This window comes from Alligator mississippiensis, chromosome 2, assembly GCF_030867095.1.
Source record: "Alligator mississippiensis isolate rAllMis1 chromosome 2, rAllMis1, whole genome shotgun sequence".
In the NCBI taxonomy this organism is placed as follows: domain Eukaryota; kingdom Metazoa; phylum Chordata; order Crocodylia; family Alligatoridae; genus Alligator; species Alligator mississippiensis.
Genome location: NC_081825.1, coordinates 28848273 through 28920361, shown reverse-complemented (window position 1 = coordinate 28920361; position 72089 = coordinate 28848273). Strand labels below are relative to the sequence as shown.

At 43.6% G+C, this 72089-nt stretch overlaps 2 protein-coding genes across 4 annotated transcripts in view; both read right to left on the bottom strand.

Annotated features, from left to right (window-relative positions):
- Positions 1-16161, bottom strand: part of OTOP1 (otopetrin 1) — a 23014-nt gene extending 6853 nt beyond the window's left edge. Inside the window, exons 1-4 of the mRNA XM_059721576.1 lie at positions 16000-16161; positions 15654-15747; positions 10592-10728; positions 4111-4169 (exon numbers count right to left, since the gene is read on the bottom strand). Of these exons, the coding sequence (XP_059577559.1) occupies positions 4111-4169; positions 10592-10728; positions 15654-15747; positions 16000-16044 (335 nt within the window). The 5' untranslated portion in view covers positions 16045-16161. The remainder of the gene's footprint in view (positions 1-4110; positions 4170-10591; positions 10729-15653; positions 15748-15999) is intronic.
- Positions 16162-34496: 18335 nt separating this feature from the next.
- TMEM128 (transmembrane protein 128) lies at positions 34497-45506 on the bottom strand. Of its 3 annotated transcripts, XR_009459711.1 has the most exons (6): positions 45359-45506; positions 43452-43593; positions 39883-40044; positions 38775-38884; positions 38548-38590; positions 34497-36731 (listed from the first exon to the last, which is right to left on the bottom strand). XR_009459711.1 is itself a non-coding variant. In XM_014607721.3 (5 exons), the coding sequence occupies exons 1-4, from the start codon at positions 45471-45473 to the stop codon at positions 38785-38787; spliced, it is 516 nt and encodes a 171-aa protein (XP_014463207.1). In that variant the 5' UTR covers positions 45474-45506; the 3' UTR covers positions 34497-36731; positions 38775-38784. The 3 variants fall into 3 exon arrangements, 2 of the variants coding, with proteins under 2 accessions (XP_014463207.1, XP_006277465.1); XM_014607721.3 differs by lacking the exon at positions 38548-38590 and having other exon boundaries at positions 43452-43590; XM_006277403.4 differs by lacking the exon at positions 38548-38590 and having other exon boundaries at positions 45359-45505.
- Between the last annotated feature and the right edge of the window lie 26583 nt (positions 45507-72089).

Genomic DNA, 72089 nt, shown 5'->3' with positions numbered 1-72089 from the left:
ATCAAGCTGAGAGGCTGCTCTGGGCATAGTCAGGAGGTAAGGGCTATGGGTCTAGCCTGGGCACTGATTAAAGTGGGCCTGGTGGGGCTCCAAGTAGCCAGCGTAGGGCCACATGAACAAGGGCAGGAGCAGGTAGGCGAGCTCCCAGATGAGGAGGGGCAGGACCACCACAGTGCCCAGTGGCAGGTCCAACACCCCCAACACGAAGCACCCACTCTTCCCCAGGCCCAGCAAGCCAGAGTTCCTGAAGATGTGGGTGTTGTGGGTACTGCCAACCCAGCCAGTGCTCACAAGCATGAAGGTGCTATGCCACAGTGGTCCACGATGGCCCGGACCTCCACAGAGTGATAGACTTTCCAGTTGTAGTAGGGGAGGTCTCCATGGGGTGGGCAAGTGACGGGGTTGTGGATCCATCCAGGGCCCCAGTGAACTGGGGGAATCCCAGGGCATGGAACCCCACCAGCATTGCTAGAGGGTCATGGACAGAGCATGGTATCCCCCAGCACATCCTGGAGGGTGCTGTACACTTTCAGGCCAGCTTCCCTAGTGGTGGCCTTGCCCACGCCAAACAGATGGCTGATGTACCACAAGCTAGGGGGTGTCCAGCTTGAGCAGGACAAGGGCGTCAGGTGTCTGTGGGGAGGCCACATGACAGTGTTCTGCCACTTCAGGTGTGGCCAGAGCTGCTCCAGGAAATCCTAAAAGGTGGCCCAGATCATCCTGAAGGCCTCCGGCCACTGCTTGTCATCCCAAGTATGCTGGATGACATGGTGCCACCAGTACTGGCTGGCTTGGCAGGCCCAGAGGCAGTGGGGCTGGAGGCCCAGGAGTGCAACAGCAGCCCCAGCGGTGGCATCCTTGAACCCATCATCAGTGTCCCTGCTGGGGTCCGGCCAGACAGACGCAGTCAAGGCACAGGTGTGCAGCAGTGGCCCTGGGGTGGCACGTGGCAGGTGGGCAGACAGTTGCTATGCATAGGGGAGCCAGGAGGGGTGAGACATCTGTGGACCAGGGATTGGTATGGTGGGCCAGCAGGGCCAATGTGACAGCCAGCAGGAGTGCATGGTGCTGGTCTTTGCTCCGAGGGGCAGGAGCAGCTGTGGTGCAGGGAGGCAGAGGCAGAGAGAACAGTGCTGCCCCTGTACTGCACATGCAGCTCCTGCCCAGGAAACTGGATGGCCAGAGAGCAGCAAGCAGGGCTGGCTTTCAAGGAGGGTTGCCAGCTTCTTGCAGCTGCAGCTGAAGCCTGAAGCTCCCCCCCAGTGATGGCAGAGGCCCATTGCAGGGCCCCAGGAAGCAGAAGCAGATTGGCAGGAAATCTGGTTCTGCTTCTCTGCACTTGTAGATGTCTGCCTGACACCATTTACTCATTTTACTCACCATTTACTCAATTTACTCAAGAGTAAACTGGTGCCACAGCAAATGCACATGTAGATGCGCCCAATGTTTATTAATACCAACAGTAGGTAAGAGCAAAAATTTCTGGGCTGTAACATTTACTCTGGGAATTTATTCAGATGACACTTCCTATATCTGCAATAACTACTTGGTACTAAGAGCAACATATAGCGTCAAGGGATCAAGATGATGCCACTAACAGTCATTGAGTGTATTTTCTGTGATTTAACAGAACAATATTTTTTAATGACACACTGTAGATGTGGTAATTCTGGGCATGTCTACACAAGCATTAATGTGCCATAGTTACAGCACATTAAGTGTAGTACCTGTAATAACAGGTACTATTTGAACATGTACTAACTGGTGCTCCTGCGCAGGAGTGCCAGCACACTCCTTTTTAGTGATGCTAATACACAGTAGACTAATTCTGCTGTGCATTAGTGCAATAGCATGGCTTTTGCTGTGACACGCTAATACACAGTAAAATTAGTCTACTGTGCATTTATTGTCTCGTGCAGACGTGCCCACTGGGCATGTCTACACGTGCATTTACGCCAGCTTAACTTACCGTGCAGTAAGCGACAATACGCCAGTGTCTACACATGCAGGCATTAAAACGCATTAACGCTGTGTGTGGACTGACTTGGGACTAAAGATAGTTCTAAGTCAGTCCACATACATAAGTGTTACTGCACAGTAAGGCATCTGCATGTGTATTACTACGCAGTAACTAATCAGCCGTAAATTTGATACCTATGCAGATATCAAATTTATGCTCAAGTCAGCATAAGTCATCATATTTACTGTGCAGTACAGGCATGCACATGTAGACACGTGCCCATACTGCACAGTAATTTTGGTTACTGTGCATTAAATGCGCACATGTAGTACCTAACATAGGCTCTATTGTTTTCCTAGAGTGGAGCCAGTAATGGAAGCAAAAAACCAAAATATCATAAATGCTTCAAGAGTACTCCCATGGTTGCAACAACTGGCCCCAAGCTGTGCAAAAAGTGAGTTAATGGCATGGGGTAAATATTGAAAAATCTTTTAACTTAGTAAAGGCCTCAGGGGTGTCCAGGCTTGACTTCCTATGTGTTAGAGATGGACCCATTCCCAAGGGAACATGGATCACTGAATCATACCTGTCTCAATAAGTAAGCACAGTCATTAATACATGGTTTTTTTGTATTTACATAATGCTCATTGGCATTTATTGTATGGTATGCAAATACCAGAAAAGAATAGAACCCAAAGAAAAAATTCTGAATCATTTACTGATTTGTTTTCTATGGATATTTGGCTAGTTCCTGTAGTTTGTTTTGCATTGATGTTTTAAGATCAGTAGTTTACATAAATATTTGTCAGATGTCAAACCTTGTTTGCCTGAGGTCTGTAGAGCTTCACCATTATACAATATAATATATGATGATAGCAAGCCTGTCATTGAATGCCTCAGTTATTCAGTGCTTGTCTACACAATGTACAATAAACTAGGGTGGGACTTTACTAGCTATGGTACACTAAATCCTTATGTGGATATTCTTAGTAGACACTAGGCATGTCTACACATGCATGTTAATACAAAGCAATAAACTCCAGAGCTTACTGCTCTGGAGTTTATAGTTCTGGATGTGCCATTTGCACATGCACCCAGGACCACAGCACGTTGAGCCAGGTCAGAGTAGCCCTGGCTAGCAGGGGGCCCCAGGGGTCAGCCTGCCAGCCCAGGGCTGCTCCCTCCTGCTCAATGTGCTGTGGAGGGGCTGGCTGGGGCACAAGAGTGCTCCAATGTGGGGCTAGCTGGCAGACAGGCCCCCCCTGAAGCACCCTCTTGCCCCAGCCAGCTGGGGAAGCATCTACACATGAGCTGCTGCTAAGTATAAAACTCCACAAAAAGATAATGCTTGTAAATACTCGATATAGTAAATATAGTAAAGTACTATATAGTAAATATAGTATAGTATATAATATAGTAAAGTATAGTAAAATATAGAAAATATAGTAAAGTACTCTAGTAAATGCAAGTACTATCTTGCTGCTGAGTAAATTAGTTTACTCCAGCCTAATAGGGGCATGCGTGTAGACGCAAGATGTTTACTGCTCAGCTAATTAGTCTACTGTGCAGTAAATGTCTTGTGTAGAGGTGCCTACTAAGCACAAGGTAGCTTACTCTACCTTCTACATAGAGTAAGCTAGTACATAGTATTGAGTTTTCAATAAAGATTAATATAAGAAATTAAATGTATTGTAAAGAACATAGCTACTTTACATAGTGGATGGTATCCATACCCTTTAGACAACTAAACAAAGAAAATGTAGTCTGTACTTTTGAGAGATATGGATGATATTTCCTTACCCTGAGAAAAAATAAGTGTAACTCCAAAAGATGGAAGGTCATTATGCTGTAACAAGCTTGCCCATAACTTTAATTAAAAGGAAAATGTATACCTATTCTATATATTTTTTGCTACAAAAGTATTAAAACTATTTAATTTAAAATTGCTAATTAAAATAACAATTCTCTCTTCACTCACAAAGGTGAAACTCTATGGGATGTACCAACATATGTAAGAAGAGAATCTGATTCCAAAATTTTTCAGTATCTTCCTTTTTATTTAATACTATTTACCACATTAGAGTAAGTTTTGTACTTCTATTCATACAAACTAAAATTAATATTATAGATCTTAATAATATTCACTTTACCTTTCAAGTGTTTTGAAAGACTGGATTATATCCTTTGCATGACACCAAAGAAAATACACCTAAATGGAAATAAATACAGATAAACTTTACTCTTTGGAGTAAATGTCACTATGCATGCATGCATGAAAGACACTCAGCAGAGAATGTAGATATATAGGAAAACACCAATGGCCAATTCTCTGCTGGTGTAAACTGGTGCAGCGCCACTTCCATACAGCTCTATTGATAAGAATGACCCCTGTACCATTTACTCAGAAACTAGTTTCTCGCATATGTGCAAAAGAATGGAATGGTTCGACAGTAGAAATTTTTAATATGACTAAGCCAAAATATAAACCTTAAGATTTCTCTAACTGATAAAACTGTTTTTTTCATTTTTAATGGTGAAAATGAAGGAAATTGCAAAATCACATAAGTGCCAAACTGAAATCACCTGCACGACACAGGCAGAGCAACACTAGCAGGGCAATCTTTTGTGCACTGCCTTGCCTGTGAACCATGTTTTCTGAAAGGAGCATTTCAGTTTGTAAGAGGTTAATATTGTGTCTCTATATATTGGCCATGTCTCACAAGCTGCTGACTGCACAGTTATTACTGCACAGTCGCTTAGTACTTGCATACCCAAGTACTAAATGACTGTTCAGTAACTGGCATTACTGCACAGTAGTGTCCCTGCATGGCTTCCTGGTGACTCTGACTACACACTAGCTCATTACAACTGTGCAGTAGCGCTGCATCATGGTTCATGCCATGCAACGCTGTTGTGCAGCAGTAATTGTCTTGTGTAGACACACCCATTTAGTAGTTGCAATGAATAAGAAGAGTAAGATGGTAAATGGAATGAAACATCTAAGGCACTGACAGAAGTGACATTTGTTGTACAATCGGCCCCTTGAAAGTGCTGTACAGCCATTCCCTGACAGAAGTGCATGGCTGCAAAGTGCTTTAAAAATGCCCGATCCTGTGACAAATTAACCTTCATGTAATGAGAGTTCAGCTGAGGGCTCCAAAGCAGAGCACCTTTATTAACTTCTGTCTGTCCCTGCATACAGTTAGGACTTGGCTGATGCAGCCCAGCCCCACCCCTGGTGCTGTCTGCAGGATGGGAATGGGGTGAAGGGAAGGGAGGAAACTCCAGGCTGGGGCTTGCCCAGCCTATGCTGGAAAATGGCAGGTAGACTGGAGATAGGAGAGCGAGGCAACAGATAGGCAGCTCCTGGATCATCTCCAAAGTTGAGATCAATTCCTCCACCCCCAAACCCAACAGTGAACATGAGTTAGAGCAGGGAGCTGCACATCTGTCAGCACCCCTAGTTTCATATGGATGCTGGCATGAAACTTGGAAAGCTTAGCAGCACAGTTGGGCTCCAAAATACTAATTGATTTATCAACTTTATCTCAGCTTATCTGTTAATTGAGACTGCTAATAAGGATACTTTTTTTTATTTTGCATATCCATCAACAAGGAACCATTACTATTAATTATTATCAATTAAAAGATGTGAGCTAGTACATTCACATTCATCTTTATAGGCATGGTAGAATGAGTTAAATCCCCTAACCCAAGTATCTGACAGCCTAAAATAAGAAACCATATAAGAAACAAGAGGCAAATTACAGGACAGTGGTTCAGATGAGAAATTATTGGAAAGGAGAACAATGTAAGGAGAATTCCTAGAAAAAAAATAAAATTCAAGGAGAGTTACAGAGAGAGGTGGCTCCTTGTGGTCAAGGAATGAGACTAATCCCAGAATAAGGCAGTGGCCTGCTGAAAGGCACAAAGCTAAGAGGAGGTAAAGAGAAAGGACCATTTAGGAGAGGTGAATAGAAGGAGCTTTAGGGGTAAAAGTAGGCAGCAGTGAGCGCATCTATATGTGCATTTTAATGCACAGTAGCCTATTTTACTGTGCATTAAAGCATCACATAAAAAACATGCAATTAAGCTAATACACAGTAAAATAGGCTACTGTGCATTAAGCATCACTTTAAAACTGTGCACATTTGTTACTGTGCAGTAAGGCAGTTTAATGCACATTTGTTTAGTACCTCATATTGGAAGTACTAAATTTAATGCACCTAGGAAAAGTGCCTTAATGCATATGTAGACACATCCTGTGATGCTTCTGTAAGGCATAGTGAGGCTGAGGATATTGAACTTAATGAAGTAATAGACAATCCACTGAAAGGATACAAGGTAGAATTAAATACACAAAAGAGGAGGAAAGAAGCTTAGGAGAAGCAAGACAGAAAGTCATAAGAAACAATCTGAGGGACAACCACAGCATGTGAGAAGTAACAGCCATCAGGTTAGTGGGGAAATTTTTTTTTTATTAAAGAGGAAGAAGTAAAAATGATTTGCTGGAAACTGGGCATGCAGGTAAGTGTAAGTGAGGTACAAGAAGAATCAAAGATGTTTCTCATATTTTAGAAGGATAATAGAATAAGGACTTCAAGATTTCTCTTTCTCTCTCTCTCCTTTCTCTGTACTATTTGTTGCAATGAATGAGGAATGCAAGGTGATGGTGAAATGGTTCCATAGGAATACTGGCATGAAACTTGGAGGCTTTAGTTGCACAGTTAGGTTCCAAAGATGCTAAAGTTTGACAATAGGTAAACTGTTTGGAAAGGATCAGCCAAAATTTTTTTTCTCTTCCCCATAGAACCTTTAAAAATAACATGAATTTAAAATGTATTGTATGACTTCACTAGTTTCTGCCCATGAGCCCAGGGGAGTATGTAAAATATACCTGGGGTATTTCTAAAAATGACATTCTAATAATGTCCATTACTTCCAGTTGCCTAATTTTTATGCCAAATTTGAGACATACAGGGCACCTACAGACATGCAGTGAGGCTGTTCCAACACGCTGTAACTACAGCACTTCAGAACAGACTGGATGAATGGTAATTACCATGCTCCAGCAGGCTCCAGAGTCACATGTATCAGCATTCCTGCACTAAAAAATGGTGACAGGGGTGCTTTAACTAAAGCTCATTTGATGTGCTTTAGTTAATGCGCCCCTACCATCATTTTTCAGTGCAGGGATGCTGATACACATGATGCTGCAGGTGCTTGAATTAGAGTAGCTCTCAGAGCAACTCTAATTAAAGTGCCCCCCACCCCCTCCCAGAGCACGTGTTTAAATGCACCCAGTGTCTGACTTTCTGAAGGGATGAGTACCTACACTTTCCATTGACTTCAGTTGGAATTATGAATACTCAGTACATCTGACTCAAGTCCTACCCCACAGAATAGAAGTACTTAAAATTAATGGATAGTTTTGAAAATACAGGTCTCTATCTAACGGCAAGCTTTTGGCAAAACTATGACTCCTAAACTTCAACTACTTACTATATCCTGCTATGGGCAACATTCTTTCAAATGTGTGCACCTGTTTGGTGAAGCATTTTACCAAATTCACATGCACCAAATAACTCTAAATGTAATCAGTGTTTGAAATGAAATCTGAATTTTCCAGCTCTGGCTTATCTCTCTTTAAATGTATATACTTTGACTTTCCTGCTTCATTGTCCATTTCCATGATAGGTTCAGTAGAATCTGCTACCATAACAGAGGGGAATTTCTCTAGTTAAGTAAAATCATTTTAAAACCTTTGTTCAAGCTCTGAAATTGAGAGTACAGGAAGAAAAAACAGAAAGGGAATAGAAAGCAAGGTTAAGAGGTAATAATAGGGATGATAATATAAAGTCCATCCAGCAGTCCTTTTGCTCACAGAACCCATGGGAACTCTATGGAAAAGAAGATATAAACCAAAAGTTTCTCGAATATTTGGGTTGGATGCAGTTCATTTTATTTGTTGATTTTCCCCCCTATAATTGTACAAATAGTGTAGACAGAGATGATCCTTTCTTGAACAGGAAGTTGGACTAGATCAATAGAGGTCAACCTTTTTGGCAGGTATGCCACAAATTAGTCTTGTACCCTACCCAAGCACCACTCTGATCCCCTTCTCTTGCACAATCTATTGCTGTGCTGCCTGTCCTCTTCCCTGTTGCATGCCACATGGAGAAGCTGCCTTTGTCACTTGTGGCACACATGCTGCAGGTTGGACACCCTTGGACTAGATGACCTCCTGAGGTCTCTTCCAGCCCTTTTTGCATAATTCGAAGTTGTGCTTTTTGAGTATTTGTTAAGTTACTCATAAGAATAGCAGTGCTTCAATAAATTTAAGCAAATTAAACCACAGTAAAGCAAAATATGAATCCAGTTGAGAAATAAGTCTCACCATTATATTTAACAGAGGCAATTAGCAACCCCCTCTCTACTTGTTCAGATTTTATATTGAATACAAAGTAGTAAGAAAATTTGTCATGTATAGATCTTCCTGGGATATGTTTCTCTTCTATCCTTTCTTGGAGTTAGCTAACTATCAGTTTTAGCCAAGAGAATCTTTGATTTCTCTTGTCTTGTGTTCTGATTCCTACACACAGCAGTAAGTGGCAGGCAGGGACCTTGGCTGAGTGTGACTGGTTTTAGCGAGAATTGCTACATGCAGACCTACAGGTGGAAGAGCATTGAAATGTTTGTCTTTGACATGTGAAGGGTGGAAATACTAGATAAGGAGATTTTGAAGAAATTGTGGTTGCAATCCTGAATCTACTGAATACAGTAAGGCCAGGATTTTACCCTCAGAGAGGTAGTTAGAAGGCATTTGAGCTGTAGCAGTCATTATCTGGTGAAAGATTGCTAGATGTTGCTATTTCCCCTTGTTGAACACGGGGGGGGGGGTTACCCTAGTCTTGGATTTAAGTATATATAGTACTTCTCTCCTTTTTGCCTTATTATGTAATAACACAAGTATAGTCCATAAAACAAATAGGTAGTCAGTTTAAGCATAGAATAAAAGAAAATGAAACATCTAATCAAGTGCAATATTTGATGCCACGAGATATTGTGGAGAGAAATGTCTAGAATTAGCAAGGAGAGGAAAATGTTCCAGGGCTAATTGTCTGCATGCGCTGCTATGCACCCAATAATAATTGCGTAAAAGTCCAATATCATGCTTCAGGGTTAAAACCCATCATTTACTGGTTTCAGGAAGGAATTTCCCTGACGTACAAGTATTGCATAACTAAAAAAAACACATTCTAGAGGAGTTTTGCTTTCCTTTGAAGTATCATTCATTACCACTGCCAGCAACAGGATGCCAGAGTAGATGAATCAAGAAACTGAACCAGTAGGGCAAGTTCTAAGTCACATACAGAAGCAACAGTCAAATGCATTTAACCAACCCTCTCATTTAAGAGAATGACAACAGTTATATGCCACACCTGAACTAAGAAAAGATGTATTGTTTCAAATTTAGGAACATCCTCTTTACTTGCATGTAAGATTTATACATACACCTCTATGTATGAGCAGTCATTGCATTTTCAGATACCAAGAAGCATTGTTTACTGCTAACTGGAAAACTTAATGCTTGCTGCCCAATTTGCCTTCACAGATTTGACTTTGGCTGCAGAAAGGGATGTGCATGTATAGAAGTTTAGCCTTTAAAACTTAATCTTTAGGCTAGGGACAGAATTACACATAATCCAGTATAAGTGATTGAAAACCAGCTCAAATCTGTAACACAACAGAAATTCAGTGCACATAAATCTCTTTCAAAATGGCTGAAACAGGTTTAAGATAACCCTGGATGGATGTAGTATCACACTTAAATGATTTAAGTTAAAGCTGTTTTTTGAACTTCTATCCCAGATCCCCTCCAGATTCAAGCTGTCTGCTCCAGCCAAGCAGGGAGGCATGATCTAGTGCCCTCTCCTCCCCCCCTTCCCCCCAGCTTCTGGCCTGAGCCACTGCAGGCATGTGGCTGCATTTCTGGAATCAAAAGAGAATGTCTGTTCATTTGATTATCAGTTCAATCTATGCAGCCTAGATTAACTTGTAAAGACTGAATTGATTCAGCCTTAGACTTTCTGACCATCTGTACTTAGCCCAGAAGTTTGGTTCACATACACTGCTTTTAAAATGGCCAAAACCAGTTTAAGATAAACCTGGATGGATGTAGTATCAGACTTAACTGGTTTAGGTTAATCAGTTTATTGAACTTCTGTCCCAGATCTCTTCCAAATTCAAGTTAATTTACCGTCCCCTGGCATCCCAGGATGCTTTGAACCTCCCCAACCCCACTCCACCCCTCACAGGGTGGGTGGGATAGCTTTGGCTTTAGCTGTCTGCTCCAGTGGAGCAGGGAGGCATGCTCTAGCACCCCCCCAGCTTCTGGTCTGGGTCACTGCAGGCATGTGACTGAATTTCCAGAATCAAAAGTGAATGTCTGTTCACTTGTTTATCAGTTAGACTAACCTGCAAAGATTGAACTGATCCAGCCTCGGGCTTCTTGACTGTCTGTACTTAGCCTTAATTTTTGTAGAACATTAGAACTGTACTTAGTACATGTGGCATTGAAAAGACAAAACTTCTGCTTGGTGAGAAAAACTATTATACAGTGGCTTTTACCTGTAAAAGAGTATGCACTGCATGTGTAACAGGAAAAATGCCTTCAGTTGCAGACAAACAGTTGGAAAATCCAATAAAATAGCCTATCTTAAAAGAGTCCATAATTAAAGTAATCACTGCAAATAAGGTAATCCCACCTAAAGAAAAAAATATTAAAAATATTAATATACACTTGAAGTGTCCTCAGAGAATCTATATAAACAAGTGAAAATTCTTATTCTGAAAAGGTTACATCTAAAGACCAATAATATAGGTAAACATTCATAAAACAAGTCAATTCTATTAAATAAATTGGTGTAATTCATGTAATTCCTTTCACAACTTATTATTAAAGCCTAATCATGATCCATGGAAAGCAAAATGGAACTGAGACCATTCAGCATCTTGCAGACAGTGCTCAGCACTTTGCCAGATCAGACCCTCAAGTAACTGAAGCACAGAAACAGTTATACAGGGAAATGAATTAATGTACTATATACCTACAGAGCAAACTATACAACTCAGAGAGCTAAACAATAATGTTACAGTCTCCTGACCCAAGGGTTCTACAGAGGGAAGTAATACAATCACTTGGTATGCCATCTCCATTGTTCATAGGGTTATACTGAACCACTACAAGTCACAGACCAAAAATATAATGATTTGTATGTTTTTCTTCTTTGAAAGAAACTTAAAAGACTTTAGACTTCATGCTGGAAAAAATTATTTTAACCACAAATTTGAAATAACTTAGTATTTTTCTTTAGGTATTTATATAGGACTTTTTAAAAGTTTTCAAATAATAGTTTCTTTAATGTTTTTAGCATACCTCCAGTGCTTCTCCTTCAGAGAGATAAGCTGATTTCTGAAAGCTGTATGATAAGATAGCAGTGTGTTGCTATTGAACTTTATTGTATCAGCATAGTTAAACAAAACACAGTTAGAGATCAAATTACTGAACTAAACTCCAAGTTCCTTATTCAGTACTCTCCTAAATCTTTACTCAGACAAACTCCCATTAACTTTAACTAGAATTTATCTGAGTAAAGACAAGGTGGAAACTAAAGACCCTCAGAACTTAGACCATCATGAATAATTATAGCTTTATTTCTTATTCCCCATAGAGGCTTATAGCATAAAGATGATAAATGATATAAAGATGATACGTGATATCACAAGAGTTGATTCTGTTCAATATCACATTCCTCAAAATGGGCAAAATCATGATCCCCTTATTAACATGAAATATTTTACTGAAATTAGTATTTTAGGATAATGTATATGTTGTTTCCTAAAAAAAAATATTCAGAAATAAAATAGTGACCCATTTTTCTTACACTAACACATTAAATATACTACTAAGTTAAGTATTGTTTGAATGAAAATTTTAAAAATACAATGTAACTGGTGATATTTGGAGAACTTATACTTACTTATACTTATAGTATATTCTTCTAGTTATTCATGTGAGACTTTATAATAGACAAGAGAATCTAAACTATATGCACTGGAGAAAAATATATTAAACTCACTTTTCCAGAAACATTTTTAAAATAACACAGTTCACTCCCTTTATTAACTAATATGCAAGAATGGACTGCAACCTAAAAGATTTAATTTCCATTAGGATTTTAATTCTATATTTTACAAATAATCTGTATGTAAAGAGACCAATGATCAAATTCTCTTGGGATATCACCAGCAGAGAAATTGGCTTCAAATTTTCACTTTTAAAATGTAAAAGCTCAAGGCCCAATCCTGCACTTCCTGGGCATATATCATTTTACTCATTTTAGTATATCCATTGAACACAATCAGACTGTTTATTTGAATAAATGTACTCATGTTTGTAAATGTTTGCATAGGCTTAATATTAATTATATGCAGAAGTTAACTGAATTATAATGTGGTAAGTTCTGGGCAGTTAGTCATGTACATTTTATTCTTAAAGGAAGGAATTAACATTATTTTAAAGGGAATTAATATTGTTAATCCTATTGATATAACTAGTATGAGTAATGTATTAAAAATACCCACAAAAGAGCCACCTACAAATACATTTTAAAAATCAAAGTTGCTATTTGGATATTCTTCCTGACTATTTCAACATACCTTATATATTTATTTGTGTCTGAATATAAAAGTTATCTTGTCAACTGGAAACAAAAATAGTTACTGCCTGCATCTTTTGCTCAGATATACCTTTTGCATCTGAGTGGTGCATGATGATGAGTGGACATTACATATACTTAAACAGGTGATTTTAAGGGACTGGGAATTGTTTTCAAAGACTGTTGAAATCTGTACACATCAACATATTAGGGCTTTAAAATACTGTTCATGTTGACCTAGTTTTTACCACTTTCTGAGAATAACAGAAAATGACACTCATGGGTGAAGATGCAAGCCAGAGCAAGGCATGTATGAAAATGCCACTCTAAAATTATTGTATCATTTTGGGTTATGTCAAATGATTTAGTGCAAACAAAGAAGAGGTAGGTTTGAAGTTGCCAAGAACTATAATGCAAATTAATTTGACTACTTATGTTTTAGATGTAGCTTGTATTCTTTGGAGAAAGGAATGGAATAAGCAATTTGTTTCTATTCTCCTATTTGACTTCATTTGGCTGATCTCTGCTTTTTTCTGTAGTGCCCAGAGCCCTTTATTCACCATGGAAGCCAGGCATGGGAATGTCACACTGGAGTACGTCTAATAAAGGACTGTTTTTGTGTATGGTTTTGACTAAACTTCAAATGATGTTAGATTGGAGCATGCTCATATAATTCTAATGAAAGCAATTCCCCAACTGAAGTCAAATGAAGCTTTGCCTGCATTCAAACTGCAGGAAGTGTCCTTGGTACAGCAAACAGCCAGAGAAAGAACAGTTTCTAGGTTCCACCTGCCAATATCTAGACACAAAATAATTTGCTTAGAAATTCATAGGTTGAATTAAAACCCTATTGTGACTAGCTATTGCAAAGCTCACTGAATTGATTTTACATCTTGGTTAACTGTACAATAGTCACAAACTCAATTAATGTACAGATTTAGGTTTACGTTGCTTTTGGTCCAGTAATTCTTATTCAATATTTATTATGGATAGAAAACAAAATTAGTTGCTCACATACTGTTTTTACTGGGGTGGTATACACTAGCTAAAATATATATATCTTAAATGGGCAAGTTTTATCATTTTCTAGTCCTTTACTAGGTAATTAATGCACATTTTCTTTTACAATGAGAACAAAGAAGCCCATTCTGAAAATCTAGCTAATATTGAAATTGGAGAAAACTTTTTGATGAAAGTAGTTCTGAAAATGTGTCTTTTGCTCCCAAGTTTGACAAAAATCTACTAACTAATCATTTTATATTAATTAATCATTATCAATAATACAATTATTGATGAATAGAAGTATTGCACTTCTAATTGCACTTCTAAGGCAAAATAAGTCATACCAGAGTAAGTAGTACAGTAATGGAGCCTAGTTTAATATAAGCCTAAACAGGTTTTCTTCTCCTAACATTGGTTTAAAGAATTTTCTAAAACCATCCAAACAATAAGAAAGCACTGAAAAGTGTGAACTGATTATCAGGAAAAGAATCCCCAAAAGGGAGAATCATTAGACTGTGAAGTAGCCATTTCAGGGAAGCTTTGGAAGTCCAAGCGCTGGGCAAAGCACACAAAAATATACAATAAAGAACAATTCTGCACTGGCAGGGGACATGGATAAGAGATTGTGTGTTTCATTTCATCCTGTAGGACAAGTGAAAGACTGTGTCAAAAGAGACAAAGAATTAGATTCTGCTATTCTTATGTTCAGTAAGAGCAATGGACCACTGGAACTTATTCTTTCAGTAATGGAATTCCAAAAGAGTAAATTGTCTTTCTGTGTGAGAAAACATGGCAGAACTTGGTTCAAAATAAAGCCAAATTCAAACCTGGGCGAATGACATCCAAGGAAGATTTACACCATATGTTTTAAGTTATTGAGATTTGGCTAAGAAGGAAATATTACAGAAAAGAATAAATACATGGCATTAACTACTCATTTGATGGTATGTTACCAGTATAAATTATTAGAAGAGTGACTGCGCAGAACATGGCATGTATTGGTTTTAATTGAACAATAAGAATTGCAATTACCATTCATGATAGTAATACATTTAACAGGTGCAGCTATGTGGGCTGCAAAAGAATAAAACTTGTCTTGGAAGATCTTGTTTTTTAGAATAACCAGATCATTCCTAATGTTTTTCACTTAAGTGGTAGTCATAGCTGCTGCTCAAAGAATTGTCTTCCTTGGCATCAAAGATATGAAAAGTTATGTTTTTGACTTGGGACCCTGAAACACAGCATTGCCTTAAGCTAATCTGATTTCACCACAACTTTGCATAAGATACCCTATGCCTACAGTCCAGGTGTGGGAGACCTGCTGCAAATAAAGTTGATCCACTGCAAGACTTGCCAGTAGTTTTTTGCTTGCCTACAAGGGCTATCTGAAATACTTCCTGTTGTCAGCTGCCAACTCCTTGGGGAGGGGACGGTACCTTGTCTTTTTCTGCATATCTCTAAGGCATCGCGCACACACCTGCCATCCTACCACCCATGTAATAAGTAGGAATCGCTTATTTGTACAGCTAGACTTTCACCACCGCAGATGCATCCCATGACAGATGCTAGTGTATGGCGTTGTCTGAAAAGCAAACTTTCCCTGAAACCTAAATTCCTCCAGTCAAGGGCTCTCAAAAGTGCTTGATCTAATCTATGCCATGTATTTAATGTGTCCACTCTCTCGGGCCAGTGAGCGGGTGGGAGGGGGGCTCTTCAGCCTTACGAGATACGGACACTGGGGGCATCGTTCGCCTCCGAAGAAGGGGAACTACTAAGATGATGATGAAGGACCAAAGCGCGCAACGAAGAGGGGATGTGTCAGCCCTGGCGCGGGACAGATCGGAAGGGAAAGGCCGAAATCAAAGGACCCCCTTCATAACGGAGCACTGGCCCCGGACTCGCCCCGCCGGGGCAGGGCAGGGGCTGCCGCTGGTCGGCTACGAGCGCTGGACGCAGGGACAGCGACTTACAGCGGAGCCAGCGGGCCCCGGCGTGGGTGTCCTTCTCCTGGATGAGCCTCCGCTGGGTGTAGCTCCGGCAGACGTACCACAGCATCCAGAGCAGCTGGACGAGCATGAGGGTGATGAGATAGGAGAGCAGGTGGCTCTTGTGGAGGCCGGCGGCGTGCACGGCCCAGGCGAACATGAGCAGCAGCCCGGCCAGGAACACGCTGAGGCCGTACTGGCTGCTCAGGGTCTCGGCGCTCTTCTGCGGGTAGCTGCCCCCCGGCCCGCGCCCGCCCCCGCCCGCGCCCGCGCCCGCCGCCTGCTCCGGCTCCAGCTCCCGCTCCCGCTCCCGGCCCGCGGCCGCCTGCACCTCGGGGGAGCCGCCGCGGCTCTTGGCGGCGCGGTCTCCCGCCATAGCCGGGGCGATGCTGCTCCCCGGGACCCCTTCCCGCTGCCCCTTCCCGGCTCCCCGGGGAAGTGCTCCGGCTCCGGCTCCGGCTGCCCCGCCCCGTCGGAGCCGCGACCCGGGCCTTTATACAGCCGGCCGGGCCGCAGGGTTGGGTCTCGCCGCTCGCTCCTCCCGGGGGCAGTGCCAGCGAGCGAGGGGGCAGCGGTGCGGGGGCTCCGCAGTGCCCGGGCTGCCGCCTCGCGGGCCAGGGACTTGCAAAGCCGACGTCCACCCGGCTGGGTGGGCTGTCGGCAGGGTGCCAGCCCTCGCCAGGACTTGGGTGTCCATCTCCAGGACACTGCTGAGACTCACCTGGGAGAGAACTGAGAGGGCATGTGTTAACATAAATATGAAATCTTGAATCCCGTTTATACAGGAGTCCAGTGGGGGTTTTAAAATGGAGCAGTAATGTGCATTTGCCTTTCTGATGTCAAGTTTACACACCATCACACATACCTGACATCTGCAGGCGCGCGGTCATTTCGGAAACCTCCTGGAGTGGATTCAAACAGAGTTGGCAAACCTATCTGTCCGTGCCCAGCCGCAGGGTGTGGCATGAAGCGTTGGCCTCTGATGCACTTTGGAGAATGGGGAAGAGAGGTCCATGCAGGGGGGAAGACATTTGTCTTTCCCGGGGAGCCATGAGGAAGGCCCTCCACCAGCAAAGCCAAAGGGAGCTCCAGAGACAACCGTCCCCAGACAGATTCCTGACAGGCAGCTGGAGCCTGGGACACAGTTCAGGGAAAAGTCATAGCTAGTAATTGGACTTCATCTCCCTGAGGCGGAAAGGTAACAACTGCCACAGTGTCCATCTCCTGTTTTTGGCAAGTGGCACACCACCTGATTGTAAGACTCCTTTCTTTCTGAGTTGTGTCCTAGAGGGAGCTCAAGCTAGTAGTTATAGCCAGGAATTAGGAGCCATGACTTTGAGGTGCTGCTGTGTGGCACAAGTTTGTTGGGCATGGCTTGATCTTGTAGTCTTCTGAGTATCACTAGGAAGGTGCAGAGATTACTCCATCTCATTTACGACAGGAGAAGTAAAGGTACTGAGCAGCCTACAAACCCGGTTGCTTAGGAATGGATCCAGAGAAGGACTTTCGTACCTCCAGGTTAGGCACCTGACCCACACAGTTGAATCCAAAGCCTTAGAATTAGGCCCCTGGACTGGTAATGCATGGCCTAAGCAGCTTAGGAGAGTGGTCCAAAAAACCTGAATGAAAAGGGAGAGCTAGCCCAGGGGTTGGCAACCTCCAGCACGTGTGCCACAACATGGCACATGAAGGCATTTTGCTTGGCACGTGTGCCGCAGGGCGGACAGCAGGGAAGGGGCTGGGGCTGCACTGCAGCAGCAAGGATTGGGGTCCTTGCAGCTGTCCTGCTGTCCAGCCCTGGCGCGCCAACATCTTACAAGTGGAGGTTGAGGTATTTTTGGCACTCTGCCCAAAAATGCTGCCCACCCCTGAGCTAGCCAGTAGGGACCACTAGCACAAGAGTGTCTGAATGCCCATCTGTGGAGCAGAGGTGCCTCACTCAGAGCTGCAAGGCATTTACTTGGGATCTGGAGCCTGGATTAAATAAAGAGCTAGAACCAGAACCCAAGATTGCAATTTGGATTTAAGCATCTGAAATCCGCTAGAGTCCCAATTTAGGTGCCTTAAGTCCGTCTTTGAACATGCCTTCTCTATTCCCTAGCTTAGCCGTAACAGAAATATTGTACTGCTTAGCTAATTAACCTTTGTAAAGGACATTGAGTATCTTCAGGAAATGCTTATAATGTTTTCTTAGTCATGTCATAGTTAAAGTTTTCAAAACAGGTTAAGTTATAGCTTCCTATTTTCACTTCCTCGTGACATAAACATTAATCAAACTGCTACATGGGGTGAAATTATGCATTCTTAGTAAATAATGTTTTTCATTTAAAAATAAGGAAATTTATGACAAAAAACATTTTATCCAGCTATAGTGGATTGAAAACTACAGCTCTCCTAATCTCAGGATTAATGTCACACTTCCCAGATTTCACCCATATAGCAAACTGTAATTCACCCACACACCCCGTGATGTAAAAGGGAAATACAACTGTACATTTTACCTAACAAATACAGCAAATATTCTGCTGAAGCAATTTGCAAAATAGAACCTAAAAATGTCCCATTTAATGCTATGCAAATTTAATTCTACCCTTCAATTTCACCCACAGTCAAAAGGGAACAATTATGAATTATATTTTTAAAGTTTCATACAATTGTTGTTACATGCTGCAAATTTTTTAGATTTTCACAGGAAAAAAAAACTTTCTTAGGACCTAAAAAAAGCATTCACTGGATCAATAAATATATTGCTGTTTTGTTAACTCAGTCTTGGGTAAAAATGCCTGCAGCTCAACCACAGAAGGCTGAATTTTTAAACTTGATCTCTAAAATTTAAAATATTTGGATAGTTAAACAAATTGTAACAGCTCAATTGTGCATGATTTAGCTTAGGACAATGTCAGTTACAGCCTGGCCCTGTTCAAACCTGGGAAGGATGGACAACAGCTTCTTATATGTGGATCCAACCAGTGGATTCACATGCTTCTAAGAAAACCGACTCTAGACAGAGCCTGTTCATTATTCCCAACAGTTTATAGCTGTGACCAAACGCAAGTGCATGGCTGTAGACAGCTTAAAAAATGATCGATGTAGTGAAAATCAGACCCCATATTGCATGAGGTATCAGATAAAGATGTTTCAAAATGTAGTGTCTTCTGTAAGTTGTGTCTGCAAGCTCCCAGCCTGTCACTGTTTTCAGAGTGGGAGGGGGGAAAGGGAGCTGAGGGTTCTCAGTCTAGGTTTTTTTCCGCCTGTCTCCCCTTCAGCACCAGCTCAGAAGCCCCCAAAACGAGCTCCCTCCTCTACCTTTCCCGCCTCCCATTCTGAAAACAGCAAGCACTGGCAGAGCATTGGGCCATTGCTATGGGAACCTGGCTGCAGGTTCCCAGCCCCTAACTAGCTTCCCCTTCCTCCTGAAACCAACAGTGAATTTCGGTTTGGTCTAGGATAACATGGTAACTCAGAAAGCTTTGCAGAGATCGTTCTGAGTTACAGCTGGGAGCTGTACTTCTGTCTACATCCATAATAACTGAACCCCACCAGCTGCACCTTCAGAGTCCCACCTAGGCTATAGTCACTTTATGCTTCTAGTTTAGCACAGAATCATAGAAAAAAATTACTGAGCAGCTGACTAATTAACTATGCAGTAAATATCTCGATGTCTACATGTGCGCCCTTTTTAGGGTACACATTAATAACTTCCCAGCAGTACATGTGTAGATGTGACCCGGCTGACTGGGGCACAAGGGTGCTTTAGTGCCAGGGCTGCCTGCCAGCTAGCCACACACTGAACCACCCTTGTGCCCCAGTCAGCCCCTCCATAGCACATTAAGCCTAATCAGAGCAGCCGTGGGCTGGCAGGCTGACCAACCCTGGCCTCCTGGCAGCTGGGGCTGCTCTGACCCAGCTCAATGTGCTGAGGTTCAGATGCACATGTAGACACACAGACTGTGGTACATAAAGTTGCTAGATGACTCATCCATGCAGATTTTATGGCAACCGTATCAGTCTACTGCCCATAGCAATTATTGCTTCAGTATAAAGTTAGATAGCTCACTAGGCTAGTGTGGTTAGGACACGACAGTTTCTGTAATAAGAGGCATACAAGGAAGTCATGCAGCTATCATAAAATGTGACCACCTTTGACTCCTCAGCCTGAATGGCCAGATATCCATTTACAGCTGGGTCAACTGGCAGCAGTGGGTCCAGGCTCATGACACTGGTAGATGACATAGCTAGCTCGATCATAGCTTTAGTTTGAGGTTATGGTGTGCTTACACTGTTCTGATACCTCACGCACTCACAGAGTACTGCAATAGCATTCATGTTACTTCTGATGGGTCAGCCTTTCCAGCGTTTGGTATAATTTTATAATAATATTTACCTTCACCTACTTATTAAAGAGGGTACCCTAGGCACTTTCTTAATTGGCTTTGCCCTCAGAAAAGTTGTCTTAGTTTGATAAAACTAGTGGAAGAAGAAGCATGCATGTTTGACCAAATGGATACAGGTCCACTTGTATCTACATTTGTTGCAGACCTCACTTTAAAGGTTGTTGGTGGAGTTTGACAAATAGTTCACATCAAACATTCAACAAATTTCACCTGTTTTTCTAACCAAAATATGTAAGTTCTATTTGTTACTAATGTTCAATATCTGTGTACATACCTGCATGTCACAGTACAGTTACACTATTTTTACAGGAGTTTCTTTAGTACATTTTTTAATGTACTAAGATCATAAATCGCTGCATGCTGTGCTTAAGTAGTTATGTTGCCTTGTCACAGAGTTATTTATCAACTGGATCAATGAGTCATTTCCTTGCTTAACAATTCCTTCTATTTAAAGAATTCAGACACCTTTTTTAAAAAAACAGACAAGATTTGTACATGAAATACAAGTTCAAGATCTACTATGTAACAAATTAAATAATACTTGTGCCTGAGAAATTCAGGCAGTCAAATGTGGGAATTACAATTAGATATTGTTCCTCTTGAGGCTCACAATGATATATATAAAAAATATAGAGTATCTTTTGTTAAGATAAATAAATTAAACTATTTTGGAGCTATCTATATTAATGTTCATCAAGGAATATTAAAATTCATCAAGGAATTTAAAAAAAACAATAATGCTTATATGTGTATTTGATTGGCATCCTTTCGTCTGTGAGAGACAGTGGATATTGCAGCCTATGATGTAGTGGTTTGCAGTGTCTCAAGTGACTGAATAGTCCAATCTGAGATTTGCATGATCTGTGGAATTTTGGAGCATATTTACCTCCTTGAGTTGTTTTATAGATTCTTAGAGTTTGGGTCAGAAGGGACCTTAGCAGATCATCGAGTCCGACCTCCAGCCCTGGGCAGGAAAGAGCGCTGGGGTCAGATGACCCCAGCCAGGTGCATGTCCAGCCTCTTCTTAAAGACCCTCAAGGTAGGGGAGAGTACCACCTCCCTTGGAAGCCCATTCCAGATTCTGGCAACCCCTACCATAAAGAAGTTCTTCCTGATGTCTAGCCTAAATCTGTCCTCTGTCAGTTTGTGGCCATTGTTCCTAGTTACTCCAAGGGGTGCCCTGGTAAACAGAGCATCTCCTATTCCTTGCTACTCCCCCTGATGAATTTGTAGGTGGAGATCACTACTTAGCTTTCTCTTGCGGAGGCTGAAGAGATCCAGGGCCTTTAATCTCTCCTTGTAGGGCTTTGCCCCTAACCATATGAGTGGCCCTCCTCTGAACCCTCTTGAGTTCGTCCACATCCCTTTTGAAGTGTGGCGCCCAAAACTGGACACAGTATTCCAACTGTGGCCTGACCAAGGCCGCATAGAGGGGAAGTATCACTTCCCTGGACCTATTTGTCATGCACCTGCTAATGCATGATAAAGTGAGGCTAGCTTCACTGATCACTTCACCACATTGATGACTCATGTTCATTTGGTGACAACAGTGACTCCAAGATCCCTTCTCACTGCTATGCTGCTGAGAAGGTCCCCCCCCAGCCTGTAAGTGTGCTTGTGATTCCTTCTCCCTAGGTGTAGCACCTTGCATTTGTCCTTGTTGAACTGGATCCTATTCTGTTCCATCCACTTTTCCAACCTGTCCAGATCCACCTAGATTTGTTGCCTACCCTCTAGTATGATAACTTTACCCCATAATTGGGTATCATCTGCGAATTTGGACAGAGTGCTTTCCATGTCCTCATCCAAGTCACTGATGAAGACATTGAACAGCACATGTCCAGGGACCGAGCCTTGTGGGACTTCACTGCTCACCTCTTTCCAGATCGATATCAACCCGTCCACCACCACTCTCTGGGTGCAACCCCTAAGCCAATTTGCCACCCACCTGACCTGTAATCATCTACATCACAGCTGCTCAGTTTATCTGTGAAAATAGGATGAGATACCATATTGAAGGCCTTCTTAAAATTCAGATAGATTATATCTACCTCAATTCCTGCATCTAAGTGTTTTGTGACCTGGTCATAAAAAGAAACAAGGTTAGTCAAGTAGGATCTACCTGCTATGAATCCATGCTGGTTGCCCTTCAGCATTGTTTTTCCCACTAGACTCCCACAAATGTGATACTTAATAACTTTTTCAGAGATTTTCCTGAGGACAGAGGTAACCGGTTTATAGTTACCTGGATCCTCCTTCCTCCCCTTCTTGAAAATAGGGACCACACTGGCCCTTTTCCAATCCTCTGGAAACTGACCTGAGCACCAAGAGTGCTCAAACAGCCATGCCAGTGGCTCTGCTATGACACTGGCCAATTCTTTCAGATCTTTCAGATCTTGGATGAAGATCATCCAGGCCTGCTGACTTAAACACATCCAGCCCCTCCAAGTGTCCATTCACTAAGTTAGTGCTAACAGTTGGTGGGCTGGTTTCCCTTTTGTGCCTGTCTATGATCCAATTGGGATATTTGTCCTGATCCATGTTCAGGAATACAAAGGCAAAAAACTCATTGAGGATGTCAGCTTTGTGCCCCCTATCTGTCACTAATTGCCCTAGTTTGTCCTGTAGGGGTCATATGCTACCCTGCAGTTTCTTTTACTTCCTATATAACTGAAGATGGCATTTTTGTTGCCTTTAATTTTTGTTGCCAGCCTAAGTAGGGCACAGTAAATTAATTAAAATCTGGTGCAAGATAGTACTGTCTCTGGGGACAGTACAATCTTATGGCAGAATTATTACATGCGACCAAATGCATATGTAGATGAGGACCGTGGCCATAAATTGCACCTGGTCACCCCAGCCAGCCAGGGGCCAGACTCCTGCCTGATCTTTGTGCCCCAGCCAGCCCCTCTGCTGCCTGATGCTGCCACCCAGAGCTGACCCCCTGTGCCCCCTGCCAGCCCTGAGGCTGCTTTGCCCCCACTCAAAGTGCTGTTGTCCTGGGCGCATGTGTAGATGCTGCAGCTGAGAGCAGTTGACGCCAGATGAAACTACTCCAGAGTTTATTGCTTCAACTTAATTTCAGGTGTAGATGTACCTTATGAGTAGCTACTCCCCTACTTTTTGATACAGACTGAATCGGAAGAGCAGTTATACTGCTAGCTAGGAAAGCCAAAATTGAACAGAGATAGCAAGGCCTTTTTCAGAATCAGTCCTCAAAGGCTTTAAACAGTCATTCACTATTTTGTTCACTTTCACCTCTTTTTTAAATAGGTTTCCTTTAAGCAATTAAATAATCTTGTGACCTGCACCAGGCAGGAATGCTGGTGCCCCCCCTGTGAGCGCTGGCCAGGGAGTGGAAGTGCTGGATGAAGTATGAAGTGTGGCACCATGGCCACTTCCAGGAACACTGCAGCCACTTCTCAGTTGGCGAGATTGGCTGAGGGAGACACCTCCCCGTTGGTAAAATTGGCTGGGGGGGGGTCCCCTCAGTCAGTGAGATTGGCTGGTCGCTGGGGGGGGGGGGGGCACATGCCCCCCCCCCCCCCCGACTAAGGTGTCACCAGTCATCCATAGTAGCTAGAAATGAAGAGGTATTTCTTAAGTAACAGGGACAATTCTGAAAAATATGTAGGCTTCTAATATTAGCAAAATGTATAAGGAAAAAAGAAACAATGATAGGTAACTGAGTAAGTTTTGCACAATCTTCTGTCAGGTGATGCAAACCTTTTATGAGAAGTGGTATTTCACATAGCTTTGGTCATTGTGGTCTGTTCTTGTTCACTGAAATATTTACTTCTAAGTGACCTGAGAATTTTTAAGAGCTATTTTAGGAGTATGTTTCTTGTTTTGCTACGGCCAACTGTTGGAATTGTTCAGGATAACATAACAAAAGTAATTATATAACAATTTTCCAGGGTGATTTCAGGAAGACAGGTGTTTTATCTGTAATAAATTAATAAAATTGAAGGCTGTACATATACAGCCTAATTAGCAAATGGTAAAGTTAGACAAGAATTTGAGTCCTTAGCCTCCATTCAGAATTACATTTGCTAGTTTCCAAACCTCAGGAAGGGACGAGTTATTCCTAATTTTATCATATGTAACCTCAACTTTTAGACAACAGGGAAGGCCATTATATACATAAAATGATTCTCACACACACACACATATTAACTACTTGGCATAAGTAAGTGGAGCTGGTTGATTTGCTTTTTATATATTTCTAGATTATTTAGGAATTTAATAGAACCATCACTACTGGTACCTGTTCATAAGTCTTTCATATCACATTTGCTGTATCATTTAGCAGCATGGAGTGACTGAAGTCACAAGTGTTAATCATGATATAAATAAGCAAGCAGGAAAGCTTTTTTATGAATAATTGAGCTTAATTTTAGTTTGTATTTGCAGTTATTTTCCTAAAAAAAAAGTTTAATTTTCATTATTACCATTAAATCATGTAGGTTTGCAATCAAATAGAGCCTTTATACTAAATTAGGTACTACTTTTTGATAATCAAAGATAAATTTTATCTATACATGTTTATTTAAACAATAATGTAATTTACCAGTAAAAAAATTTATTTTTACATTATTCTTACTAAAAACGGTGAATGGCATTTTTAATTTAACAGATTTGTTTTCACTCTGGATTTGATTATAAAGAGTATCAAATCAAGCTGCATTTGAATAAAAACTGGAATCTAATTAAATTCATGAGACAGCACCTTCAAATTGTTTTTCTTGTTCAATAACGTTTTCTTTAATGAACTAGATAACTAAGGAAAAATGAAAGGCTGTTTTTTTTTAAACTGATGCATTAAACATCAGAAGTATTAGTGAATAGAAGGGTGGTTTCTGGTCATCATGGGCCAGGTTTTCAAAAGGTATTACCATCTCTCAGTATGTAGATAGGCACTCTACAAACAGAGGGAGCAACTTACCTGCTACTTTAGGTGCTCAACCCCCATCTACCACATCCTAAAGACAGTAGTTTTTCAAAAAACAAAGTTTTCAAGGGGCACTGGACATGAACACAACCACCCAAGACTAGAAGGCACTGACAGCTTGACACCTAAATCTTGATGAGATCATATCTCACCTGAGGGTTCTGATGAGGTAGACAAGATCAAGATTGGCACAACAAACAGACAAAAGGAAGAGAAATAGTTGAGATACAGCCTGTTAAAGCTGCTCCATTTCACATAAAATAATTCAGTCAAATTCACAGATGACACTAAGATGTGGGGAGAAGTGGGCATGGTAGAAGAGAGGGACAGGCTACAACTAGATCTGGACAGGTTACAGGGGTGGGCAGATGAGAATAGGATAGGTTTCAATACTGACAAGTGCAAGGTACTGCACCTAGGGAGAAAGAACCAGCAGCATACCTACAGACTGGGGAACTCCCTTCTTGTCAACACAGAGGCAGAAAAGGATCTTGGAGTCACTATTGATTCCAAGATGAACATGAGCTGCCAATGTAGGGACGCAGTCAGGGATGTGGTCAGGTAACTGCACCTTGTCATGCATCCATAGATGCATCACGGGCAGGTCCAAGGTGATCCTCCCCCTCTATGTGACATTGGTCAGGCTGCAGTTGGAGTACTGTGTCCAGTTCTGGGCACCGCACTTCAGAAGGGATGTGGACAGCATTGAGAGGGGCCAGAGGAGGGCCACTCGCATGATCAGGGAGCAGCAGGGTAGGCCCTACGAAGAGAGGCTACGGGATCTGAACCTGTTCAGCCTCCACGAGAGAAGGCTGAGAGGGGACCTGGTAGCCATCTATGAACTTGCCAAGGGGGACCAGCAGGCAATGGGAGAGTCCCTGTTCCCCTGAGCACTACCGGGAGTAACAAGGAATAACGGCTATAAGTTGACTGAGAGTAGATTTTGGCTAGACATCAGGAGGCGCTACTTCACAGTCAGGGCAGCTAGGAGCTGGAACCAACTTCCAAGAGAAGTGGTGCTTGCTCCGACCCTGGGGGTCTTCAAAAGGAGGCTAGACAATCGCCTAGCCTGGGTCGTTTGACCTCAGCATTCTTTCCTGCCCATGGCAGGGGGTCGGATTTGATGATCTGCTTAGGTCCCTTCTGACCCTACCAACTATGAAACTATATCCCAGGATCAAAAACACCCATGCCAAAAAAGTGGGGTGGCGCATGTGGCGGCAGCACACACTGCCCAAAACCAGAGCCTGATTGGCCGAAGCCGTGTTGCCCCAGGAGGCCCTAGGACCCCAAGTAAGGCTGCTGAGGCCAGCACAATTGCTAGCTGCAGCCTCCCCTACCCTACTCGGGGTGCCCTACTGTGTACCAGAGCACACGTGGCGTGGGTGTTCCCTGGGGACAAGTAGCAGTGGCACAAGGTATGTTGCTGCTACTTGTCCCCAGGGAAACAAATGTCTGTGCTCATATGGATGCAGCCACAGTGTCTTGAAAGAGGTTTCTGGCAATCCTGCCTGTTAAAGCTGCTCCATTTCACATAACATTTCAGTCTGCATCTCCCAGGTGAATGCCCTAGCCATCAACCTACATAGTCCTTCTCTCTCTTGTCTAGTATAAGTATGTCATGCCCTCTGAAACAGTTTGTACCAGAAAGACTGAGACTTAATTCAGAATATCTGATAATCCAGAGGTTAAGTCACCAAGGATTTACTCCAAAAAAGAACTATTTTGAATCTGGGTTTGCCATGTCACAGTGAGTTCTTAGTCACAAGGGTACTATGCAGAGTTTTGTGTAAGAGAAGATGGAGATGGCTTAAGTGGCTAACTCCAGCGGGGTTCATTGCATTGTACTCCAATGAAGTAAAGGGCCATTTTAGCCCCACATTTCTTAGTTGGGGCTTCAGACTTCACCCTTTCCTCAAGATCTTCTACTGGCTAATTTAACAGATGCCCATTCAGCATGCTGGCTATTGTGGAATTAATTCTTAGGAGCCTAGGTCTCTTGACTTATATTCCTCTAAGCAGCACAGTGCCTAAGTATCAGGTATAATATCAATGGGAGCAAGGTGCCTAACCTGCTTAAGTGCTTCTGAAAATCCCACTCAACACATAGCTGCAATTTTAGGTGCCTAAACAATGGAAAATCTAATCCCTTGTCTTTCAGACCCTTTAGAATGACTAGATCTAATCCTATACCATCTGGCCTTTACTCACAGATTTGCATCAGAAAACAAGTTTTTCTGCTTTTACAACTCCCTAATGCTTTCTCAACTTTGAATGAGCTAGTCCAAGTGGAAAGAGTATTCACTCTTCACTTGCCATCTAAACGGAAACCTAAAATAAATGAGGGAAAAGCTTCTCTGTTCACCATTTCAGAAAAAATGTGAATACCAATCTGTATAGAGACTGAAAAATATAGACAGTACAGTACGTGACATAAAACTTAAGTTGATCTCAAGAGTGAAAGATGTTCTTTCTGAATTGTGCCTATAATTAAAAAATACACATTCACTTCTTAAAATTTGAGCCCTTTTCATTTAAATTTTAATTATATTGTGAATTGAAGCCTTTAACATAAATTGCCACTTTCATATCAAGCTCTGATCAAAACTAAGATGGTAGCCACAGCATACAAAGGGTATGGTATCTACCACTATACCATACCATTTCACCCATTCATATGCAAATGATTCCTAAGTTAGAGATGCTTTTGGCTTACTCATTCTTTTTAATTCTGAGGGGGCCCTTGGGAGCCCTGGCAGAATAATGGCAATTCTTTTGATCAATTGTAAATATACTAGGTTTGCGTGACTTTAACATCTAGATAAGATTGCTGCAATACAATTTACATGGGTCTGCCTCTGAATGCTATTTGGATGGAAGCACTAGTGCACTTACTTGCTTACTTAGCAACTTTTGCGAAGGAGGGCAATATGATACCAGGTGTCAACTTCTGTATGTTCTTAAAGATGCACCTAAAAGTGCCAGCTCTGCCCAACACAGCTCTACACATGTTGAATACTGGTTCTGCAAGTCTCTTCTTCCACATTACCATAAGAGAACAGGATGGCTGAGGTACTTTTACTGATGTCCTGGAACACCTAGAAGCTGAACTTTCTCAGTAGCTGGCCTTTAGCTCTGCTACTTTTCCTCTTCTCACTAATACAGCAAAGCCTGGGGAAATTCATTGTCTTCGGTAATGCCAACCTTTCCTGAGCCTTCTCTTCTCCAGGCTGAAGAGTCCCATGCCTCTCATCCTCTCTTCATAAGGCCTGCTCTCTTGACCTCTAATCATATGTGTGGTTCTCCTCTGGACTCTCTCAAGCTTCTCCATGTCCTTTCTAAAGTGTTGAGTGCAGAATTGGACACAGTACACAGCTGTGCCCTCACCAAGGCTGAGTAAGGCAGGAGGATAACTTTTTAGGTTTTGCTTGAGATGCATTAGTAGAGGCAAGCCTGGGTTTTATTTGCTTTGTTGGCTGCAACATCATATTGGTGGCTCATGTTCACCCTGTGATCACTCATGACCTCCAAGTCTCTTTTGGTCATGGTGCGAGTGAATGTAGCACTGCTGAGCCTCTAAGTATGATGTGGGTTCTTTCTCTCAAGGTGGAGCATCTTGCATGTCTCTGTGTTGAATGTCAAGTCTTGCGATATCATGCAGCTCGTACACAGGTTGCCTCGCTATGCCGCACCGCTCACAGGGACCAGCTAGCAGGAGCCAGAGGGTGACCCTCCTCAGCTCCGCTCAGCTGCTGCCCACCACTAATTAGAACCCACCTACTGCAGACCCCTTTTACCTCCTGACTACTTTAACTCCTATTACTTTACCCTAAGGATGCTCAGGCCGAAGCCAATGATTTGTCTTAAGCCCATACTGCACAACAGAACTTGGGACTAGAATTGCAGCATATCTTCGGTAGTCAGTCACATACTTAAACCTGCAAGAGTACACTGCTGTTTCTAAACGTTTCCTCCTAAATTTTTGTCCACCAGATATTTTGAGGCATAGAAACTTAAGAATAAAAATGCCTGGATGCTTAAAGGCAAAATGTTAGTGCTTCCAAGGCACCATCTATACTCTATCTCAAGCTTTCACATGTATTGGCCTTAGTGCAGTGTTTCTGCGCTAAGAATGTTGTTGCATAAACTATTCTGTAAAACAATTACTAGTATGATATGTCCAGTTTGGTGCCAAGAATGCACATTTTTCTTGGTTTATCAATCTAAGCTAATTTCTTCCCTTTGATGCATGCAGAGTGCTGTACTACAAGGCCTGGCCTGTATTACTTAAGTTCTGCTGGTAGAAGTTGGGTCCTGTATATACAGGAGAGAGTTCTTCACTGCACAAGCATTTCAGTAAAAGCATGAACAATATGAAAAATGTAATATTTAAACAATTCTATTTGGCTGGTAATGTGTCAGAAGCTAAATCAGGGGTGCTCAACCTCCAGCCCACAGGCCAAATACAGTGCACAAACTTACTACATCTAGTCTACAGGACTCCCCACAAGTTGGAAAATTTGGTGATGGGGGGAGCAGTGGACACTCCCCCAATGCCAAATTCCCACACGCTCCTCCCCTATCACAGCCAGATCTGGCCGAGGCCAAGCTTCCGTCTCTCCAAGATGTTGAGTTAGGACCAGCTAGTTGGCCCACCAGGTCCCCCCTGCCCCTTCCTTGCCCCCAGGACAGGATTGGGCAGGACTTCCCTTCCCCCCTCTCTGCTGCCAGAAGTGGCCCCTGCACCCATCCCGGATGCCAGATGAGGATCACTGGACATATGTGGCTGATGAATGGACTGGGCAAGGCCTATCCAGCCTGACAAGGAGCACCACTGAGCTAGATTCATAGATGTTAGGGTCGGAAGGGACCTCAATAGATCATCGAGTCCGACCCCCTGCATAGGCAGGAAAGAGTGCTGGGTCTAGATGACCCCAGCTAGATGCATATCCAACCTCCTCTTGAAGACCCCCAGGGTAGGGGAGAGCACCACCTCCCTTGGGAGCCTGTTCCAGACCTTGGCCACTGGAACTGTGAAGAAGTTCTTCCTAATGTCTAGTCTAAATCTGCTCTCTGCTAACTTGTGGCCATTATTTCTTGTAACCCACGGGGGCGCCTTGGTGAATAAAACCTCACCAATTCCCTTCTGTGCCCCCGTGATGAACTTATAGGCAGCCACAAGGTCGCCTCTCAACCTTCTCTTGCGGAGGCTGAAGAGGTCCAGGTGCCCCAGTCTCTCCTCATAGGGCTTGGTCTGCAAGCCCTTAACCATACAAGTGGCCCTTCTCTGGACCCTCTCCAGGCTAGTGTCAAAGCCTGTCATAAAAATAACAGTTAAACAATTCCAGGTCTGCTGATGGTAGAATTTAACCTACAAAATTGTCATTTACGGTGCAAAAGAAATTGATTAGACATTTCCAAGTATAGCATCTGGGGAGACCTAGGAACTGGTTTTAATAGAATACATTTCCTGCTGCCATTGTGTGTCTGTTATTCATATTTGAGAAGAAAAGAGTGGTAGGAGAAGTTTTTCACTATTAGCCCCAGGTAAATGGCTTCAATGACTCTATCCTAAAATGCTTACAAAGAACATCTGCAATAGCTTGACACGGAGTTAACATAACCTAGCAATCAAGCTTTGGTAAAATAGGTATTCTGACCACTTGGAACTCCTGCCCCAGTTAGAGGAGGCAGTCAAGCATGTGTTCAACAAATTTGTCTTCTATGAGCCAGATGCAAAAGGAATTTGAGAGTGCTAGTCACATTATAGCCTGAAGTTATGCACCATTATTTCTTATGCAACTCAAACTGCCACCTAAACATTCATTTATATGCATGTGAAGGCATATCAATACACTTCAGCGCATGTATCCCAGGCTTTATGTGAGAATGATCCTATGTATTCCATTGTATAAGCAGCATGCATAGTTAGAACCTCAGTCATACCACTGGAACTCAATAACAAGTATGTCTTCTCCGTAAGCAGTTTCATTTGCTTTGGGCTTGTCAAGCTCTGCTGGCAGACAGATAGAAAGCTACCAGACTACATACCTGTGCAGCTTCTGGCAGCTCTATTTCATCACCTTTGCTGGAAGGATATGAAGTGTGCCATGGGAAGACAGATGCTGAGGGGACAGGGGCAGCAATGGGCAGAAGGCACAGGCACATTTATACAACACTGCTACCTGCAGGAGCTGCCTTCTGCTTGTAAAGGTCATAGAATCATAGAAGTAGGGTCGGAAGGGACCTTGTAGATCTTCTAGTCCGACCCCCTGCCTGGGCAGGAGGAAAACTGGGCTCAAATGACCCCAGCCAGGTAGGCATCAAGCCTCTTCTTAAAGACCCCCAGGGTAGGAGCCAGCTTCCCTTGGAAGTTGGTTCCAGATCCTAGCCGCCCTAACTGTGAAGTAGCTCTTACGGATGTCTAATCTAAACCTACTCTCCAACAACTTGTGGCCATTATTCCTTGTTATCCCAGGGGGCGCTAGGGGAAACAAGGTCTCCCCCAAACCCTTCTGGTCCCCCCTAGTGAGTTTATAGACGGTCACCAGGTCCCCCCTCAGCCTTCTCTTGTGAAGGCTGAACAGGTTCAGGTCCCACAGCCTCTCACTGTAGGGTCTGCCCTGCTGTCCCCGGATCATGCAGGTGGCCCTCCTCTGGACCCTCTCAATGTTGTCCACATCCCTCTTGAAGTGGAGTGCCCAGAACTGGACACAGTACTCCAGCTGTGGCCTGACCAGTGTCACGTAGAGGGGGAGGATCACCTCCTTGTCCCTACTTGAGATGCACCTGTTGATGCATGATAAGGTCCGGTTAGCCCTGTCAACTGTGACCTTGCATTGTCGGCCCATATTCATCTCGGAGTCAATGATGACTCCAAGATCCCTTTCTGCCTCCGTGCTCTCAAGAAGGGAGTTTCCCATCTTATAAGTGTGTTGCTGGTTTCTGCTGCCCAAGTGCAGCACCCTGCACTTGTCCGTATTGAAATGCATCCTGTTTTTGTTAGCCTACCCCTGCAATATCTAGATCTTGCTGCAGTCTTTCCCTCCCTACTAGCGTGCCCACCTCACCCCAAATTTTGGTGTCATCAGCAAATTTAAACAGGTTGCTTTTCACCCCGTTGTCCAAATCGCTGATAAAGAAATTGAACAGTGCGGGCCCAAGAACTGAGCCCTGGGGGACTCCACTGCCCACTTCCCCCCAGGTCGAATATGACCCGTCCACCACCACCCTCTGAGTACGACCCTTCAGCCAATTTGCAATCCATCTGACTGTGTAGGCATCAATGCCAGAGTCGCCTAGTTTTTTAATGAGAATGGGGTAGTCGACAGTGTCAAAGGCCTTGCTGAAGTCCAGAAAGACTACATCCACGGCAACACCTGCATCCAATGCTTTTGTGACCTGATCGTAAAAGGCAATCTGGTTGGTCTGACATGACCTGCCCCTAATGAAACCGTGCTGGTTGCCCTTGAGCATCATCCCCAATGCCGGCCCATCACAGATATGCTCCTTGATGATCTTCTCAAAGAGTTTCCCCAGGATTGAGGTAAGACTGACGGGCCTATAGTTGCCCGGGTCCTCCCTCTTCCCTTTTTTAAAGATGGGGACCACGTCGGCTATCTTCCAATCATCTGGCATGATTGAAGCACCACGAGTGCTTGTAAAGCCATGCCAAGGGCCCTGCAATACCCCTGCTAGGTCCCTCAACACCCTGGGGTGGACAGCATTTGGACCTGCTGATTTGAACATGTCCAGCCCCTCCAGATGATGTTACTCTGCCAGCAGAAAGCAGTTCTACTGTTCAACACAGATTTGAATTGATTAGATTTATATTCTACCCTGTCTGAAAGGCTCAGAAGGGTTATTATTTTAAATTGTTAAAAACATTAAATAACATGCCTGAAAGAGCAGGGGCCTTGAGCAAGATGGCATGTGCTGCAGATCGCATTGGAATTACAGGACCTGAAAATGTCACAGCTGCCCAAACATTAGCAGTTACATTGGTGCACGTTTATACTGAACTGCCTGAGTTGGCATACCACAGAGAGATGCAAGGGAACAACAAAAGTTTCCCCAGGATGCATGGGCTTGGAAATCCAGGGGCCATGCTCGTGCCTCACCTACCCAATACATCAGTATCCAAGATTGGAAAAACCTACCAATGCATGGAAAAAGGGCTGGAGAGAAAGCATGACATGGAATTAGGCAGGGCAGGACAAGGAGGAACAGGAAAAGCCCTACTTGATAGGACTATGGGCTACAGGAACAAGCCAACCATACAGGGAACTGTCTCCATATACACCTGTCTTGGAATAGACACGGTTGTTACTCAAAGGGGTCAGGAGAAAGCAAAAAGCAGGTAAACTGATTTGGTCAAAGGCAGCAAACAAAAGAATACAGAAATCATGAGACTGACTGGACACAGAAGAGGGGAATGGGAGTGGCTCACTATTGTATCAGTTAATCTTCAGCCAAGCCCTCAGAGTGAGGGCACATCCTATGGGTGCACAGAACTGGGACACCGTGGATAATGCTGCATACTGAAGAGCCATAACCCTCTGCTCTCTGCACCTGTCTACTAGGCTGCAAGCTTGCCTCACTTTGACTCTGGCTTTCTCTACCCTGAATCTCATATAGCATAACAAAAAGTGGACATGCTTATTGTTTTACCAGGAGAGCCCGAGTAGTATAGCAGCCATATAGTACAGTATAGAAGCCAGATCATATGGTTACTATAGTATACATGGCACAGGGGGTCCAGGCTTGGGCTGCGTGCAGTGCCCCTCACTGAGTGCACCCCTCACCCCGCTGTGCTGCCTGTAGGGATGGTGCAGTCCACACATTGCAAGCAGAACACACCATGCCATGCCAGCCTTGTGTGCTGAATACATATTAAGCCCTGTGCTAGGCTAGGCTGGGCTGAGCTTGGCACCACATGAACTGCATAGGGGGTTGGTACTGGTCCTGCCTACAGACCACTCCAGAGATCCTTATCCAGCCTATGGTACCAGATGGGCTTAAAACCCATTTTAATACAGCTGATTTCTGTAGAAAAAACAAACTCCTATGTGGCCATTTTCTCCCTCACTACCAAGGTGAGAAGGGGATGGGAAACAGATAGACTTGAAAAAAAATAAAAGTGCAAATAAAATCAATATGGAGAAATCTGTGAGGACCTTCCAGGAAAACATCATAAGACAACATGGTTGTAACTAGTTTTTTCACTACTTTCTTCAGTAAATTCAAGAATGTGGCTATGCTTTGCTGTCACTGATAGAAGAAATGAAAAAAGAAAAAAAAAAATCAAAAAAAAAAAAATCACACAGTGTGAATGAGGCTGCTTAAAGTTGCATCCATTCAGTAAGAATTAGTTTATGGACTTACACCTATGAAGGGGAGCCCAGGGGATGCTGGTTAGAATAAATGTTTAATAATAATTCAATTAACTGAAAATGAATCCATCAATTCTACATTAATCCATCATTTCTGTATATAAAGAAACTTTATTAAAAATATTCAGTCAAAAAAGCTTTGGAAAATTAAGCAGGTACCAAATAGTAATGCCAAATCAGAAAATAATTAAAAACAATTTAAAGTAACGTAAACATTTATCTGGTTAATGTGTACAATGGCAAGAACTATTATCCCTGAACAATAATACATTTGAATAATACATTTGAAATATCAGGATAAACAACATTTATTTTGAATTTACATAGATATGAACATGGTATTGTGGTAGCTGTTAAAAGAAAGTGAAAATGTATGTATGAAAATTCTCCCTTGTAAGATTTTGTGAGAATAAACATTTTACTTGAATCTAAAAAGTAAAATTAAGTTGACAGCTTGACTAACATTTACTTTATTAGCTTAATGCATAGTCTATATATCTATACAGTCTGTTTCCTTTATGCATATCAGTTTCATCCATATAGATATTTGCCAAGCATTACATGTATTGTGGATCTACCGCTAATAATGACCTCATAAATGGAGTTGTTTATGCATCCAGATAAACTGATTCAGCATCCTCTATTGAGACTCTTCTACACTTGTTGACAAAGTTTTAAAATGACTAGTTTTGGTGGTATTTTAGATTGGAGGCCAAAAAAGACTTACCAACAACTGCAAAAACTTAGTTTTTGGTGCCCAGTGCAGAGCAGAATCCCAAATCACAGAGACTGGTGGTGAAGCTCCTTATGCTATATATTATGAAAGGTAGAATAAAGCTGTTTTGCAGCTGTTGGTCACTTTTTAAACAATTGTGAACATCTTGTATACAACAGTGTAGTAGTTAGAGCACTCATCTAGTAACAGATTATGTCAGTTAAATTCCCTCTAATTTGAGGGGATTTATATCCATACCTGCCACTTTCCAAAACCATATTCTAACCACTATATTGTATACCATTTTGGTCATGGGGCATATGCAGAAGCAAAGCCATGTGTGGCTAGAGAGTTTTCAGATTGAGCAGAGAGGTACCTATTGAATTACAGGTTATTTCAAGGTTTGGCAGCTGCTAAAGCAGGCTCTCCCTCCTCCCCCGTTTACTTTTGGAGTGAGGCAGACTTTAGATGCCCAAGTCCTGCTTAAGGCACTTAAGTCTCTTGGTTTTGGATCTGGCCCAGAGCTCTTTACCCGACAGCCTGGTGACTAAACACTGTGCAGTTTTTCCATTAGAAAATACTGAAATGTTCCTCTCTATTATTAAGAGCAAAAAAAAGCTGGGGGGGGGGGGGACAGCAACAAGAAGCTTTCATTTCCATACACAAAATGAACTAACTGGTAATGTTTAATATCAGAGTACAATATAGTTTTCCATTACTTATATCCAAAAAGCAAAGATCCCAGAATAAGTTGCATATGTTTTTTTTTAAATAAAGATGTTTTTCCAAGAAGCAGTATGCTAAGCTTTTATTGGGGAAATATGAACGCATATCAATTTTTAAACTGAACTTTCTGCTGCCACTTGCTTTTGTCACAGTGCTGGCAGAAGCTGGTCATGGAGTCACTACATTTGGTCATGAAGAATTATGAGAGCACAGCATGATTTTCTGATGACACTCACTCTTTTGAGCCAATTTATTCCAGTTATCAGTACATCAAACTTCAAACTACTCTGGAGGCCCCTCTCAGATCCAGGAACCTCAGCTATAGCTCATGATTTCATCAGAAATTAAAGTAGGCCCAGTAAATTATTAGGTAACAGTTTAGAACCTTTCTTTTAATGCATTTTAACATATGGAATATTGTAAGTTTATATTACTACTTCAGAATCAATGGTTTATCAGATTCCACATATCAATAATTTAGCAGATATACAGGAAGAGAAACTATACTGAAGTTCAGCCAAACTCACCTCCTTACATTTAAATGTTTAAAAGGGTTCAGAATTACCATTCATCACAAGATTACTTTTACAACTGAGTTATTAAGTACAATATCTAAAATTAAAGTAACAAATATTACCAATCATCCAATTTGTGAGAATGCACCACTACCTGCATACCAGTTCCCCCTGCAATATTTGGTTGCAAGGCAGCTAGGCATGGATGGATCAGGCATGAATTCTGAATTGATTCACATTTTGCAAATGCAAAATAGAATCTTAAAGAAGTTTGAAATAGAATGTTGCAAGTCAAAGTCCACAAAGAACCTACAGCTGTTAAAGTTGAACCAAGTTAGTTACTTCCTTGTAGAGGCAGACTTCTTGACACCTACAAATTCAGAAAAAAAGAAAGAACTGATTTCAGCTTGCTGTTGTAAAGAGGAATAAAAATACTCAGCATTTTGTGTCATTAGAACTATAGATCTTGCAAGACAAGTGTGTTACTAAAAGGCGCATGGTGAAGACTGATGCGCTCCGTGTGAGGGTTTGCCATCTGTTTTAGAGTAGAACAGAATGAGTATATGCAAGCCTTCTGTGTTGCAGGGGCCTTCTGTGTTGCAGGGGTTTAGGCTGTAGCTGTGTTGGTCTAAGGACATAGGCAGACAAGGTTCCTTGGGTGAATTTGATATCTTTTATTAGACCAACCCAAATGGTTGGAGAATAGTTATTAAGCAAGCTTTCGTGTTCAAAAACCCTTCGTCAGGCTAAGGAAGCTTCAGCAGTTGGTGTGCGCTCTTTCTGGATGGAATGAAAAGTAAACAAGCCAGGGGCTGGGCTGGGGAGTCAGTTGTCAGGCAGATTGTAATGTATCAAAAATCCAATGTCTATGTTTAGTCCCTCCAACCATTTGGGTTGGTCTAATAAAGGATATCAAATTCACCCAAGGAACCTTGTCTGCAAGCCTTCTACACTTTCTTGATAGTCAGCTAATCAACCAACCAGCTCTTCTGAAAGGGAAGGTCTCCTTGGATAATCCAGATGCCTTAAGCACAAGGCAGTTAATAAGATAACTTCTTTAGTTATTTATTTTCACAGGATCACAACTTTAGGTAGTAGATTCTGGCAGTCAGGTAAGAGAACAGAATAACTACTGGAAGAGGATTTCTCAAATCTGTCAGTGGGAAGCTTCTGGTTGAAAGCTGTTTCAACTATGGAAAGAGGGCTGGCTGCCTTATAGGAAAAATCTGAGACTTCTTATAATGCTGGGCAGTTTCTGAGACAACAGAATGCAGGCCAGGAAATGAGTTGGTTTAAAAGGCAAGATGAGGTCAAGGAATGGAATGCTCTGCATACAACTAAAGGGGAAAGAGACAACAATAATGGGTAGTAATGGTTGTTTCCTTTTCCCCCTGTTCCAGGACACGCTGCCTTCATCATTAATCCTGGTCTAGAGTACTTGGCAATCATTTGGTCAAGATTCCCCAAGACCCATGCCCATCCTCAATGGTCCCTACTATTCACAGTCCAGAACACCATTTTGGTGGAGGATGAAATGACAAAACTTCTGCCCCCCAAGTAGCAGAAAATGCATAATTATCTTGTCTTACATAAAATGTCAATATTCCATAAGTTTGTGGGAAAGAGGAAGAAACAAAGTTTCTCATCATTAGATATGAGATACCAGATTGGAAGTTTGAGAGAAAACAAGTACTGCAATACTCTGTGCAATTAGTCCTTCAATGCCATATTTAGGGTTCACTGGTCAGAGTAACTTTTGGTTCACATTTTTCTCCAAACATACTCACGTACTTAGCGTTTTAAACAAGACTACTTGTTTTCTCCATACCTGTCAAAACTACATTAAAATTTGCAGTGCCATTTTAGTGCCATATTTTACATTTAATTCAGAGGCTGATAACACACCTTGCTGCATTATTTTACAGAGGATGCTTTGTTATTCCTGCTTCAAGTCCCAAATTCTTCCACTAAACTTCACACCCTTTCATGCAGCTCCTCTTTTACCCAGGCTAGAAAAACAGCATCCACTCACCTGCCTTCCACTCCTACTCATTCAGTGACCAGTCTCCTTGCCTAGCCACTTACTCCTCTCCCAGTCTGTTACTTTTATTTTTTCCCATACCATGCTAAGCACAAGAAACAACGTCCCAAGATCCAACATATGCACACCAACAATATCAGCATACCTGCTATTAATTTCAACCCTGGCTCAACTGTATTGTTTCTCTCCTGAAATTTGTGTGAAGGAAAGAAGAAATTATAGCATGAGCTGCATTTTCCAAAAGGATTTAAAACCAAGATCTATTTCTTTTTCATTCTTATTACAGCATAAGGTATTTGACAAATAAAACAATTCCTATAATTCACAATACAGGTTTATAGGTGCACACAAATATTAGAAAGAGTCTGTTACCTTAATGGACCTAACCCAGGAGTGATATAAGCATCACAACTCCCATAAATTGAGTGAACAGCAACACAGGGGTGAGAAATGACCAAACGGGCCATAATGCAATGTTGAAACTGTTAACAAGAACAAGAAACTTCAGTTTTGTTTCCATAGTCCGATATTGTTATATCAATAGAATTTAAAAATGACTCAAATAAAAGCCTTACTAAAATAAATATTTTTCTCTATGCAATGAAATAATCTTTGTTACCTGAAGGACAAATATAAAAAGTCATTTTATTAATTACACATCAGTAAACTAAAGCAGATAGAGCAAAAAAAATCACCTCCAATAAAACAAATGTTTATTATATAAATGTATAAATAAATGTATGTATATAACAAATGTTTGTTATATAAAGTCATACTTTATATAACAAATACATTGAATCTATGGTGTCAAAGCACAGCGCCCTCTCCTTAATTCAGTGATTCTCAACTAAGGTGTTGCAGCTCCCTGCCCAGTTGCTTTCCTCCTGCCTCCTTCCCTTACCAAAAGATAAGCAAGAGCTCATCCCTGCCCAGCTACTCCTCCTCCTGCCACCCCTGTCTCTGCCTGGCCCCTTTATAAGGAGATATGCACTGTAATAAGTAAGTTTTTAAAATGAGATGCTGCTCAATTTTACAAGACAGAGGCATGCCTAGAGTCTAAAAAGGTAAATAACCACTGCCCCACACCACATCAGCTGGAAACAGAGATGCACAGGGCAGTTTTCCCTAGCCATGGCAGCACTAGCAGGCACCAGCACCACAGCACCTCTGAAAGGATCTCTAGGGTACTGCAGCACCCTGGTTGAGAACCACTGCTGTACAAGATGGTATTACTAAAAAAAGCATGGTGGCAGAAAAAAAGCATGGTGGAGGTGGCAGAATCTAAACTCATGAATATTAAAAAAGTGAGCTCTGTAGGACTATATTAATAATGTGATCCACATTAGAAGATGCACAAAAACACGGAGTGATTTTTTAAATTAAATATCCATTAGGTACTAAATTTGAGAGCCTGGAGCATTGATAAAAATCTATTTAGGTCTTGAATTTTTTTTCGTCTTTCTGCAAAATCATAACTTACCAAATTGCTGCTGCAATAAAAGTTGCAGTTGTGACAGGTATCAATACTGGATATTTGGCATCGTAGTCTTCAATTCTACAGTACCATTCAAGATATAATATGCAGTAAAAAGCAAGAGATAAACTTGCAGCCAACAAACAGCTACCAATGACAAATGACCAACTGCAAATAAATAAATATAAATTAGATCCAACCAAACTTCAATCTACAGCTCTTTACTAATTCAATCAAAATGACAGTACAATAAAAACCCGATTTTTTCATAAAGGGCTGGCTTACAGCTCACTTATTTCCCAGCAAGTTGCTGATTTAAGAACAAGTTGCTTGAGTGGCTACTGTGTCTTAACTTCAAAGGGTGTCACTTCACTCAGATGGAACACAGCTACAGGGGGCATCCTTTGACAAAACAGCTGCAGCAAACACCTGGAACAACTCATCAGTCCTGGGAAGCTATTTGCTGAAGCTTTTTTACATAAAGGAAATTGCTGAGATGTGGCTTTAAATGTTATTGTGAAAGGGAAAACATTCTGAATTAAAAAAAATAAAATTATATACATGTTCTTACTTGGTAGGATAACTGTTACATATCCGCAAGATTAAGGAAAACTAGGTAAGAATTTATGATTAAAAAAAAAATTAAGTGACTTAAAATCTTCCTTGCACATTACATTTCTTTAGATTAGCTTTATATTAAAAACTCCAATCTTTGTTTTAAGACAAGTTAAAAAAATGTAGCCACTGGTTCTTGTAACCAATAACAGGTTTTTTTAAATAAAACTTTTATATGCAAAATAAAGAAGTTAGTACAGTAATAAAGCTTGTTCAATAATCTCTGCCTACGTATATCTATTTTTAAAGAAAGCAGCTTTCCAGATTTCTTCACTGTGACAGAGTCCGAAGAACTGATAACCTAGACATGAAATCATAGAATAGGGCAGAAAAATAACTTCAACAGATCACTTAATCTGTTACTGCTGCCCACCTTGTTATTCTCCCTTGTTTAATTTCAGACATCCAAAAATTTAATAATGAAATAACCCTAACAGCATAGTACTTCAGCCAAACTCAAGTCTCTCTTCCAGTTTAATCTCAACAGTGCAAACATATAGGAACATGCTTAACTGATGAAAGTATTTCCACTGAAGTCAACTGGATTACCCCAACCATCGTAAAGTTTGGCTTCAGCATTTGCGGGAGGCCCTGGCGAACACTTACATATTGGAGATTTTTATGTCTGTGAAACCAATGGAAGTTTTGAGTCAATAAATGCAACTCAATACCTACAAACACATCTGTTCTGTAAAGCAGTAGCGACATGAAAAGCCATGAAAATATATATTTTTAAATTTGTTGGATTATACCAAGTCCAGGTATTATTCTTCAGTGTTTACATGCAATTCCTTTTTTGTTGATCTTAAAACTAGAAGCCAAAAAGCTGAAGGTGGAATCTATTCAATCATTGCAGGTTTCTCCAAGCTGCATGAACTAAAGCAATAACAAATTGAACGGATGTTTAATTTTCATTTTGGAAAGGCAAGTGGAGACCTGCACTGACCCAGACCAGGAAGTTGGGGGTGCTAGAACATACCTCCCAGCCTGCCCCTGCGGGGGTAAAAGAGCACTCCTCCCCCGTACATGACCAGGCAGGTGCGAGTCACTGACACGCAGGGGAGAACAAAGCTCCCCATCCCAGTCTCAGCCTCTACTCCTTGCCTGCCTAGCCAGCTCCATAAAAAGGATTGGGTCCCGCTGCTGAGCACAAGCCCCTGCGGTTGTCCAGCATGTCTGACTGCTTGATGGTATTGGGCTCTGCCAGAACACACTGGGTGGCCCGGGTGCTCGCACCAGGCAGCAGGGTCCAATCCTGCATCACTTAGCTCTTCCATTTGCCATGTACTGCAAACCTCACAGAACACCCGATGTGTCCCACCAGAACCCAGCACCAGCGGCAGCCGGCAAGATGTGCCAGGAATCTTGCATTAGGTGGCGGGGCCTAATTCTGTCCTCTATAGAACGCACCTGCTTCTAACGCCTGGCACAAACTCCCAGAGTTGCCCAGCACATTTTGCCAGTTGTCACTGGTGCTGGGCTTCAGCAGGATACGCCAGGTAGCCCAGAAGGTATGTGCCAGGTGGTGGGGTCAGGAGCGTGCCAAACAGCACAGGATTGGGTCCCGCTGCTCAACACAAGACCCTGGGCCTCCCAGCATGTTCTGCTGGAGCCCAGCAGCAACAGCAGCCAGAAAGATGTGCCAGGCAGCCCCAGAGACTTGTGCCAGGTAGTGGGGCTCAATCCTGTCCTCTGTGGACAGCTCCCATCCCCACTGCCTGGCACAAGGCCCCTGGGTTGCCTGGCACATCCTGCTGGAGCCCAGAACCAGTGGCAGCCAGCAAGACACACCAGGCAGCCCCAGGGGCTTGTTCTGGGCAGCAGGGCCCAATCCTTCTTTCTATATTAGACCCCAGCTCAGGGAGCCAAGACTGGGATGGGGGGGGGGGCTTCATTCCCTTCTCCCCCCTGCATGTCAGTGATTTATGCTGACCCAGCTATGGGGGTGGGGAGTCACCCTGCAGCTAGGTAGACCAGAGCTGAGGAAGGTCCTGGGCTGGTCAGGGGAAACCACAGAGATCGGAGCTCCCCCCACACAGGCAGATGCCAGCCTCAGGGGCCAGCCAAGAAAGTTGGGGGGAAAAGGGGCGGGAAGAGACTCCTTTCCCCCTCCCCACAGCAGGTCAGTGGTGTGTGCCAGCCTGACCCTGGAAGGGAAGAACAGGGGAGAGACGGGCACCCCTTGGAGACCAGAGCCAGGGGCTGTGTTCTCCACCTCTCCTCCCCCTGTTGCCATGCCAGGTTGACAGGCGCAGGCAAGACCCAGCTCGGAAGCATAGGCATTGTTGTTTTCTCTCTGTGACAGCCATAGGGAGGGGCCGGCTCTAGCTCAACCACAGCAGACAGCACAGCTGAGGCTAGCCTACCTGTCCTGTGAGGGAAACTGGTATGTGACTCCCAATTCATTTTAGGATGCTGGGTGACTGGGGCATGACCTGAATTGGGAAGAGATGTGGGACAGAAGTTCCATAGACCAGTTTAACCTAAATCAGTTCAGTTCAGTCTGATACTACATCCATTCAGGTTTATCTTAAACAGGGTTCAGCCATTTTGAAACTAGATGTGCACTGAACTTCTGTTCTGTTACAGATTTAAACCACTTTCCTATCATTTATACCAGTTTACATATAACTTCTGTCCCTAGCTGAGAAGATAACTCATGTCAATTTCTGTAAACAGATCTGAAACAGCCAATAAGAGTTTTTACGCTGCAAAACTGGATATGCAGCATTTCCAAAGTGTAATGAATATGGTAACCTGGTAGTGCAGAAAATAATGTACTACCATTGAGATTAGCGAGTCTTATTAAGTAAAGAAATCCTTTCCTTTAGATTTTGAAAAATTTACATTTTAGCCTCAAGGATGGAGGTTTACTGTAACTGCTATTTTAAATCTTTATGTATATTCTAAATGATACTTAAGACATGAACACAACTTTCAATGGTAAGAGGCTCCCTTACCTATCTGCCTGAATGGTCTCTTTAACGGTTTTAAAAAATTCAAAATAGTAAGTCACAGCAATGGATGCTAAAATCCAGAATGCAGAGTGAATGTTAAGTCTGGGAAGAGGCTTCTCTTTTTTCTCTAGTGCTGTAGATTCTTCTGTAAACAAAGAATATTATTACACTTTTATAATGTCATTGGACAGAGTCATTTTCAAACAAAATGTAACACTTAATCCTTCTTAATTCATTTTTCTTGGGAGATTGATGTATTCAACATAAAAAGATATTCTGCATTAAAGACTAAGCACTTAAAAGGCTCTGTTCATTTCCTGAAATAATATAAAAAATAAACAAGGTGTCTTTTGATAAAAACAGAAGGCATTAACAATAGGCGTAAACTCTGTCTGTGTATCTTTCCAGAAAATTAACATCTGCGTACATTACTGAAAATTTTATTTAACCACTTACAAACCCATTATTAAGAAAACATATTTAAATTTGCTATAAATGTCACAGAGGGAAAGGTAAAGCTGACTGTTCCACTTGCTAATTTCTTTGCTTCCATTTTCATTCATTTCAGTGTTTGCAAACTGACCCATAGATCATATTCATGTTCCTACAGGTAACTGATTTAATGTCACATGCCAAATTTAGTTATGCTAACTGTATGCACAGCAGGCTACCATAAAAGAACGATTATGTAGAAATTTACGTAAACATTTTCTACTATTCTCATCATGCGAAGAGCCAAGTGTCTATAAACACTAGATCAACTGGAGGAACAGGCTGTTTTGAAGGTAGCAGTACATTTACATGTGGTGTTGAAAGCTCAACTCATCAAGCCTAGAACACATATTCTGGCACTGTACATATGGCAACATAAGGCAGATGGCAAGGTAGAGTGACACTTTAAAGATTAACTGGCTCAGAGAAGTACGAGTATTTTGAAAAGTAACTTATTGCCCACAAAAGCTCGTGCCTGTGTCAGTCAGGTGCCACTCTGCCCTGGCTTCTGCCTGACTTGACTAACATTAGCCACCATGGCCAGAATAAGAGGGAAACTGAACTGGTGCAAATATTTCATAAACTGTTTCACATTTTAAACCTCTTTTCTTAGCACAAGGCTCCTGGTTCTAAACAGCAAGTAGCCCTCAAAGTAACGAATTCTCTTCTTCGTATTTCTTCCACAACTCGCATTGAGAACCAGTGCCAGGTTAACAAATACCAATCTTTTTCACAGAAACTGTAAAGAGGTAGGGCCGGAAGGGACCTCCAAAGGTGATCTAATCCAGTCCCTGCCTGAGGCAGCATCATCCCTATCCAAACCATCTTGTACAATCATGTTATGACTATGCTCAGCCCTGACAACACAACACCCTAACCTGCCAGAGGTAAAGTAGGGATATCCCAGCAACCACTGTCCTGTTTCTATAAAAGGTTGTTAATACCTGCTCACGAGAGCCCGCGTAGACGGGCACCCCTCCTCCCCGCTACAGAGGAAGGCAAAAGCCCCCATTGTCCGTACCAAACTGACCACGGGGTCAAATTCCGCCTGGCCCCAAACGTGGCAACCTTGAGCAGCGGTGCAACACCCTGCGGCCACGAATGTCCGGCTCCGGTCCCAGCCGAAGCTCTGGCAGAGCCCAGTCAAAATCCCCAGCCTTGGGGGAGGCCTAGCAACACCCTGGAGGGGGTTTCCCCTGCAAGGCACCTCTCAAAGTGCCCGCTCTCAGCTTTCACTGTTTGTGTTTGGAGTGTGAATAACACAGCAGCTTTTCTGGTGCAAGAAGCCCCCTGCAAGTCTGGACGTGCGCCACTGCGAGTCGTACGGCCGAGTCCGGCCCACGAGCCCGCCCGTTCCCCGCCCCGCCCCGCCCCGCCCAGCCCTGCCCTGCCCTGCCCTGCCCAGCCCGGACACCGACCGGCCGCACCGCCGCCGTCCTGAGGGGGCTGCAGCAGTGCGCCCGACTCCACCTCCTGCCGCAAGTGGCGCCGGAGCCGTAGGAACGGGTCTCGCTCGCTCGGCCCGGCCTCCATCTTGGGCCGCCTGGAAGTGACGTAACACAAACGCCGGACGTGTCCCTGGAGGAGTGGTATAAATAGCAGCGTGGCGGGTGTGCCCGTTATTGTGGCGGGAATGTGGGGCAGGTTGGTCTCCTGTTTCCTCGTTGCGTCTTGTCTGTAAGTGAGGGGCCCTGATCCACCCCGCGCCCCACTCTCGCCTTGGCCGTGCCCGGGGCGCTGCGGACGGGCAGCCTGAGCGCGGCATCTTGTGTCGCTACAAACTGGCGCGTGTCGTCGGCCCGCCAGGGAGGGGCGGGAACAGGGCGGGGATGCGGCGGCACCTTGAAGCCTTTCTCCGGGTCCCAAAGGCAACCCTGTAGCGACCTGCCTGGGCCAACAGAGCGCCAAATGTCCTGTGCTGACCGAGTTAAAGAGACCTGTACCATATATCTCCTGTACCTGTATCTCCTCTGCTTGTCTGTTCCCCTCTTGTCACCCTGTGTAAGATGCAAAGGATATATAGACACTACTTGCATCTCCCCCTTCAGGCTGGTCGTAGTAAGGTTGATATTTCCTGGGGTGTAGACCTGCGATGGTATCCGGCAGAGGTTTTGGTGCAGCTAGTTAGTTACTCTGACTTCAGAAGGTGGTCGTGGAAATCATCCTAGAGAAGGGACTTGCAGGAGTTGCTGAGTCCACCCCCCTGCCTGATGCAGGATTGTCCCTGTCCAAGCCAGGGTTTCTCAAGGTGTGGGTTGTGACCCAAAAGTGGATCGCAAGAATATGTAAAACGGCTGCAAATAAACTTTAAAGGGGAAAAGGTGGGAAACCAGGGGTTTTCCCTTGCAGGCCCCCCTACCCCACACCTGGGAGGCTGGGGTCTGGGGGCAGCAAGCTGAGAGTGAGGGGCATGGGCAGGGCCGGGCCGGGGACAGTTTCCTAAAACTATTTCCTGGGTCAGGATTGGTCGTGATGTTTACAAATGGGTCCCAGTACAAAGAAGGTTGAGAACCACGGCTCTTCACTCCATTACCTGAACTCTACATAAGACCATCCTCTTTGTTTGAACCGGTTTACGTTTCAGCTTCCACTCATGTTGGATCATGTAATACTTTCATCTGCTAGGCTGAAGAGTTCTCTGTTACTTCTGTTAAAAAACGTAATTACAGATGGGGATCAAGCCATTCCTTTACCTTCTCTTTGTTGAAATTAAATAGATTGAGCCTCTTGAGTCTCTCTCAGTGCAAGTTGTTGCTTCAGTCCTTGAACTATTCTTGTGATTCTGATATAGATCCTTCACACTCACCAACATCTTTTTTGAATTATTGACACCAGAACTGGACACAGTATTTCTGTAATGCCAACACTAGTACCAGAGAGGGTAATATAACTTTTGTACTCACATTTCCCTATTAATATATCCAAGGATCACAGTAGCCTTACTGGCATAATCTAGCATTAAGAGCCCATGCTTAGCTAATATATCCATCCTAGAACACTTTTTATCAACTGAAGTATTTAATATAATAATTATCATCATCGTTATTGGACTGTAACTATTAAGATGGTTATTTTTGATAAATAATCAAAAATAACCATCTTAATAGTTGGTTATTAAGGACTAAAGGATTTGGTGTCTAATTCCATTAATTTTCAATGGGATTGATACACTTAACTACCTCAAGCTCCTTTAGAAAAATCCCATTTATATATATGTTCTATGAAATCTTAACTGTAAAATAGTTTTGCAGTTGACTTTAGGGGGCCAGGATTTTACCCACTGTGTAACAGTTTCATGTTAGACAATCTTCATTATATGATTGCACAGTCCAACACAGTGAAGTTGGGGCTTCCAAGTACTTCAGTAATAAAGGTCAGGGTTGTCCAGCTGGTATATGCAGCCCATGAGAGGCCAGCCTGCCTTCCACAGGCTGCTGCAACTGTATCTCCCACTACTGAATGGAAGAGTGGGGGAGACTGTGCACCGCTGGCACTGCCCATGCGGCAGGGGCTCTGTGTACTGCCGTAGCTGCATGTACAGTGCTGGCATGACAAGGCCCCGGTCTGGTTTGTCACTTAGCTCCATTCTCTTTACCCTTCTTCTAGACACTCTGGGTCTTCCGCCCCACCCTCCAATGGTTATCTTGCCTGGCACAACTTGATGTTATAGTTTCATGTAACATCAAGAGGCAGATGCAGGTTTGGGGGAAGGTCTTTGTCTGAACTAAGGCCCTTTCTATGTTGGCAAACTTTTAATCTGGCTGGGTTCTATGGCCCAGGATCCACCACACCAGGACTGCAGGTTTTCAGACTCCAGCTCTAGCCCTACTGCAGGTTCCCAGTCACTCAGCCGCTAGGTTTACCCCTGCAGGTACAGGGATTATGTTCCCCCCAGTCCTTGCTGCCAGATACTCAGTCACCTGACATCCTACAGTCCTCCTGAAACATATTTGCATTCCTGCCTGTGCACAACACCCCAGGATTCCAGGCACCAGGAGTGCTCTGAGCAGGGCTACCCAGCCCAGAGCAATCTCTTTGCAATCTCAATACTGAACAGAGATTAGAAAGGAGAAAAACTATTTTTTCCTAGAAAGGGATAATACATTATGGCCAAATCCTGAATACCTTTCTTTGGGTTGGATTCTTTAGAATCTAAATCCTAGCTCGGTATCTTTTACCAAATGTAGCACTAGCTTCAAGAGCATAAATGTGAAATTATTATAATAAAAAATAGCTTTCTAGTTCCACATACATCTTTCCTGTATGAACTGCATGAATTAATTTGTGCTCTTTACATTAACAGTAGGGTTGCCAACCCTCCAGGATTGCCCTGGAGTCTCGAGGGATTAGATCTAAATCTCCAGGAGATTGCTGAGAGTCACCCAGGAGGTAAATGATAGGACACTCATTAAAATAAATATTAAATGTTAAATCCAATTTATACAGTAGTCCAGTAGGCTTTTAAAATGTAGTAGTAATGCCTTCCTGACGTAGTCTACTCAGTACAGTAGATCAGTCATGAATGTCATTACGTCATGTGATGAAACCTCCCAAAATAGATTCAAATAGAGTTGGCAACCCTGATTAACAGAGACTTCTGCCAAGCTCATTTTGCAGTCTCATTCACTTAGAATAAATGTAGAGCAAAGGTCTAGATACAACAGGAGTCAAATATAAGGGTGTAGGGAGTTATGAGAACTGGGAATCCTGTAATAGTGTGGGAGAAACCTATAATTGAATTTAATAACCAGGTTCTCGATACTGAAACAGAAGATAAAAAGAGAAGTTAAAGGAAATCTAATGAAACAGTACAATAGATTGCCTCTGTTTCAACTCTTAGTATATAAATTATCTTTTAAATAATCACTTTTGATAAATTCACATTTCAGTAAACACAGCAGTGGGGTTTCTTTTATAGTTTCTTTTTTACTTAAGTATAAGGACTAAAGAAAAAAATATATCAAATAGAACAGATAAAAAAAATCTTAGTTCAGGGTCATCCTTGGTGGTTTTTTTAATACCTTATGTGATATATTCTTTTGAATATATATCAGGAATGAAGTAATCAAATTTTATTGCGTTTTTTTTAGAAATGTAAATTAATATTTTAACAGTAATAATTGATAAGAAAGGTTAATTATATTTCATCCTTTGATTATGTCTTTGGTACTGACAAATTCTGCAGTCTTCATCCAGGCAAACCTTGAATGCTGTCTTTTCTATTCTGGTATTTTAAGCAAACAGTATTTTTTTTTTTGGAAGATCACACTAATCTCTGGAGGTCCTTCAAGTCTAAAAGGAAACGGGCAATTAGGTATGTGCACATAGATTAAATCAATGGCATGCAACGTTTTTGCCCAGCAGGCCAGATAGGCAGTGCACTATCAATCGGTTGGCCAGATCCAGCCAGTGGTCCTGATCCGGTGCCTGAAGGTGTGGTGTGGGGGTCTCATTCGGTTGCATAGAGATGGGGAAGGAGCCAACCCAGCTCTGATCTGGCCCCAGGGGGATAGTAGGTGAGGCCCAGCCTGTTACAGTTCCACAAGTGGCAAGGGGTCCAAACTCTTCACAGGGCTTGGGAATTTCACAATGTGGGAGGGTAGCTATATTAATTGGCACTGCTTCCCCGCTGCCAAATTTTCTGACCCATAGGGAGCCCTGTGGACCAGATGATATTGCTCCATGGGCCAGATTTGGCCCATCAGCCAGGGAAAATGTATACATTTATAACAAATGTATACATTTTCCATGCATGGAATCTAATTAGCGGGGGGGGGGGGGGGGGGGAGGGGAAGCGTCATCTAAATTCAGAATTATCTTGGATTCAGGGAAATATGCTAAATTCAAAATAGTAAGCAAAGAAAACTACTTAACGTGCAGTATTCGTATTACATTGTGTAATGTGGACAATGAAGAACCAATTCTAAAGTCTGTGCACATACAGTAAAAGCTGTGTTATCCGGCAACTTACAAGCTGGCATGCTCTATTAACTGGCACGCTGGCTTGTAAGGTAAAAGCAAAATCAGAGTGACCCCTGAGTGCCCACCATGGCACTTCCAGTTTCGCCGAGCCCCCACGACCCGGGGCATAGCAGCCTGCGCGGGGCCCACCTGTGGGGCCTGTGGGAGGGGTGGCGATGCCCCAGATGCGGCAGGAGAGGTAGTGGCTCAGACAGGCAAAAACGCCTGTTGGGGCCTCTCAGCTAACTGGCATATTTTGTTACCCAGCACCCCCCCCATTTCCCATGGGTGCCAGATAACAAGACTTTTGCTGTATAAAGTTCTCCATGATTTCTTTATAGAGACTATGAGAGTTATAGAATCATAGAAAATTAGGGTTGGAAGGGACCTCAGGAGGTCATTTAGTCCAACCCCTTGCTCAAAGTAGGAATGTCCCCAACTATATCATGCCAGCCAAGGCTTTGTCTAGCCTGGTCTTAAAATCCTTCAAGAATGGAGATTCCACAACCTCACTGGGTAGCCTGTTTTAGTGCTTTACTACCCTCCCTAGTGAGAAAGTTCTTCCTAATATCTAACCTAAACTTCCCTTGCTGCAACTTGAGACCACTGTTCCTTGTTCTGTCATCTGCCACCACTGAGAACAGTCTAGCTCCATCCTTTGTCAAACTACCCTTCAGGTAGTTAAAGGCTGCTATTAAATTCCCCCTGAGTCTTTTCTCCAGATTAAATAACCTTATTCCCTCAGCCTCTTCTTATAAGCCATGTGCCCCAGCCCCCTGACCATTTTTGTTACCCTCTGTTGGACTCTCTCCAATTTGCCCATATCCTTTCTGTAGTGGGGGGCCCAGAACTGGACACAGTGCTCCACATGTGGCTTCACCAGTGCTGAATAGAGGGAAATCATTTCCCTCAATCTACTGGCAATGCTCCTAATAATGCAGCCCTATATGCTGTTAGCCTTCTTCACAACAAGAGCACACTGTTGGCTCATATTCACTATAACCCTGAGATCCTTTTCTGCTGAGCTGCTGCTTAGCCAGTCAATCCCAAGCCTGTTCTGGTGCCTGAGATTGTTCCATCCTACTTTGAGAACTTTGTACTTGTCCTTATTCAACCTCATGAGATTTCTTTTGGTTCTGTCCTCCAATTTCTCTTAAGTTTCTCTGAATCCCAGCCCTGCTCTCCAGTGTATCTACTACTCCCCCCAGCTTGTCATCTGCAAACTTGCTAAGAGTGCCCTCCATCCCATCTTCCTGGCTGTTGATGAAAATATTGAACAAAATCAGCCCTATGACCAGCCTCTGGGACACTCCACTTGATACTGGCTGACAACTAGGCATCAAGTCATTCATTACCCTCTCAGCCCACTGATCCAGCCAATTTTCTGTCCGCTTTACAGACAGTTCATCCAACCCGTACTTCCTTAGTTTGGTTGTGAGAATGTTGTGGGAGACCATATCAAAAGCCTTGCTAAAGTCAAGTTATATCATTTCCAGTGCTTTTCCTGCATCCACAGAGACCGTCATCTCATCATAGAGGGAAATCAGGTTGGTCAGGCATGACTTGCCATTGGTGAATCCATGCTGACTGTTCCTAATCACTTTCTTCTCCTCCTCCAAGTGCTTACAAATAGATTCTTTGGGGACCTGCTCCATGATTTTTCCAAGGACTAAGGTAAGACTGACTGGTCTGTAGTTTCCTAGATCCTTCTTCCCTTTTTTGGGAAGGGCACTATATTTCCCCATAAAGATGGGCACTATATTTGCCCTTTTCCAGTCACCTGGGACCTCTCTCAATTGCCATGAGTTTTCAAAGATAATAGACAGTGCAATCACATTGGCCAACTTCCTCAGCACCGTTGGGTGCATCTCATCAGGCCCCATGGACTTGTATACATCCAGTGTTTCTAAATAATCCCTAACCTGTTCTTTTGCCACTGTTGGCTGCTCACCTCCTCCCCAAACTGTCCTGCTCAGTGCAGTAGTCTGGGAGTTGACCTTGTTTGTGAAGACTGAGGTGAAAAAGGCATTGAGTACTTCAGCCTTTTTCTGCATCCTCTGTCACTTGGTTGCCTCCCTGATTTAGTATAGGACCCACACTTCCCCTAATTTTCCTCCTGTTGCTGACATACTTGTAGCTTATGGCTGTCAGCAGCTACCCTTTGGGTAGCTCCCGGCAGGGCTTGCAGCGTCCCAGCTGCCTACTGGGAGCAACCCAGGCTTCCAGCTGGCAGCAGCTACCCAGAGCTGGGGCCAGCTGCAGCCAGGATGCTCCAAACAGCTGCGCCAGGCTCCACAGCTCTGGCATCAGCTACGTGCTGGCAGCAGCTGCATGTGCACTTTGGGGTGGGCTTTGCTGCTCTGCTGTCTGACCTGAGGTGTGTGCGTAGTCGCTGCCAGCATGGAACTGATGCCGGAGCTGTGGAGCCCAGCGCAGCTGTTTGCAGCCTGCCCACTGCTTGCTGCAGCTGCCCAGAGCTCAGGCTGGCTACAAACAGCTGCGCCAGGGTCTGGAGCCTGGTCACCAGCTCTGTGCCAGGAGCATGGGAGAGACTGGGGCTGTGCTGCCTCAGGCCCCTCCCCCACTGTCTGCTCCAAGGCGCACCTGCACACGCCAGTACGGAGTTGATGCCGGGGCCCGGAGCCCGGCACAGCTGTTTGGAGCCTCCCAGCTGCAGCCAGCCCTGGCTCTGGGTAGCTGCTGCCAGCCGTGAGCCCAGGTTACTCCCAGCAGGCAGCTGGGACACTGTAAGCCCTGCTGGGAGCAGCCCAGGCTCCGTTGTTGGCGGCAGCTACCCAGAGCCAGGGCTGGCCATGGCGTGCTGAGCAAAATGGCCTCACATGCCATGCTCTGCACACGTGCTGGGGGTTGCTCATCCCTGCCCTAATCCTTCTCACTGCCTTTGAGGTAGATGGCATCCCTGGGGGTCTAGGGATGGAGCAGAGCCTCCCTTTGGGGCTGGCTTTCACAGGAACCATTTAGTGGTGGGTGGAAAGCTAACTACATCCGCCACACAAGGACCAAACACAATGTAGCTGTTCGTGATTAGAGTAATTTTTGGCTTGGTTTGATTCAATAGTTTGAGATGAACAATTGGTGGGGGTCTCTGAACAGCCTTTGGTATATCAGTGAAATAGAGGTTCCTTTGTTTTACTTCATTTGAGTGAAATGATTACCTCAGCCTTCTCTTTCACATTATTAATTTAAATAAAAAAGCAAAGGAAATCTTAGTGTACTCCTTTTGTGAAAGCTATTCTTAGGAAATGTCTTTACTTTTAAATTTAATAATTAAATATGTGTGTATGTCAAAGTTAAGGGTCTGACACTGCTGTTAAACTAAAGACTCCTGTTTACCTACAGAGCAGGTATTGTACTAAGCGCTGAAATAGGAGCTTCTATTCCCTGCCTCTTTATTGACCTTAACCTAGACAACCACTAATGTTCAGCTTTTGTAGTGTTGTGATGTTTTCTGTGATCTTTTCACTGAGCTTTTCCATGCAGAAACTTAAAAGTCTGGTAAAGAACTGTTGGTGGACAGGGATGGGACTAACCCTTAGTAAATAACATTTTAAGTAAGGAAGCTAAACAGTGGAATTCTGCATGGGTAAAGCCGTTTCTGTGAGTAAAAATTTTCAGGTTGGGAGTAAGAATAGCATTTATAATAAGTAGCTTATCTGATAAATTTCACCTCTTTCTGTTTGTACATTGTCTGCTAAAAAATTGGGATATTTTTCACGTGCACTTGCTTTTTTCTGAGACTAATTCTGAGTCTTTAGTAGAACTTGAATCTTTCCTAAAACTTTCACACAGAAACAAAGGACAACCATGCCTACTTCTCCTGGGCCTTTTTTTGCATGTCTCCCGTGACTTCTAGCTCTATGAGTAATGGTCAATGTACAGATTCTTTTAGTAAGCCTATTTTGTGTGGTCTAGCTGATTGAAAATTCTCATCAGCACTTTTTTCTTCTAGTGAAAATATTCTTCAAAAATTTGTTTGAATTTTAAAAATGTTTTCTCAGTTGAAAACCAAAACATGAAAACCAGTAAGGTTTCAAAGTCTCTCTTCCCTCCCCCATATTACCAGAATATCAGTTTTCAAACAGCAATAAACCATTATTTTTCCTTCAAAACTATTTTTTTGTATTTTAAAAATATAATTTTCTAGTTGTCAGAGAACCAAAAAATGTATACCAGAATTTTAAAAAATCCAATATTTTCATTGCTTTTTCATTTTTTTCTACAGAAAATAACTGCCATTTTCTGATTAGTGCTAATATTTACTTACTGAAAACATATGAACTGGAACTCTTTTGACTGGACAGAAGAACCATATTTTTGTTCCCTGACTGAATAAGTCTAATCCATACAATCAGTTTTGGGGATAATATCTCATGTTTAGAAATTCAAATTTAAATTTTCTTCAGCTGTTCTCCATGATTCATACAGTCAGTCCTTTCAGCAAGTCTGTATCCCAGTAAACTTCTTCATTAGAATATTTGCAAAAGGCAAACAACAAAGCAAGTCTCAGCAAATAGATTAATCTTGCCTGGGACAGATAAGAAAGACATTCATAAACCTGTAAGAATGTTTGTTTTTAATACTATGCTTTCACAGATATATAGTCTTTTATTATTAATTAAAATATAATATATTTACAGTCAACCATGCTAAATCCTAAGAAAAGCACTGGGGCATCTCCACTATAAGCTAATGTAAGGGAGTGCTCTGCAAGAAGCTTCTACAGAGTGGGACAGCAGAGGGACCTCTCAGAGGTGAGTGAGAAGGAAGAGGAATAAAGACTGGAAAGTTAAAGAAACAACAGAAAGGAGGAAAGACTAGCATAATAAAGACAGTTAGAAATAGTATGTGGGAGGAGAAGTGAGGGGATGGAATCCTTTTTTTTTCTGCAGTGAGGCACAAGAGACTCACATTCAGCTACTACCACAGCCCACAATCTATGTGGCAAGGCTGCCCTTTGCTCAGAATGGCTTCTAAATTCCAACCTCTTGCTCTGCCCCACACCTCATTTCCATTACCTGTGCTGACACAGACTTCACCCAGAGAGATGGGTCAGCACTGGACCCAACAAAGGTGCACAGAGCAGCAAGAGAGGTAGGACATCTCTTGGCAAGGCCCTTTGCCTCTGGGCCCTTGTTGGGCCGGTTTCTGATGTAGGACAAGGGGCAATGTCATGTGTGTTTCCTCCAATAAAGTGGATCAGCTGTGGCAGGACATATCCCACCACATATTCCACATATAGTTAAAAACCTCTTACCTTTTGAATGGTTTTATTTGTTTACCTAATTAAGTTTATGTATGTGAACTATTCTTTACTTGGATAATTGTTAACTTCTCTTTGCTCCACAGGTTTACTGCCCTTTTTTCCTATTCAGATGATCATTTACATTTATGTTATGAGTTTAAACAAAAGTAATTGTTCTACCTGGTATTTAGGCTGCTTCTTTCATAGATGTGTAGAAGTGCATTGCATGCCTAGAAGCTTATCTGTCCCAACTGTATAGGTGGTCTAATAAAAAATACTACTAAACAAATCTCGTTTCTTCTGTATTCCTTGGGCCATCATAGCTATGACACTACAACAATCACTATTCCTGTTCGGTCACAATCATTTTGATCAACAATTGGGTCCCCTTCCCGTGAGTCCTTCAGTCGTCATCAGGGTTCTCCTCCCCTTTAGATTTGAGTGATCCTCAAATGCAGTGTAGAGCAAGCTAATCCACCTAGGATATATCTGGGCCTGTGCCCAATCTCAGAGTCTCAGTTTCTGTGTTCTAGCAGAAGTCACGTCTCCCATGCCTTCTACAGCTGCTTACATAGTAAGTCAGGAGGTAGGATTTCCCCCTAGTCCCTTACTCAAGTAAAGGTTTAGGGCCAGCTTCCATCGCTGCCTGCTCCCTATTCAGAGCTAATGGAAGTAGAGCTTTCCTTTTCACACTGCAATTGTTCTGAAGAGTGACTTCTTCATACATTCTGTGACAACTGACCTATCAAAAGAGTAGTAAATTGTAGTTTACATCCACAGCTCACATCCAAAGGAACATGTATAAATATACCCTTTCACGTAGGGCGAATTTTAAAAGCACACTGTAACCCACAGAGATCAAGAGATAGACATTTAATAGTGCTGATATTTACTTGGCATTGCTTAACTATTATTATTAGATATATAATTCAGTATAAAATATTACCAAAATATTGAAAGCATTCAAACTTAATAGCTTAATACAAATCTGCTGAAATATAACCAAAGGTTAAAAGCTGACCTAACCTGAATATCTATGTAAACAACTTGAACTCACAAGTGAGAATTCTCAGGTGTGTATTAAATTACAGTGCAACCCTGAATTGACCCTTTAAGAAGGAAACAATAAATATAATGGTGTATTCTATTCAAAGAATGTGCTACCTATAAGCATGCATGCATTTGAACTGCATAAGGGAGGAGAAAATAGGGGAAGGTAAAGGTCAATACGAAATCACTGGAAGAGCAAGAAAGAAAATCAAAAGGGAGGAATTGCCTAAGAATCTTATCTGACCTACTGAACTGTTACATCTTCAAATTATTGAGCAAATATTTCATCCAAAAAAAATTGCTTTACTCCGAAATTTCTGCCTATTCGATGAAAGATAGCTGCATCACCTTTCATTGTCCTGCAGAAGAATTCTTGCCTAGTTTCAAGATCCCTGATCCTTGCCCACACTTTTGCCATCATCTTCATCAAGATTACAGCGTGAGAGATTGTTGTGGATGGTATTTAACCCATCAAAATTGGTAAGGCATAAATGCCATCCATTTGAATTAACCAGTCTTGTAGAGCTCTTTCCCAAAATCCATACACTTTCACTATCCTAGGCAGTGTGGACTGTCTGTCTGTTAGGATGGGTGCTACATAGAAGGTCTCCCACTTTAGTGTGCCTACAGACCCCAAGCATTCTAGAAGCTTAAAGCACAGTGATCCTGGTGGATTGGGACCCAACACAGCTGTTTGGTAGCTGACCAAAGAGGAGGTGCTCACCCAGATCTGTGGCAGCTATGTTATCCTGATCACCCCTATAACATGCAGAAAAGATCTGGTTGTAGACATGTGCTGACTCCTGTAGATATGCATACACCTCTTCCCTCCTCCCTTGTCACACACCATGGAATTCTTTCTTTAGGGAAAGAAAGCCAGCGTTTCAAGTCAGTTCCTGATTTTAAATGTTTTGAGCTCTTTCAGGTAATTTCCCTAATCTTGGTATGCTGGTATTTCCAGTTGTTTCTCCTATTACAACTCTGTGTAGACAAAAAAAAAGCAAACTTATCAACTGCCATGGCAAATTCTAGTCTCACATTTAGCCCTTTTATGGGTAGAGATCTACCCAAATCAAGAAGGCAGGTGGTTCATTTTGCAGACAGATCACAGGGCTGGCTGCCATATTTGCAGGCTTAGCGTGGTGCCCACCCTCCCCCCCGCCTCTGAGTGGTCGAGGGGCCCCAGCAGTCCCTCCCCTCCCTGCAGATTGGCAGATGGCCCGAAACCGTGGCTTTAACCTGATTAAGCCCATGGAAGCCATTAATTGATGCATTTAATTAAATTCTAAATTGAAGTTTCTTAAGAAAGTATAGCTATACACAACATGAATTGTAACTAATACCATGACTATACTTTATTAAATGAAGTTGTAAAAAGGAGTTTGGAGTCCCCTGTGGTTCAGTGGTAGAATCTTTATCTGCCATACAGGAGACCTTGGTTCAATTCCTGGATGTTTATACTGATGTCCTGTAGGGCCAGGCCAACTCTCAGGATCTCAAAATTGTGCTGTTAGAAGGGAGGGTGTGACACAATTGCATATATACACACACAAAAATCAATTAGGTGTGTGCACACACACTAGGTGCGTACACACACACTAGGCACACATGCACATCCAAGATTACCCACACATGCACACCTATCACCAATTCAAGCACATACACACAGGTGAGTTCCTAACTTGGGTGGTGTGGTGTGTACACACTTGGAGTACCTAGGGTGCTTGGTGACTATGGGAGGGGGAATCAAGGGTCAAAGATTTCCAGAAGAAGGGGACGGAGGGAGATGGATGGGGGTTGAGATGAAAGAGGGAAAAATAAGAGAGTGAAAGTGCCAGGGCTGGGATTAGAACCAGCAGACTGGAGGAGAGCTGGGATTACTTAAAGTCAAGCAGCCCCAGGGTTACTTGAGGTCACTGGGGCTTGGGGCTACTTAGGGTTAATGTGCCCTGGGGTTACTCAGGGTCACCTGGTGCCAGGGTAGAAGCAAGGGGAAAAGCCCAGTGGCAAGGAGAAGACAGCCAGGAAAGAGAGGCAGAAAGCTGGGAGATAGCTGGGAAATCAAGGACAAGGGTTCAAAGCTTTCAAAATAACAGGTTTATTAAACAGACAACACACGACACAGCCCCATGAAGTTATTGGTTCCTACACACACACACACACACACACACACACACTGGTAGCAGGAGAGAAAAGGGCTTGGTGGAGGGATTAAAGCTAAGGTGTGTAGGGACAGTGTCCAGGTCCTTTGCTTGAGGAAGGAAGGTGGGTGATAGCTACCTATCCTGGGCTGAGTTGATCCTCAGTGGCTAGTCGGGGTCTTCTTCAGCAAGGTGTTGTCCAGAGGGGGTTGCTGGCAGGGCCTCTGATTGGATAGGTGGTGTGGCATAGTGCTGGTCCAGATAGGGCATCCCACTGCGGCCGTCTTCACTGCACCCTTTCATAGGGACAGACCTTCTGTGATCCTAGTGGCAGGGGCATGCCCAGGCAAGAGTCATCCCCTGGTGTACTGAGCATGTGCAGTCCAGGCTAGGACATGCAGTTTCAGGTGTCAGTAATGGTGGTTTGGCTGGTTTCTGCAGCAGCCTTTGTCTTCCAAATCTTGAGCCAGGGAGGGTCAATGCAGGGTGATGGTTGGGTTGTTGAGTTGATGGTTCAGTCATTCAGAAAAAGCTATTTTTAGACCTACTGCCATTGTCTCTCAAGCACCCTCATTTATCCCCATTCATTCAGGAACCAATTTACATGAGACTTGTTAGGCATGAGTCATAGGTTACACCTGGGCAGAGGACACAAGATGGAGGCTTGACATACAAAATGGAAACTTGACATTACTTGACATTACTTTACAGACATAGGTCTAAATCATATAAATTCAATATAAAACAGTAAAAATTAATACAAACCTAATAGGAACATAATATAAAAAGGGGCTTATTACAATAATAGCATACAAGAACTTATGTTAGCTTACCTAGTACTACTTGTAATCACTTATAAGGGATAGAGAGGGCAGAGAGAAAGTCAGAAATGGTTAGGGGAAGGGGAGGGAGTATATTCTTAAATAAAAAAAACAAACTGGGGGTGGCGGGGGGTTGCTACAATACAACTACAGCCGTGGAGGCACCAAATGTCTGGACTCAGTCTAGCCTTTGGATTCTGTCCCAGTGGCCTAAAAGGGGGCATGGCAGCCTCTGCTTCTCCGTACTCCTGCATAGGTATATGCACCAAAGGTCTCAGTGACCTCTCACGCATACACCATGATCTGTAAAGATGGATGGCTGCGAAACCATCCAAAAAGGAGCTTACTCAATGCTAACCTTGAGACAGGTAATTCTTGCTAGCTGTTAAACGCTAGCATGCAGCATCCAGTGGCAGTTGCTGCTGACATTCTTTGTAGGGTGAACATTTGTACACTGAAATGGCATTCTCAGTATCCTCTGAGTTCGCTGAAATGATAAGGTGGCATTTTGCCAAGTTGTACTGATGTGGAAACTGTTCACAAATGAGTTCCAAAATGCAGGCACTGGCATAGGCATCTGGCACTCTTTGACAAAGTTTACGTAAGCAGCATTTTCCTTGTCGTGCTCTTGCCGCCATCCCAAGATTGCTTTCAATAGCTGAGTGTCACAACTCAGAACAGACACCTAGCTGGGGGCCAAAATGCAAATGGCACTAAGGAAGGAGGCAACCAGTTGTCTAAACCGCAGTGGCAGTGCCAGGTCATATCTGTCGTACTGGTACAGATTTACAGCCATTGCCTGGAACAGCTCCCTTCTCCAGTGGTTTTCATAAATACAGCTTGACAGTTCTTGTGATGTCTTTGACCCACCTTATCAAATCCATCAGTTTGTTATGGGTGTGGTGGATCACAGCTGGCTGGCCTTCATTATGTTATTCTGTTGGGAAAACCACCACTCTCCCAGCAGAAATTAGGAATGTATAAGCATTTATTCAGTTTCTCCCAGAGGAAGTGTGCTTCCTCCAGGAGAAAGATCTTTCAGATTGATACGAGCTGGTGGCACACACAGTGATGTAAGAGCCAGTAGGGCCAGGCACGAGGGCTGGGAAGGCTGTTCCTGTTTCTGGCCCCACAAGCTTTAAATCCCCACCTGTTGATTTACAAGCCAGGCAGTGAAAAGGACAGGCTGTCAATTAATTGGCTCACCTAAGGGTAGGGATAGCCCAGAAAGCAGTCCTCTACTGCCCACTGTTTGGAGAGCTTGCCTGTGTAGTTGTTCAGCCAGGGGGCTGGAAAAGTGTGTAAGCTCCAGCTCCTGGACTGTTTTTCTAGTAAGGATTTATCTGAATTTCTCTTGAAATCTTCCTGCTAAAAATGAATGCGTGTCCATGACCTCAGTGATGCTGCTATATACTAGTACTAGCTTTGGGGAAGAACCCCTTAGCTTTACAGACCAGTCTCTCAGCAGTTACAGAGAGGTTTAATGCTTTAAATTCAGTGAGCCAAAAACGGATGAAATGCAAAATATATTTCCAAGGATAATATAGTTCAGAATCAACTAAAATAAGAAAAATATGGCTTAATTAAATAAGAGCCTATCTAAAAATAAGGAAAAACAGAGGGATGATAATTTTATTAATAATCAAGCAATACAACTTTGCATTAAATGCTGGAGGGCTTTTTCTGTCTTTACACAAAAATAAAACTATAAAATAATATGTTTGTTGGCAATGCTATTAAGCTCAATAATGTATAGTCTTGACAAAGAACTTCTTTAAACATGACCTAACATAAGCAAAAACTTTTAAGTTGCTTTCTTAAAGCACAAACATCTTGACAAGTGCAAAGAAAGAAGCGAAAGGAGCTACTACTAAAACTTCCTGTAGCCCAACTGAAATTTAGAATTCAATCTAAAGTAACACTTCCTGTAAAAGTACTAATGGGAAACTTAATACGATCTCCTTGGCTGACAGAGCAGAAAAGAAACTTAGAGGACTTATTCTTGCTTTTTCTTGAAAGCTTAATTGGGAGAAGAAAGGGACAAATGTTGAATATATTGATTGTGAGATCTGGTAACCCGTGAATACAGCTCAATGTATAGAACAATATGCCTTTTTTTGCTTATCTTACACTAAGTTTAATATTTGCTCTCTGATTTCCTTAATAAGGGAGAATGTTACAGCTTAAAAAGTGTCCAAATGAAATAAAGTATTCTGTTTGTGTAACCAGTGGTCATCAAACATAATCCAGTAGTCATGTCAGGGTCGAAATACATTGTACTGATGCAATCAGATTATAGCACCAGGTGGGAGGATCATTTTTCAATAGGGAAAAGAAAAACGAACTGCACTGATACTATAGTGTGGCTCAGTGCTGAGCACAACAAATACCTGTGCATCCTTTGAAGCTTTACTCCTTTCAGTGACTAAACTAGTTGTTTAAATGCATCCATATTTCATTTATCAAGAAACCCATTATACTTAAACACTTTGAAAAAAGTATCTTTTACGGACTGAGATTAGATTTCCCCCACTAGTTGTGGAAAGGAGACTATTAGTAAAATAATAAAATATTTAATAATGGAGGCAGTTTGTACTGTTCAATAAATGATATATCAATAAAAGACACCTTAGAAATTCATTACAGTGCTTGTTACTACCACGATAGAGCTCCACTTATGTTTGTTATAAGGAGATTTTAACAGACCAACATTTAATTTTGTGAAGAAGAAAAACAAAAGTTAAAAATAAATCATGTCTCAAGTTAAAGGAGAGATCAGTGAAAATTCCCTTGTATTAAGTAGTTCATGGACTCTTCCATACTGTGACCCCCTATGCTACAACAGAAAAAAGATGCAAGACTTTTCTCCCATAAGTTTCAGTACTGAAACTACAGTAACTAGAAGGCAGGGTAAAGTCACACCTTACAAACTAATTTATAGAGCTCACTTCATCAGATGCTATGAAATGATTTCCAGGATGCAGTCCAACAGAAAGAGTGATTTAAATACAAAGAACAGGGAACAAGGAGGAAAAGAGGGGACAGTGCTGAGAGAGTCAAAAGTGGGCTGGAAAGAAAGACAAAGCAGTAAACCCATAGGGACATGGGGATCATAAAAACAAATTCAGGTAGTATGATAAGAACCCCGAATTTCTATCTGGGCTATATTTAACACAATCCAGTCTGTGGATGATTTCTTAATCTGCAATTTTGAAGTTAACCAGAGACAAGGTAGTTAAATTAAACTGTTTTAAACCCTGTGAAGTATGTGTGGAGAGGGGGGTGGGGGTGGGGAGTAGAGAAGAAATGGTGAAAAACACTTTGAATATATAATATTCTAAGATGTAATAATATTTAGCAAAAGATTTCAAAGTTATTAACAGTAGAAAAGGCAGGAGGAACACAATTGACCCAAAAAACTAACTTTGATACCTGGAAAATACTGGAGCATATCTTTGAAAAAATCTGTTTCTAAGCGCCTAGAGCAGGATGCTTAGAAAGGCTGGATGAGGGGTGTAGGGCCAATATACGGTACAAGTCAGGCCCATGGACCCCTCTCCCTCCCTCAGAGGTAGCACTGGGGCCAGATGCCAGGGCTCCGTGGCGGTATGCTTGACGCTCCCTAACCCCGCGGACAATACAGTTATAAGAATTGTAAAGAACAAGCCATTCTTACTAAACGTGATCTCTTTCTGTGACAGGGGCAGGCAATTATTTTGCGGGAGGGCTGCTTACCAAGTTTTGGCAAGCTATCCAGGGCCGCACAGGTAGCCCCGCCCATTGATAGGTGCCCCGCCCCTGGTCACCATCTTGGGCCTGGAAGTCCCGCCCCTAACATCTGACCTTTGCCGCTGGGAGTCCCCCCCTTTTCCCCTGGAAGTACGCCTTTGGGGAAGAGGGTTTGCCATCTTAGGGGGAAAGAAAACAAATTACATACTGAGAATCAAACACCCATAATTATATATTTTAACTTAATTAAAAATATATTTTTGTCCTGATTTGTGAGTGTTTGTGGTGTAAATGCAGAAGTGATTGCATATGGGGGTTTGTGTGGATGTGTGGGGGGGGGATGGATTTGGGTATGGGAGCCATGTAGTGCAGAGTGGCCAGGCAGGGAAGTGGGGAAGGGGGCGGCGGCGGCGGGGGGAGTGGTAGCGAGCGAGCGAGCGCATGGGGCCGGGGCCGGGGCCGGGGCCGGGGCCGGTAGGAGCACGGGGCGTGGGCTGGTAGGGGTCTGTGAAGCTGGGCTGCTCCAGCAGGGACAGCGGGGAGCTGACTTGGCTCCATAGGGCCCCTGCTGGCCGCTCCTGCCACCCTGCTTTGGGCCCCGCTGGGCTGGCCCCGGGACACCGGTGCGGGCCCTGCGCCCCACAGCCGGCTCCCTCACAGCCGCTCACTCCCAGTGCCCCCTCCCCAGCCCTGCGCGCCCCACGCTCGCCGCCCGCGGGGAACGAGCTGGTGCTCAGCGCGGGGGGGAAGCGGCCAGGCCCCCTCCCCTGCGGCCGGTGCCCCGCGCTGCAGCCGCTCGGAGCCAGCGCGGGGCTGCCTGTACCTGCTCTCCGTTTTCACTGCTGCTTCGCAGGGCGGTGGTGACCCGGGAGAGGGGCTGCGAGCAGCTGCAGCACGGGGCGCCGGCACGGCCGTGCGAGGGGCTTTTCCCCCGCGCTGGGCACCAGCTCGTTCCCGGTAGGTGAGTGCGGGGCGTGCAGGGTCAGGGTTGTGCGCTGCTCCCCGCCTGGACTGCGGGGCTGGGACGGGGGCACTGGGAGTGAGCAGGCACGTGGGAGCCAGTGGCAGCCAGGTGGGAGTGCGGGGCCCATGCCTGTGCCCCGGGGCCAGTGCCAGGCAAATGGGCAGGGAGCAGGAAGCAGATCAGCAGACTGGGCAGGAAATACAGAGCAGGGATCTGAAAGCAAAACAGAAGATCAAGCAGAGTGCACAAGGCACAGAATGGAAAGTAGAGTGGAGGATCGGGTGAGGGAAGAGGTTCAAAGTGTCACTCAGATAGAGTGCAGGCTTAATTTCGTGGCACATCTGTCCAAAAGGTTGGCCTCCTGGTGTACATGAAACATGCAAGTCATTGGTAGTGATTCGTCCATTTTTTTCAAACATTGGGAAGATCTCACCTAGAGTACTGCATCCAGTTTTGAGCACCATACTTCAATGAAGACATGGACAAATTAGAAGGAGTTCACAGAAGAACAAAAATGATTAGAAATCTAGGAAACATGATGGACAAGAAAAGCTAGGAAGAACTAGGGACTGTTTAGTTTGGAGAAAAGAAAACTGAGGGGTTTTGATAAGAGTCTCCAAATACAAAAGGTTTACAATAAAGAGGGCAATATGCAACTGCTCTCTGTGTTCACAGGGAGCAGGACAAGGAGTAATAGGTTTGAACTGCAACAAGGGAAATTTAAGTTGGATAGTAAAAAGAACTTTCTAAATATGAGAGTGGTTAAGTATCGAGACATTACCTAGAGAAAATGTCTCCTGTCACTAGCATGGCATGTTTTAAACAAGGATGTCTCAAGCAAAGGATTAAACTAGAACACCAGTGGTCAACCTTCGGCCTGCAAGACATATCCAGCTATGTCATCTTGCCTGTGGGGCTCCTCACAGGTCCGTAAATTTGTCAGCGGGGTAGCCGTGGCAGCATTAATTGCCATGTCTTCTAGAGCCATGGCAATTAACACTGCCATTGCTCCCCTACTGTCAAATTTCTAAACCTGTATGGAGACCTACAGGCTGGGTGACTCTGTCCCATGCACTGAATGGTGCTCTGTGGCTGGATCTGGGCCAGTGTAGGGGATCACTCCATGGCCAAATCCAGTGCACAGGGGTGCACAGTGCACTCCATGACTGGATCCAGTGTGAGAGGTTGGGCCAGTACATGGGGTCGGGCCACACACAGATCCAGTGCACAGGGCTGGGCCGGTGCATGGGGTTGGTTTGTAGATGAATCTGGAACATAGGGCTGGTCTGCAGCAGTATCTGGCATGTGAAGTTAGTCTGCAGCTTGATCTGACACATGAGGCTGGGCTGCCATACCACATCACACCCACAGACTAAACGTGTACCTGCACTATCCAGCGCTGACCCCTGGGGCCAGAACGCGGAGCACATTGGGCTAACTGATCTTCTGAGGTTCCTTCCAGCCCTTTTTGTTTATAATTCTAAACCTTTACCAATACAATCACTGTATCATATCACCATATAGTTTTTCATATTAAATACATTTAATTTATGCATATTACATAGCAGTAGAATACATTAAAATAATATTCTTATTGTTACAAATATAATTGCTTAAAAGTAGGAGCTACCAAAACCAAAATCATCTATGCATTCTTAATTCTGCCTTCTTATGTGTCTATCTATAGTTAGGTGATTGCAAACCAGTTTTTCTACAATGTGTCACTTCAATGCAGTTTGGAAGATCCTCTCTACATTTCCTGAGTGCTGGCAGTGAGATGTGCAAAAAACAAAGCAGCTTTGGACGTTGTGATTAACTCAAGGAAAGATAACATAACAGAGGTGCCAAGCCCATCTCTTACAGAATATTACCATGACAAAATGACCTGAAGCACCTTGTGCAAACTCAACAGGATCAGAACTGAATTGGTATGAAATTTGAGCCCACCAAAAACCACAGAAACACTGGAAAAAATGGAGCTAGCAGTTCAGCAAATAACAGCTTTTTCAAGTCAAACACAGTAAATCAATAACAGTGCAGGGAGAAGGTTGTGGCCCAGCCCTGATTCAGCCTGGGAGAAGGGGCACGTGACCCAGCTCCAACCCAGTGACATACAGAGAGAGGACATGGCCTGGCCCTGATCTGGCCATGCAGAGGGAAGGGATTGTGGCCTAGTCCTGATCTGGCTGTTTGTGGGGACTTTGGTAGTGGGGAAGGATGGCCACTGTCCTACCCCCCCCCCCCCCAAAAAAAATAAAAAAAATCCAACACATTGGGAGCCCTGAGGGCCAGATGCAATGGCTCTGCAGGCTGCATTTGGCCCATGGGCCAGATGTTGAATACCTCTGATCTAGAAGCTTAAGACCATATTGCATTTTTCTACCATAGTTTATGTCTGTGTGACTAGCATATGGTTCTTGTCCTTTAAGGTACCTCAATAGCACTTTTCTTCCCTGTTATATCCAAGCTACATAATTTCAGCTTTCTCACCAGTGTATGAGGTTTTTTGTAAGAGTTCCTTTCCTTATCTTTACAGATAGTGTCTATGCCATCAACTACATTTCGCAACGCGTGGGTTGCAACCCAACAGTGGTTGCAAGAATATATGAAAGGGTCTGAAACAATCACAGAGAAATGTGGACAATCACAGATTTTTGCCTTTAACAGAGAAAAACATGGGAAACCATGGGTCTCCCCTTGCAGGTTGGCAGAGTTCCACCCTGCAAGGGGATGCTTGGGGCTGGGGGAGCAGGAGGGCAATCAGGCAGGCAGTGCCAGGTGCATATGCGCATGCACACATTTATGTGGCAGCCAGACAGCAAAGAGCAGCTCCCCAGCTCCCCTCAGGTAGGTATATGGGGCAGGGTGGGCACAGGTAATGTGTTGGGGAGGCACTGCCCTCACCTCCTCCCGCTGCCACTCCATTCAGGCCACCGCCATGGCCTGGCCTGGCCTCTGCTCCCATCAGGCCGCGGCTCTACCTTGAAAGGGATGTGGGGTGGGGGGGCAGCACAGGAGGCCTGAGGGGAGTGGTGGCCTAGTACACAAATGGCTGACAGTGGGAGGAGGGGAGGGCAGCATGCCCCCCCCATCTATTACTCCTTGTGCTGCTGGTGGTGCAGCTGGTGCAGAGGGTCTCACTGCCTCACTCCACCCTCCCACATGGCCCCACCCACTGGCCACGGTGCCAGCTTCTGCCTCGGCTGGTCCAGCCAGCCCTGTGCCCATTGTGGGCGCACAAATCTGGGGCACATGTGCTCCCTCATCCCCCACACACTTACCCCCTGCCACACACACTGGGGGGCTGGGGTCTGAGGATGGGGGGCAGCAAGTTGGGACTGAGGGGTACTAGCAGGGCCAGGGGGCTGAGAGTCAGGAGTGAGGGGTACTGGTTATTTGCACTGTGCAATTTGCACAATGATGAATGTCATGGATTCATAGATGTTCAGGTCAGAAGGGACCTTAGCAGAACATCGAGTCCGACCCCCTGCACTGGGCAGGAAAGAGTGCTGGAGTCAGACGACCCCAGCCAGGTGCATGTAGCCTCCTCTTAAAGACCCCCAAGGTAGGGAAGAGTACCACCCCCATTGGAAGCCCATTCCAGATTTTGGCAACCCTTACTGTAAATAAGTTCTTCCTGATGTCTAACCTAAATCTGCTCTCTGTCAGTTTGTGGCTGTTGTTGCTAGTTAGTCCAAGGGGTGCCCTGGTAAACAGAGCATCTCCTATTCTTTGCTGTCCCCCCTGATGAATTTGTAGGTGGCCACAAGATCACCTCTCAGCCTTCTATTGCAGAGGCTGAAGAGATCTAGGGCCTTCAATCTCTCCTCCTGCTTTTCCTGCAGGCCCCTAACCATACAAGTGGCCCTCCTCTGACCCCTCTCAAGGTTGTCCACATCCCTCTTGAAGCGAAGCACCCAAAACTGGATGCAGTACTCCAGCTGTGGCCTGATCAGTGCCACCTAAAGGGGAAGTATCACCTCCCTGGACCCGTTTGTCATGCATCTGCTAAAGCATGATAAAGTGCAGTTAGCTTTACTGATCGCTTTGCCACATTGATGAATCATGTTCATCTTGGTGTCAACAAGAACTCCAGGATCAATTTCCACTGCTATGCTACTGAGATGGTCCTCCCCCAGCTTGTAAATTTGCTGGTGATTCCTTCTCCCTAGGTGCAGCACCTTGCATTTGTCCTTATTGAACTGCATCCTATTCTGTTCTGCCCATTTTTCCAGCCTGTCCAGATCCTCCTGGATTCATTCCCTATCCACTGGTGTGTTAACTTTACCTCATAATTCGATATAATCTTTGAATTTGGACAGTGTTGTCCATGCCCTCATCCAAGTCACTGATGAACACATTGAACAGGGTGGTCACTTGGGAGTAATGGATGGCCATGATATTGTTGTTAATTTTCTCCTGTTGTTGATTTCTGTCTTTAATTAAAACTGTTGAGCTGCTTTAACTTGTAGCATGTAATAAGTATTTTGGGGGCAAAATACTTGTGTTTTCTACTTAAAACTATTTACTGGATTTGGACTGGCCATCAATGTTTACAACTAAGTTCTGGTACAGAAAAGGTTGAGAACCACTGAACTATAGGACATTTGTCAAATCTAATCCATAATTTGTTTCCATAACAATAACTTTCCATACATAATCCATAACTATTTTTTCTAGTTCCTACTGCCACCTCTGAGCACCTGTCCTCTATCTAAAGTTGGCTTATTCTGGTGAGTGTGTCCTCACTGTGTGCAGGGTCATCTTGCTAGGTCTTATGCTTTAGATTGGTTTAATTTATTTAGAATTTCTGAATTTAGCTAACAGTAGCTGGTAATTTCTTATCCTTGAATAACCTCAGAAAAAGATTTTTCTGAACAGGTTGTACATCCAGATCCTAGCAGACATCTCCTGAATGGTGACTGGCATAATCTCTCTACCCTTATTGCCAAGTCTGTCAAGTGAAAAACATGCCAAAGTAAGAGAGCAGTTCCTGCTGGAAGTAGCAAGACCTACCTCTGGAAGTAGCAGATAAAGAGAATTCTTTTAGAGAAGAATCTATGCTAAGAGCTGATGCAGTGAAAACAGACTTGAAGATTTTATTAGATTAACAAAAAATAAAAAATCACCACACTCCTTGAATTGGAACCTGAGTTAATGGCCATGTTTGAGAGAGGTGACGCTCCAACCTAATTAAAAAAAATCCTGCTGTGGAGGTAAGCAATATGTCTAAAATACTGCTGGGACCACAGCCAAATGCACTATTCCTGTCACTATCTTGAGGCCTCTTGCAGTTGTTACTGGTGTTGGAAGCAACAATAACTGAACTGGTATGAAGACTGATGGTTCTGAATGAACTGGTGTTTGGTGATGAGTGTTCACCAAGCCTTTGTAGACAGGGTTTGTCCTGCAGCATTGTTTTTGTCTCTATCATGAATAAGTGGTTTCATATATTGCTATTGCAGTATTAAAGAGAGATAGTTTGCCCTGTTAGTTGGAAATTATTCAGAAGGCAGGGTAGATAGGCACCTTTATAGACTAAATACAGTGTGTGTGTGTATATTAATCTTAATCGGGAGAGGTTCCAGAAGATTGGAAGAGGGTCAGTGTGGTACCTATCCTCAAGAAAGGAAAGAAGGAAGATCCAGGGAATTACAGGCCAATCAGTTTGACCACAATCCCTGGAAAGATATTGGGAAAAAAATCATCAAAGAACCCATCAACAACAGGAAAGCAATCTTCTGAGAACCAGCCTGGCTTCTGTGGGTAGGTCTTGGTGAAGATGGGAGTTAATTTGTCTGTTGTTTGAGACACCATTTGAGGTTGCAGGGCTGTCTGTAAACCAGTACAGGATTGTCCCCAAAGACTGTCTTGGGGAGGCAGGAGGACAGTTTGTAGTTCCACCCAGTACCAACTTAGTGACATCTTAATCAACAATATCTCTGTTCTATGTACTGGAGATCTGAGTGTCTTAGAACACGTTTGAGAATTTTTTTGGTTGCCTATAGCAAAACTAAGTTCATGGCTAGATGTGCACCAATACACCTGTCCATACTGTATCAGGGCCAATAAAAGGAAAATTGACATAATTGGCAATCAGCTTTTTTTGTCTGATGTGGCTGATAATGTTGCCAATAAATGCCATGTGCGTGGGCGCAGCTGCATTATGCATGCAGCTAGCCCGGCAGCTTGGAGAGTAGAGTCCAGTTGGTAAGTCTCTTGGCGAGGGGAGGGGAATGAAGGGGCATATGAAGGCCCCTGTAGTGAGGGAGTGGGCCTAGGACTGGAGCTGCTCAGCTGGAGGTGGCGGGGGGGAGATTCTCAGCTGGAGGTGGGGGCTGGGGCTGGAGCTGCTCAGCTGGAGGTGGGGGGGATGGAGCCACGAGTGACTTGTCTGGGGGACATTGGTGGCCTGCCGCTGAGGGGTCAGGGGAAGCGCCGGCGCTGAGCAGGGGTGCTATTTTGCCGTAGCCCTGCCTTCCCAGAGCTGCTGCTACCCGCTGTGAGCGCAGCCCTGGCCCAGCCCACCTAGCAGGAAGAACTTGGTTCCACCCCCAGCCTCAGTCCATGGTGGCAGCCCACTCTCACCCTGCGCACAGATCCGGGGTACATGTCCCCCCCCCATGTATGTGTGATGTGGCGGGAGCTGGCCCCATATCCCCTGGACAAGCCGTTCAGGGCTCCATCCCATGACCCGCCCCCCCCCCCCAGCAGCACCTGCCCCTGCCTCTGCCCCAGCCCCACTCCTTCTCACCATGGGGGGCCTCCCTGCACCCCTTCCCCCTAACAGACTTACCAGCCAGATGCTGCTCTCAAAACTGCCAGGCTGCATATGGGCAATCAGATTGATATCAACTCATATGGCTTATTAATAACTGACCATCAGTATTGGCCCAAAAAATCTTTATCATTGTACCCCTATTTATGGCAGAGATATACTACATTTCTTTCTTTATAATGAAGGTAGGCAGAATGTAGATGTGTGAAAGATAACATTTCATTTTGATGTCCTCATGCTGCTATAGTGGAAGAACTATAGTGGAATCCACATTAAAAGCTATTTCCAAGATTTTTGTAACCGAGGTTGCAAAAAATTTAAAACAGAGTGCTGGAAAACATGAATCTTCAAAAATCCTTTATAAAATGGCAAAAAGGGATTGTAGATTAGATCTGATAAACTTAAGAGCTCATTTGTAGGTCAACTTTTCACATCCGGGTCCCTAAAATTAGGTTTCTAAATCCGTATTTAGGATTAAGCCTCCACAAGAGAAGTACAGCATGAGAACGCATTGATTTTTCCATTGAAACTTGTTAACTTTTCTGATGTAACTTTGGATATTCTAGTTATCCACAGAAAAATCTAACCTTTTTTTTAATCCTTAAATTTGTACGTATGATTTGTGTACATATGATCGCTTCTCGGCCTCTTGAAGGCTCAGATCAAGTGTATTACCTTTTGTAGGCTTCTCCAATGTCTCCCTTTCTCTGGCTCTTTTCCTAAACTAAACTTGGCCAATCTTTTAAATACCAACTTGCATGCAAGTTTCTTCATGCCTGTAAGAAGCAAGGATCTTTGTGGGTGATACCTTTTATTTAACCAAGTGCATAGTTAGGATAGTCTTTGACCATGAACAGAGGTTACATTTCTACTGGGAGAATTGCTGCTCTCCCAGTAGAAATTTGGAGTATACAAGTGTTCATTCAATTTCTCTTGGAGGAAACACCTCCTCTAGTTGTCACCTGGCAGATCTCCCTTGCAAAAGAAACCCTCTAGCAAAGAATGAACACCTGTACCTTGCTCCACTCCCCTCCTCTTCTGGTCTGAGGGGTGGGGAGCAACCACTTGCTGTTCTCCATCTCTTCCCAACTAGAGACAGCCAGCTGTGTGGCCTGAATGGCAATGGGAAGCCCAGATCCTGAGCACCTTACTTCCCATTGCTGCCCACACTGCCCAAGTGGGCAGCAATTTCAAAGCCAGCAGGGCTGGGACCCAGGCTCAGGGAGTATCTCGCTAATCCCAGGTCCCTGCACTCTTGGCTTACCATTGCCACCTGTGCCACTCACCTATGTGGCAATTTCCAAGTCAGCAGGTCCCAGGACCCAGGGCTATTTTTCTAGAGATGAAAATTTCAGAAAAATTCTTACCGCTAGAAACGAATGCCTATCTATAGATTTACACAAGTTTTTAGGTACAACAGTGGAAGAGTACTGTGGTACCCA

Excerpts from the sequence above, each read along its gene's own strand:
- TMEM128 (XM_006277403.4), bottom strand. The coding sequence starts at position 45,473 with ATGGAGGCCGGGCCGAGCGAGCGAGACCCGTTCCTACGGCTCCGGCGC. Across the intron at positions 40,045-43,451 it reads GAGACCATTCAGGCAGATAG|TTGGTCATTTGTCATTGGTA; the intron begins GTAAGGGAGCCT and ends ATTTATTTGCAG. Across the intron at positions 38,885-39,882 it reads TTTATTGCAGCAGCAATTTG|TTTCAACATTGCATTATGGC; the intron begins GTAAGTTATGAT and ends TCTTGTTAACAG.